The 72,089-nt window shown below is 44.1% G+C and overlaps 1 protein-coding gene across 1 annotated transcript; it reads right to left on the reverse strand.

The window, feature by feature from the left end:
- Positions 1-18,633: 18,633 nt before the first annotated feature.
- On the reverse strand, positions 18,634-43,164 carry LOC135222406 (dihydropteridine reductase-like). The gene is made up of 6 exons (XM_064260496.1): positions 42,946-43,164; positions 39,155-39,257; positions 38,829-38,915; positions 38,275-38,415; positions 37,906-38,098; positions 18,634-18,975 (listed from the first exon to the last, which is right to left on the reverse strand). Exons 1-6 carry the CDS (start codon positions 43,027-43,029, stop codon positions 18,876-18,878), a joined length of 708 nt encoding a protein of 235 aa, XP_064116566.1. The 5' UTR covers positions 43,030-43,164; the 3' UTR covers positions 18,634-18,875.
- Positions 43,165-72,089: the final 28,925 nt, after the last annotated feature.

Here is a 72,089-nt window from a genome sequence, read left to right on the forward strand (position 1 = left end):
TACTAATAGGTTACTAGCGATTGCCGCGAGTTTTGAAAATTTCTGCCAGGTGGAACAGAGAATATAGCTATATATATACCTGCCAGGTAAGTATACATTAAACTTTGTTTTATCATAAAAACTTCATTTTCATACATTCAACTTCCCTGTCAGTTATATACTTAGCTATAGACTCCGTCATCCCCGACAGAAATTCGAATTTCGCGGCACACGCTACAGGTAGGTCAGGTGATCTACCGCCCTGCCGCTGGGTGGCAGGAATAGGAACCATTACCGTTCTAGAACCAGATTTTCTCTGTCGCCGGTTCTAGTAACATCGTTGCTAGTTCCTCCTGACTTTGACTTTCGTGTTTCATCGCCGTTGATCTTCTAGACTGATATTTTTGGTGACGTATGGGATCTCTGGCTTGGCATATGCTTTTGTGGACTGTTTTTTGGATTTGGATTTGGATTTTTCTTAGAATGTCTGACACTAGTTTTTCGTTCAGAGTGTGTGTGGATGAAAGTTGTAGTGTGACTTGTAAAAGATGTAGAGGGAATGAATGTTCACAATCTAATACATCTGCTGAATGTAAGAATTTAAATAAGGAGGAATGGAAGGTTCTTAACTCATATTTGAGAAAATTGGGAAGGGATAGGGCTAGAAAAGCCTCTTCCAAAAGTCTGTGAGTAGGTCGGTCTCTAACGAGCCAGTTAGTAGTCTAGTACCTGTCTCTAATGTAATTGCTTCCTCCCATACAGCATTACCTTCTCAATTATCAGATTCTGCAAGTTTGGCATCGGAAATTGCAAATTTGAAGGCTTCCCTTTTGAAGATGGAACGCAAATTGAAGGATTTAGAAGGTAAGCAAAATGAAAGTGTTCCCAGTGAAGTGGAGGGTGCGTCTGATCGGCTCTGTCTCGCTCCCAGGCCTAGACCTCTTTCAAGCTCCCAAGCCCAGAGGAGAAGGAATGTCGAAAGCCGTACGGAGGTTTCATAGAATCCCCACCGGTCAGGCGTCCCCTCGGCAGGATCTGTAGTAGTGTCCCAAACTGCCAAGGATAGCCGTTGGAAAGGCATCCTGAAACAGTGTTTTGTTCATGACACTTACCTGACAGATATATATATAGCTGTATTCTCTGACGACCGACAGAATTTCGAAACTCCCGGCAAACGCAGTGGTCGGCTAGGTGGTTAGTACCCATTCCCGCCGCTGGGAGGCGGATACCGGGAACCATTCCCATTTTCTATTCAGATTTTCTTCTGTCGCCGGTCGGTAAACATCTGTTTACAGACCTCCGCTTAGGATTTCGAAAACTTCATTTGTCACTTGAGTATTTGGATTGTCTTTTGGTTTCGGACTTGGCTTAGTGATTTGGCATACGCTATTGTGGTTTGGATTTTGATTTTGGCTTTGATTTTTCTTAGAATTGAGATGTCTGGATCTAGTTCTACTAGTTTCAGAGTGTGTGGTGTAGAAGAATGTAAGGTGAGGCTACCAAAAGCCTCGGTAGATCCTCACACAGTGTGTGTGAATTGTAGAGGGCATGTTTGCTTGTTGGATGATAGGTGCAAAGAATGTGAAGTGTTAACTGATGTCGAATGGAAGGCGTATGAATCTTACATTCGTAGACTTGAGCGTGACAGAATTAGGAGGTCTTCCTCCAGGAGTGCTTCTGTTAAAAGTCAAAGTAAAGTTGCTCAATCTAACATAAATGTAGAACATGTTACGCATAACCCTATAATTTCTCCTTCAGATAAGGAAGTGATTGTTACCGAAGGGAATGCCCTTTCTACCATTTTAGAATCGATTCGGAACCTTGAATCGAAAATGAAAGTGCTACAATCTAATGTACAAAAGTGTAGTGATAATGTTAGTGCCCCTAGTGAAGTGGAGGGGGCGTCAGATCGGTCCTATAATGCCTCCAGGTTGAGACCTCTGTCGGACTCCCAGAACACAGGGAATGGACATGTCGAAGGCCGAAGGAGGGTTACGGGAATTAAACACCGGTCTGGCGTCCGTACGGCAGATCCTGAAGACGCATCCCAGGCTGCCAAAGTTCGCGCGCAAGCTCGAACTTTGAAGGAATGCTTCTCTTCCTCCGAGACGTCCTCACCTCACCGTGGGTGGGAATCTCGGAAGACCTCTCCGACTGAGAGTGGGGTAAGGAAGACGTAAGGTGTCGCACGGGCGGCCATCGTCTTTCTCGCCCTCTTAGGAAAGGTCTTACGGAAGAGTACGCAGCCTCTCCAAGTGAGAGTGGTAAGGAAGACGTAAGACGTCGCACTGGCGGCCATCGTCTTTCTCGCCCTCTTAGGAAAGGTATGATGGAAGAGGAAGCTTCATCGGGAGATCGAGAGCGTCCTCCGCCTCGATTTACGCTTCGGTCTTCTCCGGAAGACTTCGAAGACAGTATCCCGCACAAGAGATTTAGGACGCTTTCTGACCGTCCTGATTCGAGTCCGGAGAGAAGGAAGAAGGCGTCCCCTCGCCCATCTTCTTCTCAAAGGTTCATTCCATCATATGGTTCTTCACCATCAAAAAAGACCCTCGAAGCGATTCGTCAACAGTTGGATGTGTTTTTCGCCAAGAAAGAAGAAAGATCAGGTAGTCGTAAAAAAGATCTTTGGCTACCCGTCAAGAAATCTAGACGTTCTCCTGCGGCTTCTCTTCGTTCTTCGTCATCTTCTGATCCGTCGCCTTCTAGACCTCATCGACTCAATCAGGAACGCGCAAGCAGTCCTGCTGAGAGAGTCTCTAGAAGTATTGGCGGTAAAGAAAAAGACAATAGGTGCCGCACAGGCGGCCACCGTCGTCTTTTCCCAGAATCGAAGAATGTTCAGAAGGATCGCTCAGAAATAGAATTGGGAGGAATTGATCTTGGCTTACAGGAAGAGAATATTCAACAAAAGAAACGCTTTGCTAACCAGGACGCTCGTAAGGACGCTTCTCGGGACGCTCGGGGTCGGAAACATCGGCTGGAGAGACTTCAGACGCACGATATTAGTTCAGAAGAAGGATATGAAGATGAATATGAGGACGCGAGGCATAGTGCTAGTAAGGACGCTCGTCGTCCTTCATATCAGTACGCAAATGTAGGACGCTTTCCAGGACGCAAATTGAGGACGATTTTTCCAGGACGCAAACTGAGGACGCTTTTCAGGACGCAAATGGAGGAGCTTTCCAGGACGCAAATGAGGACGCTTTCCAGGACGCAAAGGAGGACGCTTTTGAGGGAGCTAGGCGTCCGATGCATAAAGTCACCCTGAGAAGAAAAGAACAGGTCGCTAGTCAGAAGGTTAAGCGCCATATGCTTCAAGGTAGTAGCAACTACAATATGAGTGCTCATCAAGAGAAATCGTATGACGTTAGTTTGGAAAATTCGGAGAGAAAGTCAAGGTTAGGAGAACATAGCAGACTCTCCTCTTCAAAATTGATTTCAAACACAAGACCTACGGTTCGAAAGGGAGGTGAAACTTTGGTTTCTTCTCGTTCGATTTAGAATAAGACTATGTCTCCATTAGAAGATAAATCGTCAAGCGAGGCTGTTTCGGAAGAGGAGGAGGATCCTACAACCTCATCCTCTGTGGATTATAAGACTTTGACTCGTCTTTTAAAAGATTTGTTTCCCGAGAAGTTCCGAGCTCCAGTTCCTCTCTCTCCACCTTCGCAACTAACCTCTTCGAAGGCAAGGAAGACTCCAAATTTTGTCAAAATGGCCGCCTCGCTCTCGACTAAAAGGGCTTTTAAAAGAATCCATGATTGGATGGAATCCAAAAAGACAAAGGGCAAGACTTCTTTTGCACTTCCCCCCACAAGGCTTAGTGGAAGATCGGGGAAGTGGTACGAGACAGAACAGGAAGCAGGTTTAAGAATTCCCGCTTCCGCACAAGGGGATTTCGCCAACTTAGTGGAAGCTCCTAGAAGATCTTACCTGGCATCAGCGAAAGTTTCGTGGACAATGTCGGAGATAGATCACCATCTCAAAGGCCTTTATAAAACTTTGGAAGTTTTTAACTTTCTAGATTGGTGTTTGGGCGTCTTGGATGTTCAGTCAAGAAGCCCAGATTCCATCTCATTGGAGGACTTAGCGAGTATTTTGTCATGCATGGACAGAGCAGTAAGAGATGGCTCCGACGAACTGGCATCACATTTTGCGTCGGGAGTCCTGAAGAAACGCGCACTCTTCTGTAGCTTCACAACTAAGTCAGTGTCGCCAGCGCAAAAAGCAGAATTGTTGTTCGCTTCTTTTTCTGCTCATCTTTTTCCACAATCGATGGTAAAGGATTTATCAGTAAATCTACAAGAACGAGCGACGCAGGACTTATTGTCTCGGTCTTCGAAACGTCCTGCTGATCAGATGTCTTCAAGAACCACGCAAGCTTCTAGGAAGAATTATAAGCCCTTTCGTGGAAGAGCCTCTTCAAGAGCTGCTGCTCGAGGGAGGAGTTTCCCTAGGGGCAGAGCCCCCTCAAAAACCAGGGGAAAGAAATGACTTTTCGGCCCTCCAGACACCAGTCGGGGCGAGACTCGCTCTCTTCGCCGAAGCATGGAGGATAAGAGGGGCGAACTCTTGGTCACTCGAAGTGATCGAGAAAGGTTACAAAATCCCGTTTCTATCGAAACCACCATTAAGCATAGAACCAATAGACCTTTCGCCTCTTATCAGGATTCAAAGCAACAGATCTTATTAGACCTTTTGGATCAGATGTTGGAAAAGAGAGCAGTAGAAAGAGTTGTATCACGGAACTCTCCAGGCTTCTACAACAGGCTTTTCCTTGTTCTGAAGCACTCGGGAGGATGGAGACCTGTCCTAGACGTAAGCAGGCTGAATCTTTTTGTAAGGAAAATAAAATAAAATTCAAGATGGAAACTGCACAGTCTGTTTTAGCTTCCCTGAGACTAGGAGATTGGATGGTGTCCTTGGATCTCCAAGATGCCTATTTCCATGTTCCGATACATCCTCGGTCCAGGAAGTTCCTCAGATTCGTTCTGAAAGGACAGGTCTTCCAATTCAGAGCTCTCTGTTTCGGGCTGAGTACAGCCCCTATGATATTCACGCTTCTGATGCGAAATGTAGCAAGATGGCTCCATCTCTCAAAGATAAGAGTCTCACTCTATTTAGACGATTGGCTGATCCGGTCCACGTCAAAGGAACAGTGTCTGGAGGACCTACATACGACATTACAGCTGACGAAGGACTTGGGCCTTCTGGTCAACTTTGAGAAGTCCCATCTGATTCCCACACAGTCCATCGTGTATCTGGGGATTCAGATGGATTCAGTGGCTTTTCAAGCATTTCCATCCATAGAACGTCAGCTAAAATGCTTAGAGAAAGTATCGGTCTTCTTAGAGAAGGAAATATGCTCGGCGAGGGAATGGATGAGTCTGCTGGGGACCATTTCCTCGCTGGAGAAATTTGTTTCTCTGGGAAGGCTGCACCTCAGACAGCTTCAGTTTTTCCTAGCAGACAACTGGAAGAACAAGAAAGACCTAGACGAGATTTTGAGAATCCCTCAATCGATCAAAGAGCATTTGAAGTGGTGGTCCGATCCCGTCAAGCTATCGGAAGGGATGTCCCTCAAAGTTCTGAGCCCAGACCTAGTGTTGTTCTCAGACGCGTCCATGACGGGCTGGGGAGCAACACTGGGGGAGGAAGAAGTGTCAGGCCTCTGGAGAGGGGAACAGAGGTCCTGGCACATAAACCTCAAGGAGCTAGAGGCGATTCGTTTGGCACTTCAATGCTTCGAGTCAAGGATTGTGGGACGAATTGTACAAGTCAACTCGGACAACACCACCTCGCTCGCATATCTCAAAAAACAGGGAGGAACTCTATCTCGCTCCCTGTTCAGGATAACGAGGGAAATCTTACTTTGGGCGAAGCTGAGAAATGTAACGATTCTAACGAGGTTCGTTTCAGGACAGCAGAACGTTCGTGCGGATCTCCTCAGCCGTCAACATCAAATGCTTCCAAACGAATGGACTCTCCATCCAGAGATTTGCAAGGAGTTATGGAAACTTTGGGGACGCCCACTGGTAGACCTCTTCGCGACAGCAAAAACGAAGAGGCTTCCTATTTACTGCTCTCCGGTTCTAGACCCAGGAGCAATAGCAATAGACGCCATGCTTTGGAATTGGAAGGGGATGGATCTCTACGCCTTTCCTCCATTCAAACTCCTGGGAGAGGTAATAAGGAAGTTTGCGGCGTCGGAAGGAGCAAGAATGACGTTGATCGCCCCTTTTGGCCTGCAAGCGACTGGTTCACAGAGGCCATGTCATTTCTGGTAGATTTTCCAAGGACACTTCCAGAAAAAATCGATCTACTCAGACAGCCCCACTTCGAGAGGTATCACGGAAACCTCTCCGCTCTGAGTCTGACTGCATTCAGACTATCCAAAAGTTGGCCAGAGCGAGAGGTTTTTCAAGATCGGTGGCAAGAGCTATTGCCAGCGCTAGAAGAACATCTTCCCAAGCTGTCTACCAATCGAAGTGGGCTGTCTTCAGAAGTTGGTGTAGAAGGCAAAATATTTCCTCCTCCACGACCTCTGTGAGCCAGATTGCTGATTTTCTCTTACATCTTAGAGATATAGACAAACTTTCAGTGTCAACGATTAAAGGCTACAAAAGTATGCTGTCAACGGTCTTTCGACACAGAGGCTTGGATTTATCAAATGATAAAGATCTTCACGATCTACTGAGGTCCTTTGAAACATCAAAAGCTCCACGAGACAAGATTCCCTCATGGAATTTAGATGTTGTCTTAAAGTTTTTAATGTCAGCCCCATTTGAGCCTATGCACGCTGCCTCTTTGAAAGATGTAACTAGGAAAGCTATTTTCCTAATCGCTTTGGCAACAACTAAGAGGGTTAGCGAAATCCAAGCTATGAGTAAACATGTGGGTTTCAGAGAACACAATGCAGTGTGTTCGCTGAGCCCCTCGTTCTTAGCGAAGAACGAAAACCCATCCAACCCCTGGCCTAAAAGCTTTGATATCAAGGGGTTATCAGAGTTCGTTGGACGAGAGCCGGAGAGAGTTTTGTGCCCTGTCAGAGCTCTCAAATTTTATCTGGAAAAGACCAAACAATGTAGAGGCCCGTCAGACAACCTGTGGTGTTCGGTCAAGAGGCCGGAATTACCAATGTCTAAAAACGCACTGGCGTTCTTCTTGAGAAACACCATCAGGGAAGCTCATTCGTCCTGCACGGATGGTGATCTTAAACTGCTAAAAGTTAATGCTCACCGAGGTTAGAGCGGTAGCTACTTCGGTGGCTTTTCAGAAAAATATGGCACTCAGTGATATCCTGGGTGCCACATTTTGGCGAAGCAACTCTGTGTTTGCTTCACACTACCTCAGAGATGTGAAGGCGACATATGAGAATTGCTACTCGCTTGGACCATACATTTCCGCGGATACAGTATTGGGGACGAGAAGCAATACGAACCCCATTCTTTAGAAAATGAATGTGTGTGATTTTAATTATGGGTTTGTTTTTTACGGTCGTAGGGTTGGCCGCTTGAGGCGGTCTTCCCTTTAATTAGCCTGAAAGTTATGGGACTAACTTTAGTGAGGCTAGGTTAGGTGGTATTTATTATGCTTCGTTGTCTTCAGTATGGTCAATATGGTCTAGTCACATTGTGGTCACGCTCCCGTTGACAGATCATCTAGAACTATCCAGCTATACCTTGCTGGAAATTCTAGTTAAGCAGAAGCAGGCTTGGGTGACAGTAATCACGAAGTCAGCTATGCTAACAGGTAGGGAACCAAGATGTCAATCATCTGCATGTGAAATGTTTCCAAAATCCTTCTATTCTGTCCCTTCCCACCTCCAATGGTGGGATTCAGCTATATATATATCTGGCAGGTAAGTGTCATGAACAAAATGATATTGTCATGATACAGTAAAGTTTGTTCATACTTACCTGACAGATATATATAATCAAGTACCCACCCACCTCCCCTCAGGGGACAGTGGTAAAGAAAATCTGAATAGAAAATGGGAATGGTTCCCGGTATCCGCCTCCCAGCGGCGGGAATGGGTACTAACCACCTAGCCGACCACTGCGTTTGCCGGGAGTTTCGAAATTCTGTCGGTCGTCAGAGAATACAGCTATATATATATCTGTCAGGTAAGTATGAACAAACTTTATTGTATCATGACAATATCATTTTTCGTCATCCGATTCTTCTTCAAAGAAAGGATGGAGTTCTGACAAGCTGTCGAGACCTTCTAAAAGATCATGGAATTCGCCAGCTTTGGATTCTAGCCCGGAAAGTTTTCCGGAAGACTATCCACCGGAAAAGAAGAGGAAAGAGATCTATTCATCAAATCCTCCTTCCCCTAGATCGGATACGGAGAAAGAAGACGCTGCTACGAAGATCCTAAAAGAAATGCAACAGCAAATATCTTCGTGGTTGGAGTATTGAAGAAGGATCCTCCTCGGAGAAAGGACCGCTTCCTTCCTGTTAAAAAATCCCGTCCAGTAGAAGTCTCTGACAGCTCGGACGAGGCGCCAGCCAGGCTCCTGCCAGGCTCAAAACGCCTACGAGGCGAGAGGATCCAACCAATATTCATAAGTACAGAAAGGCGCCTGAGGCTCCTACCAGGCGCCGGGCGCCTGAGGCGCCTGCCAGAATCCAGGCGCCTGAGGCGCCTACCAGCCGCGAAAAACCATCCAGGAATGATACATCATCCAAGCGCCAGGTGCCAGCCAGGCGCCATGAACCAGGATCTCCAGCTTCATCTGACATGGAGTTAGAAGTTGACCGGGAGGCTCCTCTTTGGGACTTTTCGCAGGATCAGTTTTCGCCTGACAGGGGCTCGAGATGTCGCACAGGCAGCCGTAGCCCTTGTCAGGATGTGGCTGATTCTGTGAGAGGTTTTGCGCATTCAAGACCTTCTCCTGATAGGGACGCTAGTTGTCGCACAGGCGGCCGTTGTCCTTATCAGGACAGTCTTAATGTGAATAAGGGCAAATTGCAGGATCGGCCTTCTCCTGGCAGGGACTCAAGATGTCGCACAGGCGGCCGTAGCCCTTGTCAGGTTAGAGTCGGTACTGCTAAGAGCCCCTCACCTTGCTTAGAGAGGAGTCCTCCTCCGGTTGCTCATTCTTCTCCTAATGTGACTGGACAGGATATGGAAGATGTGTCAGACTCGGAAGCAAATAAGGGGGCAGGTCTTTCAGACTATAAGACCTTAGCAGCCCTCTTATTGAAAGAGTTTGGAGAGTCTCTGAGTACTGCTGCCCCTCCTTCTCCTCGGTCTTTATTCTCAAGTACGAGGACTTCAAAGTCATCCTCTTTTTTGAAGATGCAACCTACCATCTCAATGAAGAGGGCTTTGCATGCATTCGGGAATTGGTTAAAATCCAAAGAGGAGTCGGGGAAGACTGTGTTTACCTGTCCCCCTTCCAGACTATCGGGAAGGAGAGGGATTTGGTATAACACAGGAGAAGCAATGGGACTCGCTCTCCCTGCTTCTGCAGACGCAGACTTCTCTACATTAGTGGACTCGTCAAGAAGACATGGGCTTCCATCTGCGAAAACAAATTGGACTATGTCAGAAATGGACCATCTCCTCAAGGGAGTATTCCATGTCTTGGAAGTTTTTAACTTCCTAGACTGGTCCCTTGGGGCTTTGGCCAAGAAGACGCAAGACCCCAATTTCTTGGAACCCGAAGTCCTACATAGCGTACTGGCCTGTATGGACAAGGCGGTTCAAGATGGATCAGCGGAAGTGGCATCCCTTTTCGGGGCAGGAATTCTCAAAAAGAGAGCTGTCTTCAGCTCATTTTTGACAAAAGCGGTCTCTCCCGTTCAGAGGGCGTCTCTCTTATACGCCCCTCTTTCGAAGCAGCTTTTCCCTTCTCAGTTAGTGAGGGATATTTCTCACTCGCTGACTGAGAAGGCAACGCAGGACTTGCTAGTGCAATCAGCGAAGAAGTCAAGACCAGCTGTTCCTGCCACGAAGAGGGAGTCAAGAAGTGCTCAGCCGCCCTTTCGAGGGAGCTCATCAGGCCGAGCCCCTAGGAAAAGAGGAGCAGAAAGACGAGGAAGGTCTTCTTCCATTAGAGCAACAAAGAAGACCAAATTAGATACCAGTCCTCCAAGCACCAGTGGGGGCCAGGCTGCTGAAGTTTTCAGAAGCGTGGGCCTCGAGACAAGTAGATTCTTGGTCTCTGGAAATACTCAAGAAAGGATATCTCATCCCCTTCAGAGACAGACCTCCATTGACGACGACACCGAGGGAGCTGTCAGCGAGGTACAAAGATCCTGCAAAAAGGGAATCCCTGTTACGTCTGGTACAGCAAATGTTGGAGAAGGAGGCCATCGCCTTTTCTTAGTGCCGAAAGCTTCAGGAGGGTGGAGGCCTGTGCTGGACATGAGCGCATTGAACCGCTTCGTGGAGAAGACAAAGTTCTCCATGGAGACTTCCAACTCGGTCCTTGCGGCTCTGCGTCCAGGAGATTGGATGGTCTCCCTCGACCTGCAGGACGCTTACTTTCACGTCCCCCTGCATCCTTCATCGAGAAAATATCTTCAATTCATGGTGCAGGGCAGGATTTACCAATTCAGGGCTTTGTGCTTCGGCCTCTCGACGGCTCCTCAAGTGTTTACGGCATTGATGAGGAACGTAGCAAGATGGCTATATCTGAAGGGGGTGAGAATATCTCTCTATTTGGATGACTGGCTCATAAGAGCGAGATTGAGACAGCAGTGTTTGGAGGACTTGGAAACAACTCTAGATCTAGTGAAATCACTCGGATTGCTCATGAACCTTGAGAAATCTCAGATGATCCCCAGCCAGGACATTTATCTGGGGATTCGGATGGATTCTCAGGGTTTTCGAGCATTTCCATCCCAAGAAAGGATTGCTCGAGGATTGGAGGTCTCGGCCTTCCTAGAGAAAGAGTGAAGCTCAGCGAGGGAATGGCTCAGTCTTATGGGCACCCTTTCGTCGCTAGAGCAGTTCGTTTCTCTGGGGAGGCTGCACATGAGACCTCTGCAGTTCTACCTGAGGAGAATGTGGAACAGGAAGACAGGAGAACTGGCTGATTCTTTTCCTCTACAGCAAAATATCAAGAGCCACTTGCGATGGTGGTTAAACCCTCTGATACAGAACGAGGGAGTGTCCCTGTCTCTGCGGAACCCTCGCCTAGTGTTGTTCTCCGACGCCTCGGAAACAGGATGGGGAGCAACACTAGGGACGAAGGAAGTGTCAGGCATCTGGACGAGAGAACAGATGTCCTGGCACATAAATGCGAAAGAGCTTCTAGCCATTCATTTGGCTCTGAGGCATTTCGAAGAGGATGTCAGAGGCGTGGTGGTCCAGGTCAACTCGGACAACACCACGGCTCTGGCATACATCAGAAAGCAGGGGGGGACGCACTCTTTCTCCCTATACGAATTAGCAAGAGCTCTATTAATCTGGGCGGAGGAAAGAAAAATAGTACTCCTAACAAGATTCGTTCAAGGAGGGAGGAATATAAGAGCAGACAGACTGAGCAGGAAGAACCAGGTCCTTCCTACAGAATGGACCCTTCATTCAGAAGTCTGCCAGAAACTGTGGTCTCTATGGGGGAAACCTCAAATAGACCTGTTTGCGACATTCCTCTCCAGAAGGATGGAGAACTTCTGCTCGTTAGGGGAGGATCCCAGAGTCATAGCAATCGATGCCCTTCTCATGGATTGGTCGGGCATAGATGCGTACGCTTTTCCCCCGTTCAAGATACGTACTGGGGGAAGTGATAAGGAAGTTCGTGTCCTCGGAAGGAACGAGGATGACACTAATCGCTCTCTTTTGGCCCACTCGAGAATGGTTCACAGAGGTACTGGAATAGACGGTGGACTTCCCCAGATCTCTTCCCGAAAGGACAGATCTGCTCAGACAACCCCACTTCGAGAGGTATCACAAAAACATCCACGCTCTCGCCCTGACTGCCTTTCGACTATCGAAAGATTGGTCAGAGCGAGAGGCTTTTCTCGCAAGGCTGCAAGAGCAATTGCAAGAGCACGAAGATCCTCTACCATGCGGATCTACCAATCGAAGTGGGAAGTCTTCCGTAGATGGTGTAAGGCGAAGAAGCTGTCCTCCTCCGATACCTCTTTGACCGATATAGCCGATTTTCTTCTATATCTGAGAGAAGAATCTCAATTGGCAGTGTCTACGATAAAGGGGTATAGAAGCATGCTATCTGCTGTGTTCAGGAACAGGGGCCTGAACATAGAAGAAAACAAAGACCTTCATGAGCTGATACGGTCTTTTGAAACATCAAAATCAAAAGCTTCGCTTTCCCCTAGCTGGAACCTAGACGTGGTTCTGAAGCACCTCACATCAGAGAAGTTCGAGCCTCCTCATCAAGCATCCTTCAGAGACATTACAAGAAAATGCATTTTTCTAATGGCTCTCGCTACTGCCAAGAGAGTCAGCGAGTTGCAGGCTCTAGACTCGAGAGTGGGATTTAGAGGAGACTCTGCAGTGGTATCTTTCCGGCCTTTATTTTTAGCAAAAAATGAGAATCCTTTGAGACCTTGGCCCAGGAGGTTTGAAGTTAAAGGACTTTCTCAACTTGTGGGAAGGGAACTTGAGAGGTCATTATGTCCGGTTAGAGCCTTAAAATTTTACCTGCAGAGGAAGAAGCAGCTGCAAGGTTGCAATCAAAGTCTCTGGTGTGCGGTTAAGGACCCTAAGAGACCGATGTCAAAAAACGCCTTAGCCTTTTTCGTTAGAAACGTGATTACTGAGGCACACATGAAATGCAAAAGTGAATCCTTTGCAACTTTGAGAGTAAAAGCGCACGAGGTACGTGCAGTTGCGACATCGATATCTTTCAACAAGAACATGTCGATGAAAAATATCTTAGCAGCGACGTACTGGAGGTGCAACTTGGTGTTTGCCTCCCATTATTTAAAGGATGTAAGGGTAACATACAAGAGATGCTTCTCTCTGGGTCTGTATGTATCAGCGGATACAGTGCTGGGTAAAGGAGATAAGACTGATCCTTAATTTTTGTTTAGTTTTGATTTTAAAATATTTTGGTGTTGAATTTTATTGTTTGAAAGGTGGTTGGGGATAACTCCTTTCAATCTTAGTACTAATCCATGGTTAGGATCGGGTGATCGGGATCGGTGTTGTACTCCTTTATTATGCCATTAGGCATAGGTGTATTGTCATGTAAGTGGATAAGACCCCATTGACAAAGGCCATCAGGTTCTGTCGAGTAAGTGGATAAGACCCCATCGACAGTCCCCACAAGAGCTCTTAGCCATAGGTCACATCCTCGCTGAGGCTCTTGAGGCGAAGCAGACTTCTAAGCAGTAGCTATGAAATCTTCCGCCAAAACAGGTAGGAACCAGGGTATTTTTTATTTTTATTACCTACAACGTATGTTGTTTACCTGTCTAATCAGTAATTAGCTGTCTCTTACCCTCCGCCAAAGGTGCCAATCAGCTAAGTATATATCTGACAGGGAAGTTGAATGTATGAAAGTGATATTGTTATTGTACAATAAAGTTTCATACATACTTACCTGGCAGATATATACGATTAAATGGCCCACCCAGCCTCCCCTCAGGAGACAGGTGGAAGAGAAAATTTGGTTCTAGAACGGTAATGGTTCCTATTCCTGCCACCTAGCGGTAGGGCGGTAGATCACCTGACCTACCTGTAGCGTGTGCCGCGAAATTCGAATTTCTGTCGGGGACGACGGAGTCTATAGCTAAGTATATATCTGCCAGGTAAGTATGTATGAAACTTTATTGTACAATAGCAATATCATTTTACTTTATTCTCTACTATATTTTCACTGTATTTTTAATTTTTTTTTTTTTTTACAACCCAAAAAATAAACAAGATTGTGTGCATAGGGTGTGTGCTAATTCTCAAACTCATTCTCAGGCTTCAAAGAACTTGTTATAGCTTGTTTTTGTTCATGTTGTTACACCTTATGATTTTAAATATATATTTTACACGAATCTCATTTTAATTTTTACTGCGTTTTCTCATTTTTTATTTCTAGAACCCAGAAAATACACGTAATCATGTGTGTAGGGTTTGTAACACACAAACTCATTCTCTAGTCAGAAGACTGAATTCTGTCCATAATGTATGGATTAGAATAGTAACAGGATCATTTAAGTATTCTCCATTGAGAGTTTCCTAGTGGATGCAGGAGAAATTCTTCTGGAGCTTCATTTCTAGACCATATTGTTTTGTAATTGTGTTAGGTTTCAGATTCCCATTTTCCCCATTTTTCCTGATCAGCCGTAGCATTTCAAAAGAAACTTATTTCTCAAATTACAGAGATCACAGTTGCTCCCTTTTAGAGTGAAATTAATTTCGAATAAATTAATTATACAAGTTGAAGAGTACAGTCATCTAGTTGTTCTGCTAACTGAAAGTAGGTAGTATATTGCAAGTACAAGTGTACTGGTCTGCCCTCTCTTCTTTTTGAATTGTCATTTAGATGGCTGTCAGAATTGGATCCTCTGCAGGTGCAGTGGCTGCAGAGTTCAGTTTTCAGCTGGATGGCATCTGAGCAAACTGTTCCTGATTTTAGTCATATGTTTTCCTGGTGGATGGTGCCTACTGAATTAGTAATTAGAGTGACAGACCAATTTCTGCAGTGGGCACAGGCAGATTCCCATGCTAGACACAGTATATTTGTAGAACAAAGGAGCAGATTCTCAAAAAGGTTCATCATGTTGCAGCTCAATCTAGTATTTGCTGCTCTTTGCCTGCTTTGCCTGCTGACCAAATTTTCTGCCAGGTGCACTAGCTCTTTACCTCTCCTCACTTATTTGGCCAGCTGCCCACTCTTTGCCTACTTTGATTGATGGCCAGCCTCTCTGCTTTCCAACTGCTCAACTTTGGTCTGGATTAACTGCTGGTCATCTATGTTGATTGCTTCCCACCTACCTACATCTCTCCTTTGCTCGTTGCCTGGATTGCCACTTGCCACCCAACTTGCAATTACCTTGTGGATGAGTCCTTTCCTTCCTACTATTGTACTGTAATTCAACTTATAGCAGAGAAGTCTCTTTATTCAATGCACCACAGGCTAGTGACCAAGATGATGGTGATTGCTATGTGAGGATTGACAACCAGAACAGTCTCATTCATCTTTTCAGTTAGGAATATGCTTGACCATAGTTCTGTGGCAGACTCAGTGGCGCAATTCCAATATTTCCATAGCAGTTATAAGAAAGGATGAGACGTAAGTTTTCTACGGTCCAATAAGAGTGGATGGGCTGGAATTTCTGAGTGAGAAAATTCATGATCATGGTCCCATGGGTAGAATTAATAAACTCAGTTTTCAAAATTCACTCACAGATAGCAGCTGTTTTCAGTCAGAGCTACTAACAGATAGCAGCTGTTTTCAGTCAGAGCTACTACGGTAACTGATGGCAGATACCAACCAGCCTCTCGATGAGTTGGTCCTGAAGGCCAACAATTGTTAATATTTCTTGAAGGTAGAATGAAGGGCCTAATTTTGATGCCAGCATTTGATGAGGATTTGGTTATATCCTTCCATGCTGATGGGAAAGAGAGAAAATTCATGATCATGGTCCCATGGGTAGAATTAATAAACTCAGTTTTCAAAATTCACTCACAGATAGCAGCTGTTTTCAGTCAGAGCTACTACAGTAACTGATGGCAGATACCAACCAGACCCTTGATGAGTTGGTCCTGAAGGCCAACAATTGTTAATATTTCTTGAAGGTAGAATGAAGGGCCTAATTTTGATGCCAGCATTTGATGAGGATTTGGTTATATCCTTCCATGCTGATGGGAAAGAGAGATCAATAATGGTCTCCACAATCAGGGATCATATGGTCATCAGAATGCCTGAGTTTCAAGTTTTCTATGGTTTGCTGTTCCCCAGACTTTTTCAACACCAGAGACAACAGGACAATGTTTGGAACAGTGCTATTGGACTTTGCTTTCATGCATCCCATGATGAGGTGACATTACAGTACATACCTTATTGATAGCAGAGGTGGTGTTATTGGATTGGTTGGACGGCTGACCACATAATTACAGACAGAGAACAGTGCTATTGATGGAGTTGGCACTATCAGTTAGTGCATTTTTGTTTTATACAACTTAGGTTTGTATAGTTAATTTGATGATGTGGTAATAACAAAGTAGCACCTAACCTCCATGGATTAGGGCATTAACAGCAGGGTTAGCTCCCAAATAGGACTACCATGTCAATACTACCAGTAGTCGTGTTATTGCTTCACCAGTTGTTTCAGGGGTCATTAACAATTACGGCAGTTTTGCATTAGAAACTGATAATTGCCCCCTCCCCCCCAAAAAAAAAGTCCATGAGCATGGACTGTTTTTTTTAAAGGTTGCTGAAAGCGGTTTGTTTTAAAAAAACTTTATTTCCTGGGTTATTCTCAAATTCTGTTTTTTTTTTTTTTTTTTTATAGAAACCATTACTTAGGTAGAATTTATCCTCCATCCAATCTGATTAAGTGCAAAAATATGTCATCTTGAGTTTAAATTAATACCCAGATGAGATGGGGAAAGTAAGGGTTTTACCCACTTGAAAGGCTCTCATGTTCATCATCATTTTAAAAGGTGAGTTCTCATGCTTGTTTACCCTTGGAAGTTGTGAAATAGAAGCCTTTAGTAATGTAATGAACTTTATCTACAAGCTCTATTAATTAAAAGAAATTTGAACTTACTCTGAACTTGCAATATATTTTAGTTTTATTTTTGTAATATTTCAGTTACATGTTTTTTACTAATTTTATTTACTGGCCTTGGGAATTTACTCCATATATTTTGTTTGCTCAAATTTTTATTATGTTTTTAAGTAGTTATACAGGCTCAGTATTATATTTATCTTCATTTTAGTTCTTTCGTATTTGTTAAATATTGGCAAGACCCATATACATTCCAACATATTTTCAAGTACTGTACTCTACTGTAGTTTTTCTGTTTATAGTTGTTTCCTCATTTCATTCATTTTTATCAGGGTCATCTTTATTTTTATGAATTACATTTTCATGTATACTCACAATATATTTCTTCATTTAATTTTTTAGATGTTAACTATTTTTGTTTAAAGCCTTTTTCTTGTATGTATTTTCTTTATTATCTTGACTACTGAAATGTTATGTTACTATTTTTAAAGATATAGCCCAAAGAAAGATTTTCCATTAACTAACATCAGTGCAGTACAGTATTGTGCATTATACAGATGATGCATCAGTGTTTATGTTTTGGAAATAAACCAAACATTAGATACTACTGTATAATGAAACTGTATTGGTAATTAAAAAAAAAAAAAAAAAAAAAAAAAAAAAGTGCACACACACAGACAACACAAAGCAAAAACAGACAATGAACTGGGTAAAAGGCCGAGAGGGGACACACAACTCTCACCCAGGCGGTTAAGAAAAAGACTGAATGCAGTAGCGTGGGTGCGTGGCCTTTGACTGGTTTTCACCCGATATATGCACATATTGCCAGATCTCACAAGATTCCTTACTTTTCATCTACGATTTAAGCAGATTCAGCTAGGTGCTAGAAATTATCATATTGTTAAGACCTCAGGTTTGTAGCTATGAAAAATACAAATTGTCTTAGAAAATGTCATTTTTCCATGGTGGAAAATGTTTAGAACTGAAAGATGATTCTTTGCCAATGTGTTCCTAACCAAATTATTAAAGTACAGTATTGTAATGTTCTATTAGGTTGTCTGCAACTTTCTTATTGTGTAAAATCAGTTACATATTTACATTCACATAGTTTATTTATTTAACAAAGTTTGTAACTTATGATTTTACTGCATTAAAATGGTTAACATTTAATCAATGTAGATATGGCATCATTACACACACACTTGTTTAATTAGAGCAGTTTTGTTTAAGTTTTCACTGAAATTCGACATTAAAGGAAATTCAAAATAGTAAAGCTTTTCAGAATTTATTGGAACATCAGGAAAATGGAATGTTAAAGTTCATGACATCTGCCTTATCATGCTTCCACATGCAAAAAAACACTAATGCATATAGGGAAGCACAAGAACAATGCAAAAGTGTTTTCCACAGAACTCAAACACACAGGTGTTGGACATGTCATTCCATCAGGTTATATACTAAGTGTAATGTATTCTGAAATGCTTATAGTCAATATTACTCCAGAAAGCCGCAACAACTCTGATTTTTCATGTTGGTTAGAAATGAACATCTTACCACTTGATTGGGAAGCTCTGATGATGTTACTTTGCAACCATATGCTTCACATGAGTATACTGTATATACAATACACTAGTATTTTCCACAAGTCAATTCTGTGCAACAAGGCAATATTCCCCTTTCAAATATAAAAATAGATAGAACATTCATCTGTTAACATATCTAGGCACTTTTATAATCAAAAAGACAACACAGCTCTGATATCTAAGTACTAGTCTTAACTAACTAATATTCATTTGCTATTCATGTAGAATAGAGATTGAATACAGACTAATGTTTATTTGATTTGACTTCAACTAAATTACTACAGTATGTAGTATACAACACTGTAGTCCACATACAGATGTTAATATTCAGTAATGATATTTGAGTATTTGAGTTGGAGTGTGCGAAGAAAATGATGAATTTACCTACACTCAAAAGACAGTTGTACACACACTGAAGCTTTTTTATTTCAGCAATTGATTAATCTTGAAAACTTATAAATTAAAGGTTAAAAAAGTATGAAAATAATTCTGGGTTTGAAATCTCACCTTTGAAATATCACAACACAAACAACACATACTGTACTATTTACTGAATTGAATGATAATTGTAACAATTTAAAGTACTGGTATAAAACAATACAAAATACTGTCATTATGAAAAATTTTTAAAAACTAAAATGAGAAGTACACTGGGACTTATTCCATCACAAGCTCAGTCTTGTTGTCCTTTGTAATGAGTTGAATAAGACAGCCAGATTTTGGTCGATCATTCCCTTTTGTCCATTTAAGAAGGAGCCTGGTAAAGAAAGAACTTTTGTAAATAAATGATTCAAATACAATCTCTTTTAACAATCTTATCTGATTAATGGGTTTCAAATAAACCCATTAATCAAATAATACTTACTTCCATGGACCTGGAAGTCCAAGTTTTACTGGACTTGTAAAAGCCCAGATCCATAAAAATCACTGCATGCTTACTCCAGTCACTGGTACTGCCTATGCTGCAACCTCATTTTCCTGTTTTGTTTTATAATTATGAAAACAAGTTTCTTTCATCACAACCACATTAATTGTAAATTCTCAAGTGGGAGGAAAGTTTTAATGTTATACTGTGAACAGAAATTAACTTATCACAGTATGTACTCGATAGAGGGCATGAAGTAAAGAAAACTGATAGTCAAGCTCTTACATGCACACTTGTCATTGAGGTTACTCTAGTAACAGTACAAGCAAAGTCTGTAGGTGGTAACTGGTATTTAAATCTGTGATTGGTAATTGGTATTTGGCTACAATTGAGGCACTTTCTAGCAATATAAGACATGTAGGCCTTTACCCTGGATTTGTATGTCTCTTGACCATATCAGATACGTATGATTGTGAGTTAGGGCAAGATGAATGAAGAATCATACAATCCCCACTGCCTATAGCTATGAAATGACCCACCATGATGACTCGACCCAGCAAGAGCACATTAGATTTCAGTGAGTAGCATACCGTATGTGTATAATTTGGTAAAAAGCAAGGCGATGATTTATCGAAGCCTGTAAATACCATGTTTCTTTTAAATCTAATTTCTTTCATGCCCTGTAATTGAGAAAAATCTCAAGGTACGAGGTCTGATGAGGTTAGATGCTCTTCAGTTTTCCATAAATACACACACGCTTCTCATGTCCGGATGGAGCAACTGATCCTCACTGTTAGCAGTAACCTTGAACAAAGCTGAAATCACAAATAGAGTTACAAGTTATGTTCAGGAATCTCAGCCCAAAGGTCATGATAAGAGTGAGTTTTAGCCACTAAGTCAGATGAAAGGTAACACTTAGAGTCATGGCTCATCCCCGAAGCTGAAGTATCTGGATGAGCATAGCTTTTAAAAGCTTGATGTAAAAAATTCTACCAATGGCATGCCCGCCCCCTTCCACAGGTCTTGAAATACTAGAATGTCTAATGAATGCTCCAATGAGAGAATTTGTGATCTGCTCAAGGACTATGCTATGATGTTGCAAGTACCTGGGATAAACCTTAGGACTACCACCATGTTGTGTTCCTCATCTCAGATGAAGATTACTATCACTAGACAATAATGAGCATTGGAGTGAGTGCTTCTTTCATGTCTGAGACATGCTATGGCCATGGTATTGTTGAACCTAATGTTGACAATATTTCCCTCAAAGATAATTTCAATGCTTGGTTGCCTAAGAAAATGGCCTTCAACACCAGAAAGTTTATGATAACTATGTGCAGGGCCGATGTTCTGAAACCCAAATCCAGGTGAGCACCTCAACAGTGCGCTAGGGCAGCCATGGACATAGACCTTTGAAGCTGGCAGAACCAGAGGATTTGTGTCACCAGTAAAGATCTTTCATAGTCTCTTCTTAAGTCATAACTGGCCTATCCTAAGGCATGGTTGAAGCCAACCACCTTCTGGTATATTGAAAATGGATGAGTAACCTGTTATGAGGAGTTGGCTTTTCTATCAACACCAAGTGACATATCAAGATTTGCCAGGAGTTGACTGTCAGATAAGGGCTTCTCTAAAACTGTTGAATCTCCACCTGTAACCTCCCCATCCGACTGTCAGAAGGACCAACTGGCTCTTTCCTTGTTTGAATGACCATGCCAAGGTAAGTTGCCATTGTGTATGGCATTAAATACACCATCTTCCAATTAATCTGGTGACTCAAGGGAAAGCTAATTTGGAAGAGCTTAAATATTTTTACAATTCCTCTTGCAGATGGGTCATGAGCAACCATTTGTCCAATAAAGGCAGACAATAACAATGCCCTATACTGAAAAAACTGCCTATACTGAAAGAACTCAGTAAACTATAGTTCTATCCCAATGTTTTTAAAACACTTAGAACTGCCTGTATTTTGATAGTTCAAACACAAAAAATCCTCTAAAAATACTTATACCCGAGTATTTTAATAGTGCATTTAGTCATGGAAATGATAATGAAAATACAGTAATTAGTTAATATTTCTTGGTGAAAAATACTGTTAATAGGCAAATTTTCCACAAATAATGTGTATATATGTTTCACAGAGAAATCTGTGAATTATGAGACCATGAAAAGCAGGGATTGACTACAGTGTTTTTGGAACAAGCCCCCACTAGAGAAAGCACTATATTACTTAATAAATATTCTGGCCAAAACAGAGCAAAAACAGCCTTTCCTTGAAAAGAACTTGATACTGAAGGTACAGATATGAATTGTTTAAATTAACACCAAGTAAATGACTACAAAAGTAAAAAAAATTTTAAAATTTAACATTACTTCCAGTAATCCACAAAAGGATGCTGTACAGATGAGAGTTCAAACCACCCATAAAAAATAAATCATTTATTAATGGGTTCCTGGGAGGCAATATTAAGATACCAAGAAAAATAAGAATGAAGCAAAGGCAGTACCAGTGGCAAAACATAATGTATAGTGACAGTTTTCGGTATCATGATTGGTATAAGCGAGTCCCCTTAGAATGAGGATTGAGAGTCTATGAAAAAAGTTTATGTAATATGTTATGATTAATGAGATGGTGATGGAATAAAAATATTTTATACATTCAACTTACCTGTCAGATATATACTTAGCTATTAGACTTCGTCGCCCGACAGAATTTCGAATTTCGGCAGGAATAGGAACCATTCCTGTTTTCTATCAGATTTTCTCTGTCGGCGCTACTGGCAACAACGTTGTTGGTTTCTCCGGCTGGATTTCGTTTTTTGCATCGCAATTGATCTTCGTTTTGGACCTTTTGGTGACGTATTTGGATCGTTGTACTGGCATACGCTTTTGTGGACCGTTGTTTGGATTTGGATTGGATTTTTCTTCATGATGTCTGATTCTGGAAGTGTTGTGAGAATGTGTGTGAATGAGGGTTGCAAGTTGAGAATGCCGAAAGCCTCGGTTGATCCTCACACTGTGTGTAAAGTGTGTAGAAAGTATGAATGCTCTTTCGATAACACTTGTCACGAATGCGAGAGTTTGAGTGCTGAAGGGTAGAAGTCTCTAACTTCTTATTAGAAGAAGTTAGAAAGAGACCGGTTGAGGAAGTCTTCTTCCAAAACCATGCCTAGCTCTCTTTCTAGTGATGTGGTAAGTAATTTTGTACCCTCTTCTTCTATGATAAATGCTCCTTCTAATATTTCATTACCTTCACCGAATGTAGATCCTACGGATTCTGCATCAGAAATTGCAAATCTTAAAGCCGCCCTTAAGAAAATGGAACTTAAAATGGCGGCTATAAAAGGTAAACATAGTGAGTTAAATAGTGCTGTGGATAGTGATTTGAGTGTCCCCAGTGTAGTGGAGGGGGCGTCTGATCGGCTCCACAACGCTCCCAGGCCTAGACCTCTTTCAAGCTCCCAAGCCCAGAGGAGAAGGAATATCAAAAGCCGTACGGAGGTTGTGGAGAATCCCCACCAGTCAGACGTCTCCTTGGCAGATTCTGTAACACCTCAGACTGCCAGAGATCGCTACAGGAAAAGCATTCTCCGTGAGTGTTTCTCTTCATCGGAAAATTCGTCTCCCAAGAGAGGATGGAGATCTGCGGACCTTTCCTGTCCCCTGAAGAGGAGCTGGAAAGAAACTCGATTAAACTCGAGTCCTGAACAGTTTCCGGAGGAATTGCCATCGGAGAATAAGAAAGCAAAAAGTCTGTTGCTTTCTCCTGCGGATTCGTGGGAACCTGAGAAAGACCGTTCTCCTTCCCCTCCTTTAGACCCAAATAAAGAAACCACGAGAATCTTAAGAAATATGCAGGATTCAATCGCTTCTCTCGTTGGAGTCCTATCTAGAGGTCCTCCCAGAAGAAAGGATTTGTTTCTTCCAGTGAAGAAATCTAGAACTCCTTTATACAAGATTCTTCGGAAAGAAGTTTCTTCATCAGACAATGATTCTTCAGTCTCGTCAATCTTCCATAAACCTGCCAAGATTCGTACTCAAGTTAGGAGTGAGGCGCCAGCCAGGCGCGAAACTTCAGATGAGAGTGAAGATTCTATCAGGCGTAAAGAGTTTACCGAGGCGCCAGCCAGGCGCGAGGCGCCAGGTAGGTGCGAGGCGCCAGCCAAGCGCGAGGAGCCCACCAGGTACGAGGCGCCAGATAAGCACAAAGAGCTATCAAGGCAAGAAGCGCCAGCCAGGCGCGAGGCTCCTGAAAAGCGCTCAGAACCAGGAATAAGCGAAGCTCCATCTAGGCGCAAGGCGCCAGCCAGGCGCCAACCAGGCGCCTGTCAGGCGCAGAACGTCAGCTAACAGTGATTCTTCTTTAGGGAGTAGATCTCCTTCCAAGATTAACACTAGTAGAGTATGTCGAACTCCAGATAAAGTGATTGGACCTTCGAAAGTGACAGTTTCCACTTCGACCTCCCAGAAGAAATCAGTAGAAATGCAAGAGAAGACTTCTAGGTCTGACAGTCACTCTCCTGCTAGGAGTATTTCTCCCCGGGAAACTAGATCCCCGGATAGAGAGTCTTCCAAAAGAACTCGTTCCCCTACTAATTTGGAACTGGAGGATGTGTCGGAAGAGGAGATTTCGACCAGTGAAGGCCTTTCCAATTATAAGGTGCTAGCTTCACTTCTCCTGCAGGAGTTTGGGGATTCGTTAAGCCCTGCAGCTCCTCCTTCTCCTAGATCACTATTTTCTAGTACCAAGACACCGAAGTCCTCTTCATTTTTAAAGATGAAACCAGCAATATCCATGAAGAAGGCTCTTCAGTCATTGAATACATGGACGAGCTCTAAGAAAGAAGCTTTGAAAACGGTTTATTGCTCTCCCCCCTGCAAACTGGGAGGTAGGAGAGGCATTTGGTACAGAACGGAGGAAGCTATGGGACTTATGCTCCCTTCATCTGCAGAAGCTGATTTTTCAAGCCTGGTAGAGGCTTCTAGAAGACATTCTCTTAACTCGGCTAAAGCATATTGGAGCATGTCCGAGTTAGATCAGCACCTTAAGGGTCTTTTCCGTGTCTTGGAAGTTTTCAATTTCCTGGATTGGTCCCTTGGGGTGCTGGCTAAAAAGACCAAAGATCCAGACTTTCTGGATCCCGAAGTGTTGCACAGTATCTTATCCTGCATGGATAAGGCAGTACAAGATGGTTCGGGAGAGCTGACATCCCTCTTTGGGTCAGGAATAGTAAAGAAGAGATCTCTGTTTGGATCTTTCTTGACAAAAGCGGTTTCTCCTTCCCAGAGGTCAGCGCTCCTGTACTCTCCTCTGTCGGATTATCTGTTCCCTTCTCAGTTGGTGAAGGACATCTCACGGTCACTATCTGAGAAGGCAACGCAGGATCTTTTGGTACAATCTACCAAAAAGACTAGACCAGCAGTACCTGTTGCAAAGAAAACAGCTCGTACTCCTATTGTGCCCTTTCGTGGAGGCGCCTCCTCTCGACCACCAACGAAAAGAAAGGCTTCCGACAAGCGAGGAAGGTCCTCCTTCCGACCTTTTAAGAAGTCGAAGTAGCAACTACGTCCTCCAAACATCTGTAGGTGCCAGACTCCTAAAGTTTGTAGGAGCCTGGGCCTTGAGGGAAGCCGACCCTTGGACTTTGTCTGTTCTGGAGAAGGGATACATCATACCCTTTCTAGACAGACTACCTTTGTCAACATCTCCGAAGGAATTGTCGGCGAAGTACAAGGACCCTGTTCTGAGGGAGACACTTCTTCAGATGGTTACAACGATGAGGAACAAGGAAGCAATAGAAGAGGTACAGGATCCATACTCCCCGGGGTTTTACAACCGCCTTTTCTTAGTACCGAAAGCGTCGGGGGGATGGAGACCTGTCCTAGATGCGAGCATCCTGAACCAATATGTGGAGAAAAAGAAATTCTCCATGGAGACGTCTGCCTCGGTGCTTTCAGCCTTGCGTCCGGGAGATTGGATGGTCTCTCTGGACCTTCAGGATGCTTACTTTCATGTTCCAATTCACCCATCGTCGAGGAAGTATCTCAGATTTATGACACAAGGAAAGATCTACCAGTTCAGGGCCTTGTGCTTCAGCCTCTCCACGGCTCCTCAGGTATTTACGTACCTGATGAGGAATGTGGCCAGATGGCTGCATCTGGAAGGCGTAAACATCTCTCTGTATCTCGACGATTGGCTGATCCGAGCCAAGTCGGAGAAACAATGTTTGGAGGATCTGCAAGCAACATTGAAACTGACGCAATCTCTAGGATTACTCGTGAACCTCGAGAAATCTCAGATGATCCCCAGTCAGAACTTAGTTTATTTGGGGATTCGGATGGATTCTCGGGGTTTTCGGGCTTTTCCTTCCCAGGAAAGATTGGTTCGAGGAATTCAGAAAGTCTCAAACTTCCTAAGGAAAGAACGAAGTTCAGCGAGGGAATGGTTAAGCTTTCTGGGGACTCTTTCCTCCCTAGAACAGTTCGTTTCCCTAGGAAGACTTCACCTACGCCCGCTTCAATTCTTCTTAAGAAGAATGTGGAATTGGAAAGAGGGGCAACTTTCAGACACTTTCGCGATTCCCTTAGAAGTGAAGAATCACCTAAAGTGGTGGCTGGACCCTCTGGAAAAGAACGAGGGCATGTCTCTAGAGGTTCGGAACCCAGACCAAATCTTATTCTCAGACGCATCAGAGATGGGATGGGGAGCGACTCTAGGAGTAAGAGAAGTGTCAGGCTGATGGAAGAAGGAACAGGAAGCCTGGCATATAAACGCCAAGGAACTATACACAGTATTCCTGGCACTGAAGTTCTTCGAACCGGAGGTCAAAGATCAGGTGATACAAGTCAACGCAGACAATACCACGGCGTTGGCCTATATCAGAAAGCAGGGGGGGACTCACTCATTTTCCCTTTACGAGATAACGAGGGATCTGTTATCATGGGCAAAAGAGAGAAACATTACCCTCCTAACGAGATTCGTAAAAGGAGAGAAAAATGTGAGGGACAGACTCAGCAGGACAAACCAAGTTCTCCCCACAGAGTGGACTTTCCACGATCAAGTGTGTCAGAGCCTGTGGTCCTTGTGGGGCAGGCCACAGATAGATCTATTTGCAACATTCCTATCCAGGAGGATAGAGAACTGCTCCTCAGTGGAAGACCCGAGAGCGATAGCGGTGGATGCCATGCTGCTGAATTGGTCAGGCCTAGATGCCTACGCCATTCCCCCATTCAAGCTGCTAGGAGTAGTAATGAAAAAGTTTGTAGCATCAAAAGGGACAAGACTAACCCTCATCGCCCCGTTTTCCCTTGGCCCTCAAGATTGGTTCACAGAGGTACAGGAATGGACAGTGGACCCCCAGATCACTTCCAAACAGGATAGATCTTCTCAAACAACCCCACTTCGAGAGGTATCATCAAAACCTCCCCGCTCTCGCTCTGACTGCCTTTCGACTATCGAAAGACTTGTCAGAGCGAGAGGCTTTTCAAGCAAAGCTTCGAAAGCAATCGCTAGAGCCCGAAGATCATCAACTATTCGGGTCTATCAGTCGAAGTGGGATGTGTTCAGGAGGTGGTGTAGGAAGAATAAACTGTCCTCCTCCGATACCTCTGTGACCAATGTGGCCGATTTTCTGATATTCCTTAGAGAGGAATCCCAGTTATCGGTTTCCATTATTAAAGGCTACCGAAGCATGCTCTCTGCAGTTTTTAGGAACAGGCGCTTAAATTTAGCAGAAGACAAAGACCTTCACGACCTACGTGATAAGATCGTTCGAGACCTCTAAATCCATATCTTCTCTTACTCCAAGCTGGAATCTGGATGTGGTACTTAAATTCCTTTCATCAGAAAAATTTGAGCCTCCTCATCTTGCCTCGTTTAGGGATTTGACGAGAAAATGTATTTTCCCGTTTTCCTTAGCAACAGCTAAAAGAACGAGTGAAATCCAAGCCCTTGATTCTCGGGTGGGATTTAAGAAGGACGCAGCAATTTGTTCTTTCCAGACTCTATTTCTGGCCAAGAACGAAAATCCTTCAAAACCCTGGCCTAGGAGTTTTAAAGTGAAGGGTCTATCGAACTTGGTGGGAGAGGAAATGGAAAGAACTTTATGCCCTGTTAGAGCTCTTAAGTTCTATCTCAAGAAGAAGAAAGAACTAGGAGGATGTAAACAAAGTCTATGGTGCGCGGTTCGGGATCCAAAGAGACCCATGTCCAAAAATGCCTTAGCATTTTTTGTCAGGAGCGTAATTACTGAGGCTCATGACAAATGCACAGATGATTCTTTAAAAACTCTTCGAGTGAAGGCTCATGAGGTAAGAGCTGTGGCCACATCTTTAGCTTTTCATAAAAACATGTCTTTGAAAGACATTTTAAATGCGACTTACTGGAGATGCAATTCAGTCTTCGCATCCCACTATCTTAAAGATGTCAAAGTTACCTATGAGAAGTGCTTCTCTCTAGGTCCTTTCGTATCAGCGGATACAGTGCTGGGGCTTGGAACACATACCGATCCTTAAAATTTATATATTTTGTTTTTAAATTTGTACGTAAACCTCCCTTTTGAGATGGGTTCTTGGTTTTCTACTCGCAAGGGTGCTTGACGTCGCACAGGCGGCCGTTGCTTTTCTCAGTAAGGAACTGCGAATGTATCTTACAAGCTGGGTTGTACAAAATTTTTTTTTATATCTTTTTGTACTTTTACGTGATTTGTATGTTTGTGATTTGAGTTATTGGTTGTTTGCAAGGGGTTCGGGGATAACTCCTTGCAATCTTAGAACTAACACGGGTGTTAGGTTAAGGTGATCGGGATCGGTATTGTGCTCCTTGAATAAGGTTCTTGTCAAGTAAGTGGATCAGCACCCTTTGACATAGTCCTTCCAGGATCTGCCAAGTAAGCGGATAAGACCCCTTTGGCAGACCTACAAGAACTCTTAGCCATAGATCAATATCTCGCTGAGGCTCTTGAGACTAAGCAGACTCCTGGACAGTAACCATGAAGTCTTCAGTCTAATCAGGTAGGAACCAAGGTTTTAATTATTTATTACCTACAAAGTATGTTGTGATTTCTGTTTAAATCAGTTATTAGCTGTCTTTTACCCTCCTCCAATGGTGTGAATCAGATAAGTATATATCTGACAGGTAAGTTGAATGTATAAAAATGATATTGTTATGATACAATAAAGTTTTATGCATACTTACCTGGCAGATATATACAATTAATTGCCCACCCATCCTCCCCTCAGGAAACAGATGGTAGAGAGAAAATCTGATAGAAAACGGGAATGGTTCCTATTCCTGCCACCCAGCGGCAGAGCGGTAGATCACCTGACCTACCTGTAGCGTGTGCGCGAAATTCGAAATTCTGTCGGGCGACGGAGTCTAATAGCTATTTATATATCTGCCAGGTAAGTAAGTATAAAACTTTATTGTATCATAACAATATCATTTTTCATAAGGTGAAATTATACTTACAGATTTTTCTTATGCTTCATCTTTACAACTAAAGGAAACATGTTATTGTTATTATACAATTAAGTTTGTTCATACTTACCTGGCAGATATATATATAGCTGTATTTTCTGACGTCCGACAGAAATTTCAAAACTCGCGGCACACGCAGTGGGCGGCCAGGTGGTAGTACCCATTCCCGCCGCTGGGAGGCGGATATCAGGAACCATTCCCATTTTCTATTCATATTTTTATTAATGTCTCTGTCTCCTGAGGGGAGGAGGGCGGGCACTTTAATTATATATATCTGCCAGGTAAGTATGAACAAACTTAATTGTATAATAACAATAACATTTTGTTCATGCCACTTACCTGACAGATATATATATAGCTGAATCCCACCTTCGGATGGTGGGAAGAGACAGAATAGGATTTTTTAGGAAACTTAAATTAAGTAGATGATATACATCTTGGTTCCTTACCTGTTTGCAAAGTAGACTATGTGATTACTGTCACGTAAGGCTGCTTTTGCTTAATCACAGAGTTGCCAGCCAGGTGGAGACCTGTAGTGCTGGTGCGCTCTGGATGATCTGTCAACGGGTGCGAGACCTCAGCGTGACAAGATCATCGAGGCCATACAAATGAGGGCAACGAAGCAACTGACCACCACCTGACCAACTAATCACAAAAACCCCTTAAAACTAACTAAAGGATGGGAGATCTTCACATAAGACTCACCACAACCTAAAAACACAACAACCTAACTTAAAAACAAACCTAACTAAGGATAGGGAAAGAGCTACTTCCGGACCCAAAACTGTGTCCGCAGAAACGTATGGCCCCAGTGCATTACAATCGTCATAGATCGTTCTCACATCCCTTAGGTAATGTGAGGCGAAGACGGAGTTACTCCTCCAAAAGGTGCAATCAAGGATGTCCTTGATTGACATGTTCTTTTGGAAGGCAAGAGAGGTAGCGACGGCTCGTACTTCGTGCGCTTTTACTCGGAAGAGGCTCAAATCAGTCTTCTGGAAAGATGAATGAGCCTCCCGAATGGTGTCCCTTAGAAAGAAAGCAACAGCATTCTTCGATAAAGGTAACTCTGGTCTCTTTACAGAGCACCAGAGGTTACCTGAGGGACCTCTTACCTCTTTCGTTCTATGCACGTAGAACTTGAGAGCCCTGACCGGGCACAGGACTCGCTCTGGTTCTTGGCCCACCAGACTTGACATACCCTTGATCTCGAAAGACTTCGGCCAAGGGTTCGAAGGATTTTTCATTCTTCGCCAAGAAAGTTGGGTTCAACGAGCAGACAGCATTGTCCCCTTTGAATCCCAATAACTTGCTAAACGCTTGAATTTCACTAACTCTCTTAGCCGTCGCAAGAGAAGTTAGGAAAAGAGCCTTCCTTGTCAGGTTTCGAAGAGACGCTGTCTGAAGCGGTTCGAAAGTGCTTGACATAAGGAATTTAAGGACTACATCCAGGTTCCATGATGGAGGTCTCATTTGAGGAACCTTCGAGGTCTCGAAAGACTTTAAAAGGTCATGAATATCCTTGTTGTCAGACAGGTCGAGGCCTCTGTGCCTAAAAACCGCTGACAACATGCTTTTATATCCCTTGATGGTAGGGACCGCTAATTTCTGCACATTCCTGAGAAAGAGCAGAAAATCAGCTATCTGGTTCACAGAGGTCGAGGAAGAGGAAACTCCCTCCTTTTTACACCATGCTCTGAAGGAAGCCCACTTCGATTGGTAAACAGCTCTTGTGGAAGCACGTCTCGCATGTGCGATTGCTCTCGCAGCTGCTTTTGAAAAACCTCTCGCTCTGGCCAACTTTTCGATAGTCTGAACGCAGTCAGACCCAGAGCGGAGAGGTTTTTTGGTGAAACCTTTCGAAGTTGAGGCTGTTTGAGTAGATCTTTCCTCCAGGGCAATGTCCTTGGAAAGTCTACAAGGAAAGACATGACCTCTGTGAACCATTCTCTCGCTGGCCACATCGGAGCGATCAGGGTTAACCTCGTCCCTTCCGAGGCCGCAAACTTCCTCATGACTTCCCCCAGAATCTTGAATGGTGGGAAGGCGTATAAGTCTAGGCCCGTCCAATTCCAAAGCAAAGCGTCTACCGCGATTGCTTCTGGATCCAGGACCGGGGAGCAGTAAAGAGGAAGTCTCTTGGTCCTTGACGTTGCGAATAAGTCGACCAGTGGACGTCCCCACAACGTCCACAGGTCTCGACAAACGTCTACGTTCAAGGTCCATTCCGTCGGTAGGACTTGGTCCCGACGACTGAGAAGGTCTGCCCTGACGTTTTGCACCCCTGCAATGAATCTCGTCAGGACAGTCACCTTTTTTCTCTTTGCCCACAGCAGAATCTCTCTCGCTAGGGAAAAACACGTTCTGGAGGGTGGTGTTCCTCCCTGGTTCTTTAAATAAGCGAGTGCTGTGGTATTGTCCGAGTTTATCTGAACAATCTTGTTCTCCAAAACTCTTTTCGAAGAACTGCAGGGACAGAAATACTGCTGCCAGTTCTTGACATTTATATGCCAGGCTACCTGTTCCCCTCTCCAGGAGCCTGACACTTCCTTCCCCCCTAGTGTTGCTCCCCATCCTGTGATGGAAGCGTCTGAAAACAACACTAGGTCGGGGCTCAGAAGACTTAGGGACACGCCCTCTTGAAGCTTCTGAGGGTCCAACCACCATCTTAGGTGGTTCTTGATTGGAAGCGATATTCTCAATATGGCATTGAGATCGTCCTTGGCCTTCCACTCGTCCGCAAGGAAAAATTGGAGAGGCCTGATGTGCAGTCTTCCCAAGGAAACAAACCTTTCTAGCGAGGAAATGGTCCCCAGCAGACTCATCCATTCCCTCGCCGAGCAAGTCTCTTTCCTTAGAAAGGCTGAGATCTTTTCTAAGCCTAGCCGCTGACGTTCCTGGGACGGAAACGCTCGAAAAGCCACTGAATCCATCTGAATCCCCAGATACACGATGGACTGTGTTGGGGTCAGATGCGACTTTTCGAGGTTGACCAGAAGTCCCAGGGACTTCGCTAAGGCTAAAGTGAACTGCAAGTCCTTCAGACACTTCTCTCTCGACGACGCTCTGATCAGCCAGTCGTCGAGGTACAGGGAAACTCTTATTCCCGAAGAGTGTAGCCACCTCGCTACGTTCTTCATTACTACTGTGAACACCATCGGAGCCGTGGTCAGTCCGAAGCACATAGCTCTGAACTGCCATACTTTGTTGTCTAAGACAAACCTTAGATACTTTCTTGAAAGAGGGTGGATCGGGATGTGAAAGTACGCGTCCTGCAAGTCTAAGGATACCATCCAGTCGCCCGGTCTCAACGCTCCCAGAACAGAATGAGGCGTCTCCATCGTGAATTTGTTCTTTTCCACGAAAAGATTGAGCCTGCTTACATCTAGAACTGGACGCCAACCTGACGACTGCTTCGGTACTAGGAAGATTCTGTTGTAAAAACCTGGCGACCCCAGGTCCGCGACTTGTTCCACCGCTCTTTTGTCGATCATCTGCTGAAGGAGATCGGACAATACTTTCTTCTTTTCTCCCTGATAGGATGGAGAAAGGTCTCTGGGAGTCGTAGAAAGAGGAGGCAGATCTAAAAAGGGGATCTTGTACCCCTGCTCCACGATCTTGAGGGACCAAGAGTCCGTGTCTCTCTCTCTCCACGCTCCCGCAAAAAACTTCAGTCTGGCTCCGACTGGTGTCTGAAGGACATGCTTTTCACTTGGAAGGCTTTGTCTTAAAGGAAGCTCTTCCTCGTGAAAACTCCCTCGAGGAGCTGCTCTCGAGGGGGGAGCCCCACGAAAGGGCTTTACTTTCTTCGGCGGTCGAACCGCAGCTGAAGAGGTTGAAGGTACGGCTGACCGTCTTGTAGACTGGGCCAAAAGGTCCTGAGTTGCCTTCTCTTGTAAGCTGTTCGTCAGGTCCTTTACCAAAGTCTGGGGGAAGAGATGGTTCGAAAGAGGCGAAAACAGCAAATCCGCTTTCTGAGCTGGAGTCACCGAACGAGCTGTGAAGTTGCACAGCAAAGCTCTCTTTTTTAATAAAGCCGTTCCAAAATGAGATACGAGCTCCTCCGAACCATCCCTGACGGCTTTGTCCATACATGCTAACACGCTGGACAGCTCCCCCAGACTGAGAGATTCTGGGCTTCTCGCTTGCATATCCAGAACTCCCAAACACCAGTCAAGGAAGTTGAAGACTTCCAGCGTCCTGAGCAGACCCTTCAAATGATGGTCAGTCTCCGACGCGGTCCATGTTACCTTAGCAGAGGGTAAAAGCGACCTCCTCTGCAAATCCACAAGGCTGGAGAAATCTCCTTGAGCCGAAGAAGGGATACGAACTCCCACTTCATCTTTGGTTCTATACCAAATGCCCCCTTTTCCACTAAGTCTAGTTGGAGGCAAGGCGAAGGTCGTCTTGCCTTGGTCTCTCCTTCGTACCATCCAATCCTGGAGCTTTTTAAAAGCACGTTTCGTAGAGAGAGAAGTTTTCATCTCTACAAACTCCGGGGTTTTTCCAGTTTTAGATGAAGAAAACTGCGAAGGAGGAGACTTGGGAGCTGCGGGCTGAAATTTGTCTTCAAAAGAAGAGCGCAAGAGTCGTACGAGGACTTTATAGTCCGAGATAGACGGGGCTGTAGCCGGTTCCTCTTCAACCGATTCAGCCGAACTACTTAGCTCTCCTTCTTCTCTAAACGGAAGAGGAGACCGTCTGTCAGGAGAGGGCGTCCTGATGTCAGGTCTTGGCTTGATCAAAGGACCCCTATCCTTGCTAGAGGCAGCCTTATTTCGGCTGTCTTCTTTATGACGCTTACTGCTCGATGAAGGTAGAGCGTCCTGAGGAGGACGAGCGTCCTCAGCGCCTTCCGCAGCAGTCTCACCTGCCCGCTTCTTCGCTGGCATACGTGCCTGTGCGCGTAAACTAGCGTCTGGGGGTAAGACTTCTTGGTCAGAATCCCCAAAAACGTCATGAAAGGCGGCCTGAACGTCCTGGCGATTTCCTGCCAAAGCGTCCTGCGGCGTCCTGGTGAGCGTCCTGCCGAGCGTCCTGTCTAGCGTCCTGGCGAGCGTCCTGACGAACGTCCTGCCTAGCGTCCTGCCAAGCGTCCTGACGAACGTCCTGCCTAGCGTCCTGCCAAGCGTCCTGACGAGCGTCTTGACAAGCGTCCTGACGAGCGTCCTGCCGAACGTCCTGCCGAACGTCCTCGTAAAGAGCGTCCTCCTCAAAAGCGTCCTGACGTAACGTCCTTCTAGAGGACGAACGAGATCGGCGAATCGCCGAAGGAGAAGAGATCGGCGAACGAGACGAAGTAGGTGAAGGAGAAGGAGACTGCTTAGTCCTCTTGACAGGCAGTCTAAGGTCCTTCCTCCGCTTAGGCTCGACTGCTGCTGGGCGAGTCCTCTGAGCCATAAGCGAGGATAGCTGGTCCTGAAGGGACAAAAGAATGTTCTTCGTTGGGGACGAATGAACAGAGGCAGCAGGACTGATCCTGTGAGAAGACGAGGGGCGAGGGGACGCCTCCTTCCTTCTCACAGGTACAGCTACCTGCTTCTCAGGTATACGCGCCTGTGCACGCAACCTAGCGTCCTCATCGGAGGAGATCCTACCTCTCTTCTGAGGCGGAAAAACGTCATACGCGTCCTCCGACGAAAGCGGCGAAAGAGACGTGAAGCGTCCTCCGCACGAAACGTCCTTTTCAAAGGACAAGAGTCTCTCCGAGCGCTCCTTAAACCCCTTGCGGGGAGGACGCTTCGGAGGACGAAAAGCACTCTTTCAGGACACGCGCTCGTGCACGGTCCTTGGCAGCCTGGGTCTTTGCTACAGGGTCTGCCGAAGGGACGCCAGATCGGTGGGAAGCCCCCGTAACCCTCTTGCGGCTTTCGACATACCTACTCCCTGGGTCTTGGGAGTCTGATAGAGGTCTAGGCCTAGAGGCATTATGGGGCCGATCTGACGCCCCCTCCACAACACTGGGGGCACGGTCACACACTTGCACCGAGCCAGTTTCTAAGGCTTTCACTTTGGTCTCCAGAGTGCGAAGAGACTCTAAAATCAGAGAGAGCGCATTCGCTTCTCCCGACACAGAATCAGAGCCCGAAGGCAACACAGGTTTAGGGGTTGTAAACACTACAGGTGTTAATGCAGGAGAGATGTTAGTCTTACCTTTGGAAGAACCACTCCTGGAGGAAGACCTCCTGATCCTATCGCGCTCCAATTTAAGGCGATAGGACTCATAAACTCTCCATTCATCATCGGTCAATTTCTCACATTCATTGCACCGATTATCAATCAAACAATTAAGCCCCCTACAACTCATACATACGTACTGTGTGTGGGTCTACCGATGCTTTCGGTAGCCTCACCTTACAATCAGCCCTCACACACACTCTGAAACTCACAACACTTGATCCAGACATATCTTATATAGAAAAGTCAATCCAAAATCAAAAAACGGTCCACTATCGCGTATGCCAATTCAACAATCCAATTCAATACCAAAAAAATCAATCAGATACTTAAAAGCGAGTCAATTTCCAAAAAATCCTGAGCAGAGGTCTGTAAACAGATGTTTACCGACCGGCGACAGAAAAAAATATGAATAGAAAATGGGAATGGTTCCTGATATCCGCCTCCCAGCGGCGGGAATGGGTACTACCACCTGGCCGCCCACTGCGTGTGCCGCGAGTTTTGAAATTTCTGTCGGACGTCAGAAAATACAGCTATATATATATCTGTCAGGTAAGTGGCATGAACAAACAAATTTTTCAATAGTTAATAACAGACGTCCTGGAATTTGAATATAAAAATTTAGACCAAAGGCTAAGCGCTGGTTAAGAGAAGTTGGAAGAAAGAAATTATGAATGGAGGTACTGTATACATAAAGTATTAAAAGGAGTTAAAGAAGCTCAGGGCTGAAGGGACACTGCAAAGAAACTCAAGTAATACTGTATATTGATAGTGTATACTGATAGCACTACCTCCCTATGGGGATAACTGGCTTCTTGCTAAATTTTATCTTGAGGAGAAATAAACATGAAAAAAATCTGTTGAAATGGATTTGTGGCAAGAAATAATTGTTTATCTCTTGAGAAAACTACTATATAGATCTATATCATATCTAGATGCTTGATACCTCATCAAAGCTTTGTATAGTTTAGAAATAAAATTCTCTTCAATAACCATGAACTGGAGCTCTAGTACGTTTTGAGCACTTGCAGCATACTGGTGGGGTTAGACAATCAGCCTTTTAGCTGACTACGTAGTGACTCACCACATCATCTCTCACTGCTGTATTGTGGAGGCCAGCAGTCCCTATTATAGCAGATTTAATTAATTCCTTTCCTTTCATATTTTCTCTAGGTCCTACAATCTTCCATGTTTAAGTTTAGAGTTAATGGTTTTGCTTTATGCCTTGGCTAAATAAGGGAAATGAACTATCCTTGCTGTCTGTCACTTAAATAAACAATTTCTGCCATGAGACATAAATTTACATCTGTGTGTTATAACAATCCAGCCAGTGATCTTTTTGTTAAGACCTGCACTGATAATCAGTGTTGTTTTGATGCCAAAATCATAACTTCAGTCAATTCTGTTTAAGCTCATACTATTAGTAAGTAAGAGGAATTCTTTTAGGTGCTGTGAGTACCACATCAATCCCATGAATAAGGTTTCTATGACTTGCAGTCACTAACTGTAAAAGAAATGGACAACAGGATGTTCCTTACAAGAGGTGTGTTCAGCAGACTTTAGAGGTGGAAAACTAACCACTGTATGGGAAGGTGGCCCTGTGATTTCATCTTCAAGAACCCATGCTGTTCACAGGTGCTTCATATAGCTGGGGAGCTAACTTTCTTAATGTACTGATAAGACTTTGCTCAGCAGAAGACCGACTGCATAAACTGCCAGCTGTCTTCTATGAACATCAGCAAGTAATTGAGCTATTAGAGAGGGAAAAGGTCTGAGAGTCAATTTACGATGATCTTAAGAGGATTTTTTTTTAAGCAGAAGAATGAGGAAGCCCTCAATAATCTCTAGGTATCACTTATATATAAAGTATGCAATAGTCACAGAAACAGTAAACTGCAAACCAGGCCCCACAATTGGTGTGATTCTTACATGACAAGTTTTGCAAGGAAATTCTGAACCTAAGAATTTCTCTAAAACTGAAATTAAAAATTTTTTGTCTTGTTAGATCCTCAAGTTGTTCTAAATTTGTACTGACGCCGGATTGTATCTTGTGTTCATACACGGAAAGAATAAATATAGTACTGTAATTTTTATATATTTTATAATGTTACTTTACTTATGCCAATTCCTGTACTCCAGTACTCATGAGACAAAACATCAAAGAATTTGCCAAGATCTTGCTCTTTCAAGGAATAAAAGATGGCCCCCAAGTGGGATAAATCCCCAGTCCCTTGTATCTTTTCTCAAGGAGTCAAATCAAACTAAAAGCCAAATTCTATTGATATTTCACATAATGCTTTTCTTTATTTCAGCAGTGCTAGTGTAGATTTCTCTTCCATCATCTTTTGAGTAATTCCTTATTTGAGTTACTACTAAACTCAGGCTTGTACTGAGAGGGGGTGGGGTCAAATGACCTCCCCAAAATTTCTGGAAGTCTATATTTTCTGTGACTATCTTTTTCATTGGCCTGTACTTACAAAGTAATAAATATCAATCTTTTGTTTTTTGGCGTCTTTTTTTTTTATATAAATTTTGTTATTAAACATTAACATCAATTTTTAGTAGTAGGAAATACAAGAGTGATAATAGGAATATGATATAGGCCACCATATTTGTAAGTGATTTTACGTAAAATTCTGTTAACCAAAGTAAGTACTTTGAATAACATCTAATCGGGTAGAATGGCATAGACTGCATACCCAATTTTTTTCTTAATGCAACTAAAATAACATTTTCAATTATTTCATCTTGTATATACCTATATATGCAATGACATTTATAGTAGAAAAGGCCCCTCCCCCCGACAAAAAACTCTGGGTACAGGCATGAAACTATAATTTTAAACAGCATGATTCTCTCTCCTTCCCAATGATTGCCTCTGTCCTAGCCTTGAAGGTGAGCTAAAAGCACAGGTTGTTATAGTGAGCAAGTCAAGTTCGGTATCTAGCCATGACAGATGAATGGATTGTAAAATAATGGGATGTATCTGAAAGAAACACTATTTAACCATTCAAGGTTCTTTAAGCAAAATGCTTTAGCTAGATAAAGAAAAGATCAAGAATAGAAAAATGCTATTCAGTGTCATTTTAACAAACCCTTGTTCAAAGCAGTACTATTACTCATTATTATCCCGAGGACAAAGATTCAAAGCAATGCTGAATACTTACGCTGAAATGTAGTCGAGAGAGGTCCATGTTGAGAAATCAGCTCCAGACATCCATTTCCTGTTCATGGGTGTGTCCAGCGTTATAGGGAGGATAGCAACAGCAGTAGCACCACTTGGTAAACCTGAGTTCTCTTCCCCCAGACTTTTAGTCAGCTGATGAACAGCTGCCTTTGCTATGCCATATCCAATCATCCCTGGAGGATATGAACACGATGAGACATTACAAATATCATACAGTGATTCTTGTGGATATAAGATGGCACTGCCTTCTTTTACCAATACATGGTACACCATGCTGGCACCTATCATTTGTAGAACTAATACACTACCTATAGACACATTACATAAGGCATACAGAACAGTGTCTTACCAGGGGTTCCCTTCATAGCAGGCTGGGCTCCTGGAAGAGAGACAAATCCACCTTCCTTCAGAAATTTGGCAGCAGCCTGAGCTGTAATAGTTGATGACCAGACACTTTGTGACCACATGAGTTCACAGTTCTTCAAAAAATCTGTTGATCAACGTTACATTTCAGTGTTTTCAGTTGTAAATAATAAACAATGTCAGTGTAGGCAAATCATCTAATAAAATGACAGAAACTTAAGGCTATGGTATGTAAGTCTGCAGTAGTACCTATAAGGATCTTTGCAACTTCCAAATCTATTTAGAACAAATGTATGCTCACCATATATGTTACAATATGCAAGATATCTGAGGTCATCTTGTTATTTAAGCTAATGAACCGTTATAAGTTTTACAAATTCTACACAATGCAATCTTAATGAGCATTCAAATCAAACTGATATTCTACTTCCATGCACTAAAGAGAACCTCACCAATTAAACATGTGACAATTATTTATTCAGTTCATCAGTTAGCATTCATACTTCACCTACAATACAGCTGCCAAAATCAACATTTTACCTTTATGAGCAGCATTTCCTCCAGCCCAGCCTCCAGCAACATTAATGATAGCATCAAGCTTTTCATCACCAAGTGCTTCTTCAAGACCTGCAGATAAATACGTATATACTAATTAGAATTTCATGAGCACTACTTACCTACATTTCACTGATTTAACATATGTAGGTATACATATGGCCAAAATAAAACACTAAGCGATTATTAATGGTAAATGAAATCCCCTTACATTATATTCAGAAAATACGGTTTTAAATTACACAGAACAATATAATAATTATAATTACAGTGCTGTGCACTGCTACACACTTAGTGACCATGTTACATACCTTTCATAACTGTGGCTGCCTGTGTTGACCAGTCTGCTTCTTTTGAGACAATAATACTTGTGTCTGCTTCATCAACATTTGCCAGGTCAATTACACCTACCCACTGCAAGAAACAGAAATGTTACTTGATGAAAAAAAAAAATAGATATCACAGTTCTTCAGTAAGCAAAGAGAAAAGGCAGTTAAGCTTCTAAGTCACACTGAGGATCACAGCATTTCTTAACTCCAATAAGTCTAATGTGGCTCAGTGCCCCAGGAAGTGGAATATGCGTCCCCTCGGGACTTAAAGTAGAAACAATTCGGTTGATTTTCCAAAAAGACTGTTAGTAGAATAATTTTTCCAAAAGTGTTAGCATAAATTTGCTTTTTGACATAATTATTTTAGCTAACAACTGCAACGCAATTTGACATTTTTCGTGTTAGCAAATCACTGAATGATAGCAACCTTTTCACCATTACTTCTAAGTATCTCCACATTTCTCACCCTTCTTGCTCCACGTACCCTAAGCAAACAGTCCACCGCAACAGCTTCCACTTTTTTTTTCCTTGCATTAGCATGAAATATCCACATTCTGACTTCCACTTCAGCCCTGGAACATCCATAGACAACTGAAGTCTTCTCAGTCTATTGCACACACCCTGCTACATCTTTTCTTGCTTCACCTATTCTGTGACTGCCTCTTCTCTTGCTCTAACTCATTCGTTGTATTTACTCCAAAACACCTATGTGAATCAAACTGTTCTTCCATTCTTCAACCAATCATTGCCCATCTTCCTAGTTTCCCTTTACCCTCAAAACTGTTTATTCTGCAGTTCCATCTCTATCATCTGTAAATGTCTACCATTTCACATTCCATTCATCATTAATTTTTTTTTTAATCCTACATCTCTGAATCTATATCTTCCATCATAAAAACATCATCTTGTTCTTAGCAACTTATCTTCATATCACACATCTACAACACTTTTCTGTAATATGATTCTCTCGCTTCCATCTGTACACACACACACACACACACACACACATACATACATACATATATATATATATATATATATATATATATATATATATATATAGCACGTTACAATGAACATTCTCATTACTTCCGTTCCTTTCGAATAATGAACAACTAACATTCTTCATTCCCATAATAATAATAATAATAATAATAATAATAATAATAATAATAATAATAATCATCATCATCATCATCATCATCATCTCATCATCATCCATACAACGACTAGGTATGAAGTGTGTCAAATTGGGTTGAGTCTGCACTATGTAAAACTCTGGAATGTCTTGTGTGTGTGTGTGTGTGTGTGTGTGTGTGTGCGTGCGCGCGCCAGGCAAGATTTCAAGAGTCATGTTGAATGCACCATTCTCGCAGGCTGAGGCTGCCCAGCTAATTGTAAATGCCTAGGCATCCTCTGCTTTAATAATGTCAGTAAAATTTGATTAAAATTAACGAGAGACCTTCACATCAATTTTATCCTGTTGTAATTTAGCAACAGTCAGACATGGTATACCTACGAATGTCTTAATTATGTTGATATAAGAGTATTAATTAGAAATTAGGAGTCTCATATCAAGATGACAAACGCCTGCCTTGCTACACGCTCTCAGAACACCGGGTGTCTATCCACCTTAAAATGCCAAAATTATTCCAAAATCTTCAATGTAGCCCCAAGAGGAGTCCATAAATAAACCGATGAGGACTACTGGTTCCTTGCGCCCCAGGATAGCCCTCCCAAGGTCAGACACAAACACGCCCACCCTGCAGCCAGGAGCACTCCTTAACCACACACACACACGCATGCCAACCTTTTAGAATCCTCTACGGCAGGTTTGATGGTGCTCCTTTAAGATCTAGGTTGAACTACTCGACTGATCTTCTCTTTTATATACAGCATAAACATAACTGACTGCATCACTATAGTAATGCAACATTTCTCTCCAATGCTAAAAAAACGAGAGGGAAAATTGCCATTCATGCTTGCGAATAGTACTATTTGCTCTAAATAAAAACAAATGCTTACTCTAAATAAAAACAAATACTTACATGTCTGACTGTTGCTAAATTACAACAGGATAAAATTGATGTGAAGGTCTCTCGTTAATTTTAATCAAATTTTACTGACATATTTGGCAAATTTTATACATTGTACATTAATAATATATACATTCTTTCTGTATCTATGAAAATTATTTATTAGCTCGCTTCTTCGTAGTAAATTAAGCTTAATATACGAGTACATCGCACAAGTAAAAATTACTTTAGGAACAGATAAAAGAAAAAGAAGAAAAACTAAAAACAGGTCGAAATGCGAACAATGTTGAAAAATAAAATAAAGATACAACTTACGTAACTGGGTAGAAACAGTGAAAAAAATGAATGAGGTAAGCTACAGCATAACCTATTCTCAAGGCTGGTAACAGCCTTCAGGGCATTTCTCGGAATGAACATTAGGAGAAAGAAAAAAATGAGAATGATCATCAGTTGATAAATGGATAAAGGCGTTTGTGGGAGTGGAAGACATAGGAGGAGATAGGACTTGATAAACTTCTCAATCACTCTCGGTAGAGGAGTAGAAACACAGGCTGCCTCATTAAGGACATAAACTATAGGCTCATTTACAGCAGTGTGGAAAGAGTGACATGTATGTATTACTTGAACATACAATATATAAAAAGCACATAAGTTATATAAATACAATTTTAGCATCTCTCACTCTACAGAATGTAATATAAAGCCTCCATTGCAGAGTTGATGATGCATTTAATGGTCTTGCATCCACTTACCCCTAAAGAAGGAGAATGTTCCAGCCTGCATGAAATGGTACTAATAAAATAATCGTATTGTATAGCTAATATACATGCATTTGCACAGTACTGTCACACATGCGCATCGTCCTATGGTTTAGACACACAAATTACGTTTCTTATTTGTAGTAGACACTAAACCAACTGTGCAAAAAGAGAAAGCAAGTCTTAACAAACGGTCTTCTAACGACTTTGATGTTCTATGACAAATGTTACCACTTGAGATCTAAATTTCTCTCCCTTAGGCTGAAAGGTAACCAAAATTTCTCCCCCTTGAGAGAGAGAGAGAGAGAGAGGAGAGAGAAGAGAGAGACGAGAGAAGGAGAAGAGAAGAGAGAGAGAGAGAGATTGCAGCTCTATGATATTTAATACATAATTCTCTAAAACAATGCACCATGAGGTCAGCAAGGAAGCAGATAAGAACACCCGGTTCATGAGGGACATCAGTTATTTCATTTGTTGTTACGATGAAAAATTCTATGGATATAAAACAACGGCCTACATACTGATGACGATACGTATATACTGTATTCATATTTATTCCGTACCCTGCAATAATAATAATAATAATAATAATAATAATAATAATAATAATAATCTAGAGTAATTCTCCAAAACAACAACGTTTCTGTCGCAATGCTGTCATCGCCATTAACAAAAAACGGACATTACTACAATGAAGAACTTGAGTGAGCTGCTATCATTGGATGTCAAGGTACCGGCGATTTTTGGCTACCGTGACGTCGACTACCTAATTGGGGTGTGTTCGCTGTCATAGCGAACATAGGCCAGTAAGAAATTCAGTCCAGGATATGACACTGAGCTATTCTATATGATTTATCCTCAGGATTTACCAGTCAGTACTGAAGATTGAAATGGAAATTAAAGAATGTCAATATGACAAGATGAGCTATTTAACGCTCAGAGGCAACAGTTATTTAGTAAACTGAGATAATATACTCACATAATTATGAAGTTTAAAGTAATTCACGACATTAGCACCCAGGGCACCTCGACCTCCATAAACGATAACTTTCCCAACGACCATTTTCACAACGAGAGAGCCACACACAAAGCTAAATCACACTAGATGGATTGGAGATGAGCTTGTCGACGGTAACCAGCTACTCCGACAGACAAACCACAGCTGAGAGTCTTCTGATAGATTACCGTTCGTTCGTCTACAACCAGCAGACGATAGGAGGGCTGCCAAAAGGCGCTACACTTATTCATATATTATAACATGTATCAGAGCCACCTTAGGACTTCCGTTTTCATGTATAAATATTTTTTTGTATATTATCCATATTTTTAACGTGTTAATCGACATTCATCTCGATACTTTAAGAAAGGCAGATTTGGTTTACGATTATCCAAACAACTGAAAATGTCCGATTTTTAGCCCTATTAGTAATATCTTATACATTTAAGAAGATGAATTGTCTGAAGAAGTTAAATCGCGCATCACTTCCAAGATTAGAATGGTCTGGTCTTAAACATATTTTGTATAAATAGACAAATTGTCCAAGATATGCAGATAAAAAGGGTGGGTGCGTTTAAGCTGAAAATGAAGCTTCTGTGTGACGTCACGTTACTGAGACGCCAACCAGCATGGAGGTATCTGCGTCGACAAAGCTATATATAGAACTGGTTTATCCCACGTTGCTTATTTCTCGCTTTGTATATCTTCAAAATTATTTCTGTTTTACTCCCGTACGTATGTGTAATAAATATGATACAACATGCAAGTATGACTAACCTTAAAATTATTTAATATAGTTAGACAGTTTGTGTATCTGCATCAAGTACTGTGTTGACCTTTGCTGGTGTTCCGATTGACCAAGATAAGCAACGTTGGGCCTGATCAGAACTTGGATGGGTGATTGGCAACAGCAAGAAATGCAGGATTCTTGCTGCGCTTAAGCACCGGAACCACTTGAGTTCAGTGGCATGAGGCTAACAAATATTTCCAACATTTATCGTCTATCTCTGTCCATCTATATCTTTCTCTCAATCTATTCCAACACCATATTCTCAAGTTTCTTTCAACGATACGATACAATTGTTAAGCTTTAAAAAATAGAGAAAATAATCACTAACTGAAAGCATAACAAAGGATATTTATCAAGACCTTCAACTATTTGCAGAGTTATAAAGGCCAAAGCATGAGCCTTAGTTTTATCAAAAGTAAAGAACAAAACAGAGTAGACGAAGGTCCTTATTACCTGGGAAACTAATGAAGATATACAAGATAAGAGGTGACTAAGAGGCAGTGATGCTCTTTTGATTATCATATTGTTTAGATGTGTAAAATGGCTGACACTGCAAAATGTTCTTACACAAAGGATACAGTCTTGCTATGATTTTGAGATAAAGTGTATGTATGTATGTATCTGTGATTTACTGTACATATCCGGTATTTAATATAAATACACACACATTTAATGAGTGGGTCTACATATAGTTCGTGAGATGGCTAATTTCGTTATACTAGCAATTGAAAGAATAGTGACTTCATTACAGCAATTAATTAAGATATAATGTCCTATTTTATCACCGAGGAAATAAGCATTGCCATTATTATTTTCATATTCTTATTTATGGGTTTATATATGTGTAATATATATATATATATATATATATATATATATATATAGATATATAGATAAATAATATTATATATATAATATATATATATATGATATATATACGGAAAAAGAGAGGACACGATGGAGAGAGGAGAGAGAGAGAGAGAGAGAGAGAGACGAGAGAGAGAGAGAGAGAGAGAGAGAGAGAGAGAGAGGGGTGGGGGTGTTGAGGGACGCACCAACATCCTTCTTCCTTTGATAAGCTGGAAATTCACTTGGCGACAGCAAGTCTGAAAGTGGCCTGCCTACACTTCCACCCACCCACCGCCACCAGAGTTGTCAGGAAAGAGGATTATTTCTCTCTCCAGAGTCTGGAGAAATGTTCCAGAACGTTCACCTTCAAAATTTGCATCGTTTCCCACCCCCCCCCCCCCCCTCTTCCACGTTCTTGGAGGAGGAAATTCCTATTTCTGAAATGGATAATAAAGTCGCCCTACTTTCATCCTGCCTGACACTGAGAATTCTCTGCTTTAGGGAACGGTCTTGGTTCTTGGAGCCAGACAGCTAGGCGCATGCAAATTCAAACACATTTTAATTTTCATGCATGTATATAGACAAAAGATAGATAGATAGATAGATAGATAGATAGATAGATAGAAATCGATCTAGAATACATGTAAATGTTTGTATATTCATAAATATGAAAATGAGCAATGTTTGTAGACCCATGTATTCATGCACGGCATACGAAGGCATAATGTACTACTTTCAAATATAAATCGCCCACATATTGTTTGGTGTGGGCGCACTAGATCCCCTTCCTTTAATTATCTTTTGCTTATTTGATTAAAGTATCAGTGGTAATGGGTAGCCTGAGACGCCTTATTAGTTGCCTTACGCTGGATGGTGGTTGTATGACCAATTAGAGTTTGGATGAGGTTATGCTTTAAGCACACTTTTTTAAAAAAGAATTTCTTTATTTTCTGTTGATTATTAAATTAATAATTTTGCATTGTTGCTACTAGCTGAAAATGCAAGTACTTAAATTATAATATCTATATATATATATATATATATATATATATAACTTATATATATGTGTGTGTGTGGTGTGTGTGTGTGTATATATATATATATATATTATATATATATATATATATATATACGCGTGTGTGTGTAGCAAATATGAAAAGAAGGAAAAAGGTGAAGCAAGTATAGCAGGAAGTGGTTTGCTGGGAGTTGCATTGAGGAAGTGAGAGAGAGAACGCCAGAAGGATTGGGGAGGGGGGCATGATGGTGAGTGGCGGTTGCGGGGGGAGGGGGTGGATGGTTTGAGGGCACCCAGGAGATGCATATTTGATCGATTACATTCAGTACAGGAAATGAAAAAGAAAACAAGCTTCTCAAGAACTGGCCACGTACAGTGTAGGGGCGTTCAAGAGGACGCTGGTTCTAGCTTCTTCGTTTGCAAAGAAGAAAGAAGAACAACTCTTGAGTGGTAACAAACGCTAATCGATTCGAAGGAGAAGAATCTTCTCTGGTGGAAATATCGGGCCGACAATAGAATGCGTTCTACGAATTTTAATCATAGCACTATGGATTTTTTAAAAACATTCCAGGTTTTATCTGCAGTAGCTACAACTACTGAATAGTACAACTAGTCAGTTGTACAATTACTCAATTAAAAAATTAACTGGAACATGGTTAAGTGGATGGGATTGTGATATTATCAAAGGTTGGAGTATGGCTACACTTTTATCTCAGTACACCGATTTCTCTAAGACGTAGGTGGATTATGAACAAAGAATAAATGATTTTGAGAATGCTCTTTTGATTTACATTTTAAGAGGTGGGGCGACTGACTTACTGGCTATTTTGGGTGCAGTTGTTAAGTCTGATAGCTACAGCAGGACGATCTAACTCAATCCAACGTCCTGGACGAAATTCTGGCAGATTCCTTTGCCGTGACAAACTATGGGAATCGACGGCGTTATCAAAAACCTCGGAGAATTTTATGATCAAGGAACCAAAGTAATGACATTGCCTGGAAATGGAAGGTTGGGCTGCATACCAATAGTTTCAGGAGGTGGGGACTGAATAGCAGATAAGTTCTAGAGTGAAGAGTCCATGAAAGTATTCTAGCAGAGGAGAATCTGAGTAAAAGTGGATGAGGTATTTAGGGGTGCGAGTTAAGGACGGCTTGAAACCTTTGCATGGCAATGGATTGTGCAGGTTAGTTGACTGACTGATTGACTGCTGTAAACTAGCGCCGCAATTGCAACGATTATCGATGTCTTAAATGCAAAGGAACTTAAGAAAGCGACGCTACTTCTGTAACTAATAGAATGTAAGAATTTAAGAAACAGATAAGGCAGAGGGCTTCGTGTATTAAGACAGGATCAAAACAGTAATACGAATTCATTCTGTCTAAACAACAGAACTGGTAATGCGCCAATGTCTTACACGAACTACGCGGCTTGGGAAATTTCTGTGGTCATTGTACACAACTAACCTAATTTTGGAGGGCAATGACTAAGTATCAACCAAGAACAAAGGATAACAGTCAATCCTGCAAGGAATATGGTGTTATCCTTATTAGCGAGCATGATCCGTGTCAGCAATACCTCATTTCAACCCTACGATGCTGCACACTGTAATAAAGAGCAACTTCAAATATGGGTACAACTAAGTCATATAAATGCAAACAGACAAACCTACCTTTTACGCCACGAGAACACGGCCAGTTCAGAAGTTTATGCGTTCTAGAAGTTTAGATGTAGTAGCCAGGTTCACTATCCATCTACGAAGACTGCTACTCAGTTCTGAAACAGATGACAGATAGGAGAGTTTTCATCTCCAAAATGTCTGGACATTCATGGGAAGTGTAAATTATATGGGAATAAGGAAATTGATAATACAAAACGGCGAATCGTGCTAAGACGTTTTTTATCTGCATCGCAAAACATCATCAGAATCTTCATCAATAGATGCTGTAAAGATTGGAAGAGAGTGAATACGGGTTTCATGAACGTTTTTTTTATATATAGGAAAGGAATAGCTACAACCAGCAAGGAAAAGTGTGATCAGTGAATATAAATTCGTCTGTGTTGATATGACGTAATATATTGTCATACGAAGTTGTAATAGTTATACTGCAATCTTATGTGGCCATCTTTTTGGCTTTTTGCGAGAAAAAACTATCACTGATAATTTTAAGTTGGTAGACGTTAAACAGAAACACCCCTGTCTAGTTTTCTTAGACATGGAACTGATGACAATTGCGAAGTCAATTATATGGCAAATAACAGGGATGTAGCTTCACTGGTTGATGGTGATTTGTTTTTGTCCATGAAAACTGATTTGTAAAACCGCATACTTTTACAACGACATGATTGTTAAATGAATATGTTTTGAAAAGGATCATATAGAATTGTACTTATCCTATGTAAATTATTTGTTCAGTTGCATCTCATAATGTGTTTAATACATCGTAGCACTCGGTAGCTTTTGCATCGTCATTAGAAAAGGAGAACGAAAGCTGGTGTGACGTCATCTTTGCCGACACGAGCCCAAGAGACCTGAGAATCTTTTTAGTGAAAACCCGCCCTTGCTAGCCGACGTATCTGGTGTAAATTGCTATTCTCTAAATAGTTCTTTAATCGAATTTTGCTACCATATTCATTGTAAGCGAATCAAATATTATATAAACCTATTTAGCAATTTTAATTCTTTCTCTGAAAAGCGATTAAGGCCATTTTCACCCAATGTAGTCCCGAGGAAGTTCCAAGTTCTAAGATCGAAGTTTCATGACGTCATCATGGCCTAGTTGAGGTTTTGTAAACTTAGAAATATTTTACCGAAAATCTTGGGTCTGTTGATGGTCGTGAGACACTGTGATATATTCATGTTAAGCAGCGATATTCATAGAGCGTATAGATAACGCATAAGAAACCGTAGCAGGGCTGATAACAAGGCCAGTTGCTGGTGAAATTATGTCCCGTCATGAAGGTAAGGCAATAAGAAGACTCTGCTAAAAACTGGTCCCGAGCCAAAAAGGAGAATTTCGTTTCTCTCCATTTTTACTCCATGCCAGTTGAAAACAATTTGATATTTGCTGTCATTTGTGCCGTTTGTGATGGTTTCATCTCCTTTGGAGACTATTTTCTGGGTCGGAGCAATGGCGCTGCCTTTGACGAAGAAAAACCTGAAACGTAGTTATCAATGGAATTCCGATTTCGTTTTCTCATTAAATTCGAAATGTACAATATTTTCCCTCTTTCCTCCCCTGCAGGACATTTGGTAGCGACCAGTAAATATCCCAGGTGTCATGAAGTTGTCTTTTCAGCCATTGTTTCATGTCTAATAAGAGAGAGTGTCATGATTCCTCGGTTGTTTACATGATCACATATTTACGTAGCCCTCGGCCCAATTCTCTCTCTTTTGGCCATATTTAGATCCCTAGGAGGATTGGAGTATGCTTCCATATTTTTCCACTTTAAGCTCTCTTTCTCTGGTTTTTGTATGTTTTTTTTCCTGTGTTTGATTAATATTTGTAGTGCTAACCCAGTTCGAGGGTTACCCTGTCAGTAGTACCTAGTAGGTAGCTGCCTAGGGATCTGAGAAACTTGTCACTGATATGTTAACGACTTAAATAAAAAACATAATGATGATTAACCAATATCTCATCAAACATCTACCTAATAGGCTAGGTGTGAAAATCTGCCAGAGAAACCATTGGTAGATCTACATAGGCTAGCTAGGCTAAGTAATTGCTCCAGTTCAGGTACCTACCTATTTCCTTGGAAATTTACTTTTTTCTACAGTATTTTGGTTGTTTATTAAGAATTTACTGTTAGGCTATTTGTTGCTGGTCGGCTGTAATTAACCCCCCTGGGGCTGGTACTAAACACGGCGAAATACAGTTGACCCCCCCAATTCTAGGGGCTTTCATGTTCGCAAGACCATCACTCGCAGTCCCTGCAAATTTGTTACTTAGAAATGCTAAACCACAATTGATCCCTAAGGGCTCGTACTAAACATGGCAAAATCTCGAGAAAATGTTTGTCCTGTGGTTTTGGATTTTGGACTGGAATGGAAGCTTTTACTGATGCCTGTTGGGTAATACTACCGATTAGGGGTCCAAATTCACTGCATTACATAAAGCCAAGATCAACACAGATTTATCAAATATTTTTTGATTCATGGAAAACGGTAAAAGAATTTGATAGTTTCTCTGCTTACAGAAGCAGAGATTGTAAAAAAACAAAGGAAATAAAGGGGGAATGTTGATAACAAAATCATGTGTTACGGGATACATACCGATAGAGTTTTGAGAAAATTGTAAATCTCTGCTAATGTAAGCAGATAAACTGATAATTTTGTCAGACTTAGTATTTAACCATGGCAGCTGCTGAAGAGCAAGATCCTGTGCCAGATTCTTACCTGGTTCCTACCTGGTATTCCACAAAATTACGTACTTGCTCTACGATTTGTCAGATCTTGCAAGCTAACTTGGCATAGGCTTGATCTTATTTTGCCTTTCTAAGTGGTTTCTATGTTGAAATTAGCTCCTGCTGCCTTCTATTTAAACAGCATTATTGGGATACTTCAAAGGTAATCCATAGTCTGTCTGTGCTGTAATAATTGATGAATGTAAGTCGAAAACCTGCTATAACTTGCCGACAGTTAGGTCCTTTGGTAGATACGTATAGGTTTATATAATAACTCTGTGGCAGGTATTTCTTTGTAAATTACAGTTTCCTCTGTTATTTGGGTTGCTTATTAAAAATTTACCATTATTTTTTGGGGGGTCAACACTAATTAACCCCTAGGGGCTAGTACTAAACATGGCGAAATACACTTAAAACCAAGTCGTATCTCATTATGGCTGCCATATCCTTAACCTGAGCAATAAAGAAATGCATCAAAAACATGAAGGAAGCATTGAAAAAATATAGATTATGCTTAATGTGTTTCAATACTAAAAAAAAAAAAGAAATAGAATAGTATGACAATGCAAAGTTGAGTTACAAATTCAACCTAACCTACATTATTTGACTTAACTCAGGTTGTGTTGTCTTGTCTGACTGACGGGGCTTTTGATCCTTACTGGACCATCTCTCTAATGACCTCTATAAGGATGCATTGCTTTGCTGAGTAAGGTTTTGCCTTTAAGGATTCTGCCAACTTACATAATTGTACTTACAATGCTGCTGCCGCCCCCATAACTGTATTCAAACTCCTCACCTTCCAATTTACAGTGTAAGGCATTCCATTGGTTAGTTTATGAAACACCTTTACACACTATGTAGCAACCCTTCAGGTATACAGTGTTAGCCAAACAGGTTCAAGAAGTACCCATTTGCTTCCATATCAAACGCATGGAAATTCTGGATCGTAATCTAGGTGTTACTCTTAAATACTATAGGTAACCAAAAATCCAAAATTGACTCCAGTTTATAAAAAATCATTCTGATAATGGAAGGCTTGACTAGAAATTGGTAAAAATTATTCAGGTCCTTGTGTAAATGGAACCCATACAGAAACCCACAAGCACATGTGGTATTACTCATTTAAGAAGTGAATCAAAGTGACAATTTGAACTAGCTTGACTTGCCAAAACATCAACATACAACCAACTCTCCCTAACATTTAATTTTCCCCACATGTGAAGGGAAGTGTTGCTGCAGTTACATTACCAATATCTATCCTTTAGAAAAAGTGTAATTTATCATGTAAAAAATGTATAAGGTTGCCAGAATTTGTATTTGTGAATATTTATTCAGCACGACAGTAGCCTAGCTGGTTATGAACTTAACTTGAGCCATTCAGAGATACACAAAGAAATAGTCGCAAATTAAAATCGTGTTTAGAGCCCTCCCCCCTTTACCACCCGTAAGTTCAAATTTTGTTTTGCTTGCCTGTTCTGTACATACAGTAGTGTATGTACAGTGTATTATGTTTGTTCCGATACGTAATACAAACCATCGGTCCTTTAACAATAGGAAGTAGCTAGCGGCAGCTGGGGGTTGTTTACACTTTACCGGGCCAGTTGCTCCCTACTTTGTTTGTTGTTGTTTTGGTATCGCGACACCCAAATCCATCCGCCACGGTAAGTAGCCTTACTGTAACCCCTGTGGTTAGCGCGCGCAGCGCAACATTACCTCTTGCCAGAACATGCCGTGCCTGCCAAGAATCTTTAAATTTGCGGATAAGGCGCGAAGCGCCGTTCCGCCACGGCCTTTCTGACAGCACACATAAATCGATCGTCGCGGATATGTAGTAGCTCCCTACTTTGTTTGTTGTTGTTTTGGTATCGCCGCCATATTGGTTTTGGTGTTCTTCCGCCGATTTCGGTCGGCGGTCGAGTGGGCCCGCTAATCTGTAAGTGCTCCGCAGCTGGAACGGTCGTAAGCTTCGAACAAGGGGAGAACGGTAGTTAACTGCTTGTCCGACAGGCACGACTGGGATGTAAACAAATCACTTATGCTTTCGGCCGCGGGTGTGAAGGACGTGTTCGTCATCGCTCTCTGCCTGCTTCATCGTCGTATGCTTTGTTTATATTGTGTTTTCTACTAATGGTTTGTTTTGACTTGAAAATGAAACTAAGTACACTGTTTTCATTTTCATTACTTAATTATGAACCAACATGGAGCTATCGCCGTAGATGCGGCGATTTCCTCTTTTCATGAATGAGCCCTTGAATTATGTCTCAGTGCCGAGGGCGGGCGCGCTCGCGCCGAGTCATGTATTTTGGGCGAAAGTGTGTAATTGAAAAATGTAAGTACTCTTTTCATTATATTTTTGCCCTGTGCGTTCGTTGCCGAGAGCGTGATTGAGCTCGTCACGAGCCTCTTATTTTGTATGATAGAATGCAATGGAAGTGGATTCGCAATTGCAGTATTCTTTTCATTTTCATTTATTTATTTGCATCAATTTTAATTTGGATCAATTTCCACTCTTACCCGGGAATTGATCCTTACGATTTATTTTCTGTGAAAGTGAAATTGCAAGTGCAGTATTCTATTTCATTTTCATATATATTTTATGATAGCATCATATTATTATGGATCAAGTTTCCGCTCTTACCCGGGAATTGATCTTTTCCCCTTTAAGTTCTATGAAGTGAATCGCAAGTGCAGTATTCTGTTTCATTTTCATATTACTTTTCACTCCTGTGCGGGGGTAGGGGAAGCGAAGGTCTGCCAGGAAGTCGTTGGAAAGCTCTCCCGTGATTCCCTTGGTATCCGATACTTCGTCTTCTTTCCTGCCCCCCGCTCAGCTTCATCGTTGTATTTTGTATTTGGGGTCTTCCTTGCGTTCGGGGTGGGGCATGTCTTCCCCCCGTGCGTGAGGGAACCCCTCTTACTAATCTATCTATGCTACCGCAGGTGCTACATCCGTGGGAGACGACCTTGGACAGGTATGGACCACTGCGGCGGCAGGGCGTGCCTAACATCCACGGGCTGCTGCAGCGTCTAGCGAGGTCTGGGGCGGTCTCCACTACTACCTCCACGGCCGCTTATGCTGCTCCCCCCCGCCTGGTCTACACTCCCCATGCTGTGTTGGTGACGCCGTCTGCCACTACTAGGGCCGGTCGCCGCCGTACCGAGGGGGGGTATGCCGCCGCCGCCTGTGTTCTTCGTGTTGCGTGCCCCAGACTTCCGCTGTTCCAGCAGCTCGCCCCTGGACCGGCCGCCAGTACCCAGGTTCCCGCTGGCTGCCGATGATTCTACGAGGCGATGGCTGGGCCTGCCGTACCTGCTGCTGATGTGGTTCCCGCTGGCTTGGCTGTCCCTTCTGTGTCTACCGCTGCCGCTGTTCCTGCCGCTCCTGAGCTGGTTGCTGTACCTGTCGCTCCTCGTTCCTGCTCCTGTCCATGCTGGTCCTGCCCACGGTGTATCTTCCCCAGTCCCAGGTCCTTCCGGACAGGTGCAGTCGGGCCGCGTTGCTTCAGCAATAGCCCCGACTCCGGCCTGGATGGAGGACCTAACGACTGTCCTGCGTGAGCTGACGAGGAAGAGGAAGAAGAAGAGGAAGGTGTCATCTTCGTCTTCATCGTCTGCTGCTGACTCTTCCCCTTCGACTTCTAAGGCCCATAAGCCGAAGAAGAAGAAGGCTGCCTCCCCCCCTAAGAAGTCTCCTTCTGGAACTTCTAAGGGCCCGTCCCACCCCGGTGGGACGGGGGGGTCCTTCTGCTGGTCCTCCTGCTCCTTCGGGAGCGGGGCCCGTCTCCCCTTCCGTAAGGAAGAGATAGACGGGGACCAGAGGAATACCGGTTAGCACTGGTACTTCCTCGTCTGGTGCTAGCGGCGATGCCGCTACGGCAGGTTCCGGCTCGGTCTCTCGTTCGCGAGAGATCCTGAGTGTACGCTCTCCCTCGGGAGACCGTGCAGCCAAAGTTTCGGCGCCAGAGTTCGCTCGGCGCCAAGACGCGACACGGAGCAGAAGGCTGGTGAGAGCCGCTCAGGTGACTCTCGCCAGGCCAGCGGCTGCTCTTGGCATCGACCACACCTGGTAACCCGGGTTTCCCCCCTAAGAAGGCTCCTTCGGGAACTTCTAAGGTGGCTCGTTCCACTCCCGTGGGAGCGGCGGGGGGGTTTTCTTTCTTGCTGGTCCTCCTGCTCTTTCGGGAACAGGGCCCGTCTCCCCTTCCACAAGGAAGAAGAAGACTGGTACCAGAGGTGTACCGACTACACCGGTACTTCCTCGCCTGGTGTTTGCGGTGCTGCCGCTACGCCAGGTTCCGGCTCGGTCTCTTGTTCGCGAGAACTTCCGAGTATACGATCTCCCGCGGGAGAGCGTATAGCCAAATTTTGGCGCCAGAGTTCGCTCGGCGCCAAGTATGTGGCACGGAGCAGAAGCTGGTGAGAGCCGCTCAGGTGACTCTCGCCGGACCAGCAGCCGCTCTCGCAGCGACCAGCTGGTAACCCTGGTAGACGTGACTGTCTCTGACCAGCCACGGGCTGAGGCTGGGAAGAGGTTCCCCCCTCCCGATCGTTGGTGCCAGCCTTGGCTGGTACCAGCGGTATGACGCGCCGCGAGGACACGCACCGGTCTCACCGCGACAGTGGTCTCTGCAGGTCTCCTGACCGCTGCTCCCACTGGGACCGGGCGGATAGGGGGACCAGCAGCAGCTCCTCTGCACACGAGATCGGGGCCGCTGTTCTTGGTCCAGCCGTTTCCCTTGGAAACGGCTCGACTAGGCCTGCAAGTTGGCGATCGCCTGCAGCCCTCCAAGCCCGCTGGTTCTGCCAGCGAGCGAAAGAGGAGCGTCATGTCTTCCTCTCCCGTGCCTGCAACTTCCTCGGTTTGCACCAGGAAGAGCGAGGCACAGCGGGGTGATCGTGAGGGGAATGCCCCGCATGATCCTGTCACGACGCCGTAAGTACCAGGTTCGATCTTCAGACCGACCAGGACGTACGCACAAGTGGCAGGAGGAATCCGAGAGGGGTCTATCGCAGTTCCTCCTCCTTAAGGGGGAGGTTCTCGAAATGCTCTTGTTCAAGGGGCTTGACGGTCCTACTCTGCAAGATGCTATGACTTCCGAGATCCAGAGGAATTTTGTCGAGGTTATGGCGCTGATTCGTCAGTGCAACGACCTCAGGGAAGGATCGCCGCTCCCACCAGCAGAGCCCACGTCTCTGCTCGAGTTGTTTTGGGGCCCGAGAGGGAACCCAAACCGACGGTGGGTCTGCCGCGATCGGAGCTTGCCGATTCTGTCTTGAACAGAGTCTCTCGTCTCCGGATAAGAAGGCTCTCTCAGATCTGGCCGGTCGAACAAGCTACTTCCACCTCCTCTACTGCGACAGCGGCGTTTCTATGTGTCTTCGGACACCGTATTTAAATACCCCTCCGGTCCTCCCGAGAGGTTTCGACCTCGATGAGGACTGGAATGAGTCGGAGGACGGTATCGGCTCTCTCCTGTCAGGTGTCGATCAGCCCCACCCAGACGACGTTCACAGTGGCGGCAGACCCTTACCTACAGGGCGAGTTCGTAACCCTCCTTGGGAAAACGTTTTCTCCTGACGATACGTTTTCCCAGACTCTGAGAGGCCATCGCCGCAAGGCAATGGCTGCTCCTACTCTTCTCCAACTGCTAGTTCCACTGGGAAGGCGAGCGAGTATCCAATTCCTCCCCCATTCCCTCTTTCCTTAGGGCTACAAGGGAAATGGGAGGGATCCTACAGAGATTTCTTTGTAGGATCCCACGTTGGGGACTGCGCTACCAGGGGGACCTTCGGGTCCTACCTGACGTAAGCCCCAGTCGTTGAGGAGGGATCCTGCCACATCCTCGATTTCTACAGGAATCGAGAGGACTACCAGCCAATATCGTTTGACGAATTCGGTGGGGGTTTCGCAGAGTGCTTAGAATTCTACGGAATTTCTAGCGCATTCAGAGTGTTCGAGTTTTTTACGATCTCCAAACACTTAGGCGAGACCACGGTCCAAAGTGAGCGAGACGAGAATCCCCGATAATTGTTACACGATAATCGGGAACCTCGCCTATGCTCGAATTCTTGGAATTTCTAGCATTGCGAAAAAGACTGCTGCTGAAAGAAGACTATCTCACAGTAGGCGACCAACCTGGAATAGAGAAGAGCGGACGGGAACATCCAGTTTGGCTTGAACTATCATCTTCGTTATTCTGTTCACCATTGAAGCTTTCCTTCAAGGAAGACTTCTTCACTCTCTTTGATAGAGATCGAAGGTGGTCGATCTCCAATCCTTATTTTGTTTTCTTGAAGGAAAAGAATTTAGGATGGAGATCGTTGTTCAGAATCCTACAAATATACTACGTATATTAACCTCGCGACATGATTCTGCTAAGCAGTTGAATTGTCGAAGGGGTAGGGGCGGGCATATTCCTAGTTTACCCTGAACCGGTATTGCGACTTAGACGAGGAGTATTTTAATTGAACTGCAACTCGGGGTTGCCTGCAACCTCCCAGGAGTTTCCAGTTTCAATTTTATATACTTATGGTTTTGTCACGACATCACCATTTCAGCTTTTGTATTTACCGAAATTCGTTTCGCCTAAATATAATTGCTCGAGCATATCTTTTTATGCTCGGTGGTTCTACCCGAACGCATTCCTTCGTGGAAAGGATTACTTGGCAACTCAGGATGACGAGTCGGCGACAGCTACTGCGTATTGAATTGCCCGAGGCATTTCAGTACCAGCTGCCGCTTCGAGATGCACAGTTGGTTATGTTTTTCTCCCCTGCTTTGATTGAATACCAACTGTATCTCTGCCCAACAATCAAGGACTTGAGTCTCTGATTAACGGGGATTCTCGCGTACATGAATGACCATCTACTGCTGTGACGCTCGAATTCATTGCCTTCAGTATTGTGAGAATTTACAACAGAGATATCTCTTCGACTTTCATCTTTCTGTTTACCGCACAGTAACAGAATTCTGTAATAGTCTCTTGCTGCATCGCACTGCGATAATGCGAATGATTTTTGCGGAATCTGAGTTTGTCCTCAAATATCTCGTATTCGGAGGTGAGCAATTATTCATTGTTCACCCCGGATTAGCAGATGTATTGAAAGACATCGCCTACTCCCACACCTGCCAGCTCTACTTCCAAACGTTCAGCCCATGAGAAGCAGTTCTTCTGGCGGCTCTCCCCTGTGTTTTCATTACTGAAGAACGCCCCGCTTTCATTGCAACTACTTCTCACCGGACAGCAATGAAATAGGGGTTAGCATTTTCAGTCATTTGTAAGCACAGGTTCTGAATCTTGAGAATCCTTCTCTCGATTCGTCTGTGAAGACGTAGGTTGCATTCAATATCTACCTTCGTCTTCAACGGCACAGTGTTGTTTCTCCTTAGCCGAGATTCAACAACTATGAGAATGTTTTGCCTTCAGGGACCTCGGTCTCTAGAAGGCAATTGACTTTCGCCTGTTGGGCACATGCCTTAAGAGAATCATCACCTCGCCGTCCGGCATTGGTGACAAACAAATACATTATTTGTTTGGTCTCTCGGCATAACCCTTTAAAGGCGAAGGTCACGTGACTTACTCGGATGCTTGGACAACTTGCCTCACTTCCGATACCGAACCAGTCAGTCGGTAGCTGTCAGAGCGCCTGAGTCAGTTAAGAACTACGCTGTGGACTTAGTTCGGTTGTTACAGAGCAATCATTACTTCGTCTTAATAGCTTGTCACAGTACCCATACCATCGACACCCACCATGGAGTGTCGGTGTCCTATCCACTACCGAGAACTTCGCTGCATGGGGATAGGAGGATGCGAGACTCTTCGTGGCAAACGGACAGACCAGTATGGGTACTGGACATCACCGAAGTCGAGAAGAGGGATAGGTCATGTGACTATTCCCTTCTTTTCCTCTGAGGAAACTGCATGACTTTTCCTGCGAAGTCAAGCATCCAGGGGATGGGGATCTGTGACGCTCGATTTCGTACCGAACTTCGTAGCAAAGACTCAGAACCCTTCGGTCCCTGACGATCGGTTCGAATCGTTCACAATCCCCTCCCTAATGGACTTCACTGCCTTCGATGCGAAGGAGATGCTGCTTTGTCCGCAAGAACTTCTCCGTGGCGCAGGTACTGAAGGCAGGGGTCTGGTCCAACCAGACCACATGCACTTCTTCTACTTCGGGATATTGCCCACAGGTCCTTGGATCTTTTTCCTTGGGACCCGTGGTGGCTGCTCAACATGTTGTGTAGCGAACCCAGACCCTCGCAGGTTGAACAGCATCGAGTCCTGGTGTGACCGTAAGAATGGATGAGTGAATGAGAGTGTGACTGGCTCCTCTTCCCATCTTTTTCTTCCCCTCTACCTGTGGGTAGAGGGACACCGGTCGTCACCCCTGCTGGATAAGGACAGAGATGCAGGTGAGCTACTCAACAGAGCCCCATCCTATCCCTTTCACTAGGGATAGGAGCGTATATCCACCACACTTCCTCCAACAAGGGGGGAGGAAGTGGAAATGCCCAGCTTGAGACAAACCCATACTTTATGTTGCCTCTTGCAAACAGGAACAAGTTCTTGCTTGCTGGTACGAAGAGATACGCTTGTCTCTCTCTTAGTACTCGGCCCAGAGGTCTGACCATTGATCCTGCGGTGCACACCCCGATCAATCGGACAGAGGCTTGGATCCCTCCCTCGCTCTTACGACCAGGGAGGCATTCCAGGGATGGACGAACACCAGTCTGTTCATCAAAAGACTCAGATTCCTCCCACCAAGAAGTGAGTCTTCCTATTGTTAAAGGACTGATGGTTTGTATTACGTATCGGAACAAATGACAATTTGTCGAAAATTGCATTTTCCTAACTATACAAACCTGAGGTCCTTTACATATAGTCCCACCTCATGCCACCCCTCACTCTGCGTATTTTGCATGGGCCAAAAGCAAAAGTGATTTGTTTACCTCCCAGTGTCGGACAAGCAGTTAACTACCGTTCTCCCCTTGTTCGAAGCTTACGACCGTTCCAGCTGCCGCTAGCTACTTCCTATTGTTAAAGGACCTCAGGTTTGTATAGTTAGGAAAAATGCAATTTTCGACAAATTGTCATTTTAAGATGAAAAAATGTACTGTAATGCATTGGTTTTATATATCTTTTCTTAGATAAGCATGAGGGGTACAGTAACTAACTTACAAATATAATTCAACATACAAACAGCCATTCGGAACGTATCTTGTTTGTAAGTAGGGTGGTGTCTGTACATTGGAAAGGTTGCATATGTTGTGTATGTTTGGTTTTGATTTTTTTTTTTTTTTTTTTTTTTTTTTTTTTTTTTAACAGAAACCAATGTGTCTTAAGTTATACTGTACACTTACTCCAAGAATAGTGGGATTTGTAGAGAAGCTGTGGTTTTGGGTAGAAGATAGAGGAAATGAGAATTGAGGGAATAAAGATATGCAGGATCATGCAATGTAAAGCATAGCTACCTGGTCAAGGAATTGTACATCTTTTTTAGTATGTAATTGATTGAAATAGAATAAAAATTAAATAAAAATCATGGAAGTAGGCTACTGATGCAAGTTAGGCAATATCACACTCAAACAATGTATAATTTTGTTAGAAAATTTTCCATCAGTTGTAAGAAATGTTCAAAATATAGACAGTATAATAGAATTTTGGTAGAATGCCAGAATTTGTGCTGAGACCAAACTAAGTATTGACCAATTGTGAACTAGTACCGCCTGACACAGCTGGACAATGATGTATGCAATGAGTACTGTAGAGTAAAGTATAGTACGTACTTTATTTTTTTGTACATGAACTTTCCTGACAGACATATACTTAGCTTACGTCTCTGACGTCACGACAGAATTCAAAACTCGCGGCAAACGCGACAGGTAGGTCAGGTGATCTACCTTACCCGCCGCTGGGAAGCGGGGTGGTAGAACCAATGTACCTTTCTTGCCAGATTTTTTGTTTTTTTCTGTCGTCGTGTCGACCACACCTGTTGTCGGTACCTCTTGACAGTTTGGATTTCTTCTTTTCTCGTTTTTCGCCCTGGATTGTTTTACTACGGACTTTTTTGGTGAAGTACCCGATCTTTTGGCTTGGCATTTGCGATTTGTGGACTGTTATTTGACTTTTCTTTGGATTTTTCTTTGGATTCATGATGTCTGATGTTGATACTAAGAAAACTGCTATGTTTAGAGTTTGTTGTACTATGACTGAGTGTAAGGTGAGGCTACTGAAAGCTGTGGTAGACCCTCACACAGTATGTTTGAAGTGTAGAGGGAATGAATGCACCTTTAATAATCCTTGTAATGAATGTGAAAAGCTGAATGAGGATGAATGGAAGTCTTTGTCTTCCTACTTGAGGAAGCTTGAAAAGGATAAAGTTAGGAAAGCTTCTTCTAGGAGCAGTAGTAGATCTCGTATTAGCGAGTTGGATATAGATAATCCTATTTTAGAAGTAGCTCCTTTGTCAGTTTCAGCTCCTGCTCCCTGCACCGAAGCCGAAGATGCGCCTTCGGAAGTGGCCTCCATGAAAGCCACCATTCGCAGTATGGAGATGAAAATTAAACATTTAGAAGGTAAGAGTGATTCCAATAGTGATTTGTGCAGTGATCCCAGTGCAGTGGAGGGTGCGTCTGATCGGCTCCCTAATGCTTCCAGGCCTAGCCTCTTCCAGAACTAGTCCCAGTGGAGAGGAAAGTCGAAAGCCGCAGGAAGGTTAGGGAGCATCCCCACCGGTCAGGCGTCCCCTCGGTAGCTCCTGTTGATCGTTCCCAGGCTACTTGGATCGCTCCAAGAGAGAAATCTTGCGCCAATGCTTCTCGTCTTCGCCTTCTCCTTCTCCTAAACGAGGATGGAGCTCTTCGGAAGCCTCGCGCCCTTCGAAGAGAGCCTGGAACGCTCCCTGCGCCCTTCCATCCAGCCCTGAAGTTTTTTCGGAAGAGCCTGAGGTGGAAACGAAGAAACGTAAGAGATCTCTGGAGTATCATTCCCCGGGCAGAGATCGAGCCTCGTCACCTGTTCAAGAGTTTGTGAATTCTCCTGCAAGGGTGTTGGCTAACCTTCAGGCGCAGATTTCGGCTCTGGCTGGCTCTCTTTGCGTGTCGGCTCGTCGTAGGAAGGACATCTCGCTTCCTGTAAAGAAGTCCGGGCTCCCCTCTCCTGACTCTCGCTATTCGACGGAAGCGGCCCGCTCGCCTGTGCGTTCGGAGTCTCGCAGGAGACTTTCTGCTTCGGACAAGATCCCATCTGCGTCCAAGCGCCATTCGCCTGACAGACAGGATGTCTTTGTTTCTCCTTCGGACAAGGAGCAGGCTTCTCGTAGGAGATCTTCGCCCTACAGACGCTCTTCTCGAGACAGGATCGCTCCCCTTGATAGGCACCAAGAGCCTAGTAGGCGCTACTCGCCTGGTAGCCGCTCCTCGTCTCGCCTCCACTCACCTGTTGACAAGCGCCCTAAATCGGACAGGCGCTCTTCGCTGGACATGCGTCAAGAGCCTGTTAGGCGTGTTTCTCCTGCCAGGCGCTCTTCACCTGACTTTCACTCTCCTCGAGTCAGGCGCTGAGATCATGGCAGACGCTTCTCCCCTGGTAGGCGCTCTCCCAGTATGCGCTCGTCGCCAGAGAGCCCCTCTCCTCGTTTCAGGCGCCAAGAGCCTGGTAGCCGCTTCTCTCATGGCAGGCACTGTTCACCTGGTAGCCGCTCTCCTTTGGATAGGCGCCAAGAGCCTGATAGAAGTTTTTCTTCAAACAGGCGCTCTGCTCCTGACAGCCGCCTTACTCCTGTTAGGCTCCAAGAATCTGGAAAACGCCCTCCTCAAGACAAGAAGGATTTTGCGAGTAGGCAAGTTCCAGAAGTTTTGTCTCCAAGAGTCAAACCTCACTCTCAAGAGACTTTTCTAAAGGTAGCCGCGCCTCTAAGGATCATGAGGGCTCTTCTGATGACGAGAACAGGATCCCTCGAAGAAGAAGACCAAAAGACTCCTCGTTTTCCTCGTATAAGAGGTTAACAGATTTGCTCCTTCAAGAGTTTGGAGATATCCTTTCTCCTGTGGCTCCTCCTTCTCCTCTTTCTTTGTTCTCCACTTCGAAGACTTTGAAGGTTTCATCTTGTGTAAGGATGAAACCGACTATTTCAATGAAGAAGGCACTTAGAGGTTTTGGGGAATGGCTCCTTGCTAAGGAAGAGAAAGGGAAGACTGTTTTCTCTTTCCCTCCTTCTAAACTGACTGGCAGATTAGGATTCTGGTACGAATCAGGGGAACCTTTAGGACTCGCTCTCCCTTCTTCTGCTGACTCGGACTTCTCTTCACTGGTGGATTCCGCTCGTCGATCTGCCCTCCTGTCTGCCAAGACTACGTGGGGGATGAATGAACTTGACCACCTACTGAAGGGAATGTTCCGAGTCCTGGAAGTTTTCAACTTCCTTGACTGTCTTTAGAGTTTCTGGCTAAGAAAGACCCAGACCCCGGATTCCCCTGTCTCCTGAAGATCTTAATTGCGTCCTCACTTGCATGGACAAAGCAGTGAGAGACGGCTCGAGTGAAGTCTCTTCACTGTTTGGAGCTGGAGTGATAAAGAAGCGGTCGGTTTACTGTTCGTTTCTCACGAAGGCAGTTTCGCATGCACAAAGGGCCTCACTTCTTTACGCTCAGCTCTCTCCTCTGCTTTTCCCCAAGAAAATCATTCAGGATGTCTCGAGTGCCCTTTCAGCCAAGGCTACTCAGGACATGTTAGCCCGGTCGGCCAGGAAACCGCGTCTCTCTCTTCAACCCAAGACCAAGAAAGAGACTCCTCTGAGGCAGGAGCCCTTTCGAGGAGGACCCGCTGCCAGAGTTTCTTCAAACAGAGGATCTAGACCTTTTAAGAGAGGTAAAACCTTCTCTAGGTCAATCAGAGGCAAGAAATAGCGATCAAGGACTCCAGACATCAGTGGGTGCCAGACTACTGAAATTTGCCGACGTCTGGGCCCACAAAGGGGCAGACAATTGGTCCCTATCGATTGTCAGCAAAGGATATCTCATTCCCTTCTCGTCAAGGCCACCATTGACGACAACTCCGAGGGAGTTGGTGGCCAGGTACAAGGACCCCGTCATGAATCGAGCCCTTTCTCTAGCAGTTGATCTGATGCTAGAGAAGGAGGCTATAGAACTAGTGGAAGATCCCCGCTCTGCGGGTTTTTACAACAGGCTATTCCTAGTTCCGAAGAACTCAGGAGGATGGAGACCGGTTTTGGATGTAAGCGCCCTGAACGTCTTTGTGGAAAAGAGGAGGTTCGCCATGGAGACGACCTCCTCAGTGTTAGCGGCTCTTCGTCCAGGGGACTGGATGGTGTCACTAGACCTTCAGGACGCTTACTTTCATGTGCCGATCCATCCTTCTTCACGGAAGTATCTGCGATTCATGATGGGAGGAAACATCTTCCAATTCAAGGCCTTGTGCTTCGGCCTGTCGACTGCACCCCAAGTTTTCACAGGGTTAATGAAAAACGTGGTGCAGTGGCTACATTTGGAGGGAGTGAGGGTGTCGCTTTATCTCGACGACTGGCTAATCAGAGCAGAGTCTCAAGAAAGATATCTGGAGGACCTTCAAAAGACCCTTACATTGGCAAGTTCTCTGGGACTTCTGGTGAACTTCCAGAAGTCTCAATTAATCCCCAGTCAAGAGCGGATCTATCTGGGGATTCAGATAGTTTCTCTGGCTTTTCGGGCTTTTCCGTCGCCAGAGAGGATAGCTCTTGCTACGAGAAACTAACGACCTTCCTAGAGAAAGATGCTGCACAGCGAGGGAGTGGATAGTCTGCTGGGGGGACTCTCCTCGTTGGAGCAATTCGTTTCTCTAGGAAGGTTGCATCTCAGGCCTCTACAGTTCTTCCTATACCAGAACTGGAGGCGTCTCTCCCTAGATCTGGAGTTCTCCTTCAAGATCTCAAGGGGAATCAAGAGGGACCTTCGGTGGTGGAAACAACCACTCCGTTTTGTGGAAGGAATGTGTCTTTACATGCCGAACCCCAACCATGTGTTGTTTTCCGACGCGTCGGAAGCAGGTTGGGGAGCGACGCTCGGGACACGAGAAGTGTCAGGCACCTGGAAGGGGGATCAGGTGTCCTGGCACATCAACAAGAAAGAGTTGATGGCAGTCTGGATGGCATTGAAAGCCTTCGAGCCCACGTCCGAAATGCGTAGTTCAGGTCAATTTGGACAACACCACAGCCTTGGCGTACATAAAAAAACAGGGGGGGACACACTCCTTCACCCTGTACGAAACAGCAAGGGATCTTCTGCTGTGGTCTCAAGCAAGGAAGATCAGTCTTCTCACCAGATTCGTACAGGGAGAAAGGAACGTCAGGGCCGATCTCCTGAGCAGGAAGAATCAACTCCTGCCTTCCGAGTGGACCCTCCACTCAGAAGTATGCCAAGACCTGTGGAGAAGATGGGGCAGGCCTCACATCGACCTCTTTGCAACAGCAAGGAACGCAAGGATAGAACTTTACTGCTCCCCGATCTCAGACCCAGGGGCAGTATCAGTGGATGCGTTTCTCCTAGATTGGACAGGTCTAGATGTCTACGCCTTTCCCCCCTTCAAAGTACTGGGACAAACCCTCAAGAAATTTGCTATCTCAGAGATGACAAGAATGACGCTAGTAGCTCCGTTCTGGCCCGCCCAAGATTGGTTCACAGAGGTACTGGAATGGTTTGGTGGACTTTCCAAGAGCACTTCCACAAAGACAAGATTTGCTCAGACAACCCCACTTCGACAGGTATCACAGAAACCTCCCCGCTCTCAATCTGACTGGCTTTCGACTGTCAAAAGTCTTGTCAGAGCGAAGGGGTTTTCGACAAAAGCTGCTAAGGCTATCGCCTCAGCTAGAAGACCTTCGACCCTTAAAGTCTACCAGTCGAAGTGGGACGTCTTTCGCCGGTGGTGCAGGAACCAGAAGTTTTCCTCTTCCAGTACCTCTGTGACTCAGATCGCAGATTTCCTATTTTCCTCAGAGAAAAATGCGTTTGGCAGTATCTACCATCAAAGGCTACCGAGCATGCTGGCTGCAGTGTTCAGACATAGGAACTTAGATCTTTCGAATAACAAAGATCTGCATGATCTATTAAGATCTTTCGAAACTGCCAAGAAACTTCGAACGAAGTTCCAAATTGGAATCTGGACGTGTTCTTCGTTTCCTGAGGTCCTCTAGGTTTGAGCCACCACGTTAGCCTCCTTCAAAGATCTTACGAGGAAAGCTCTGTTTCTCATGGCTGTAGCATCCGCTAAAAGGGTTAGTGAGATTCATGCCCTAGAAGGAAGGGTAGGTTTCAAGGAGATTCCGTGATTTGTTCCTTCCTTCCTTCGTTTTTAGCAAAGAATGAGAACCCCTCAAATCCTTGGCCAAGGAGCTTTGAGGTTCGTGGATTATCTGCCCTAGTAGGGGAAGAACCCGAAAGAACTCTTTGCCCTGTTAGGAGTTTAAAATACTACCTTCAGAAGAAGAAAACCCTTAAGGGCATTGAGGACAGACTATGGTGCTCTGTAAAGGACCCCAGCAGACCATTGTCGAAAAATGCGCTGTCTTTCTTCATTAGAAGTCTAGTGAAAGAAGAAAGCACATAGATCTTGTAATGAAGAACATTACAAGCTCCTAATAGTCAAGGCTCATGAAGTGAGAGCCATTGCCACTTCCTTGGCCTTTAATAAGAATATGTCTCTTCAGAATCTGATGAAAACTACATTCTGGAGATGTAATTCTGTATTCGCCAACCACTACCTTAAAGACGTCAGTATTACGTATGACGAGTGCTTCGCATTAGGCCCGTACGTATCGGCGGATTCGGTGCTGGGGCAGGGAGCTGGAACATATCCTTAGTAGTTTTTTTCCCTTGTTTTTGGTAATTGAGTTCATATGGTTGTATGAAAAATGATGCAGGTAGGCATCTTTTTTCGTTTCGTAATACTAATAACTTTAGTTGGTTAGGTGATTGATTTGGTTTGAAGCTCCCTGCGTGGTAGTGGACAGGTTCTGTCATAGAAGAGGGCGAACCCCCATTGACATGATCCGACTTGGATTCTACTAAGTAAGCGGATATCAAGTCCCGTAGTAGACCCAAAGAGTCTTTTCAGCTGTAGGTCACGCCCTTGCTGTAGCTCTTATGGCTATGCAGACTAATAGACAGTACCTATGAAGTCTTCAGCCTAAACAGGTAAGAACCAAGGTTATTTTTATACTACAACAGGTGTTGTCTACCTTTTCTTTGTTATGTCTGTACCCCCTCCACCAAGGGTGTCAATCAGCTAAGTATATGTCTGTCAGGAAAGTTCATGTACAAAAATGATATTGTTATTTTACAATAAAGTTTTATACATTCAACTTCCCTGCCAGATATATACTTAGCTATAGACTCCGTCGTCCCCGACAGAAATTCAAATTTTCGCGGCAAACCTACCGGTAGGTCAGGTGATCTACCGCCCTGCCCTGGGTGGCAGGACTAGAAACCATTCCCGTTTTCTAATCAGAATTCTTCTGTCGCCGCCCCGGACCGTCAACATTGTTGTTGTCTCGTCGATGGATTTTCTTTTTTCACCGGCAATTGTCTTCTTGACCGACTTTTTGGTGACGTATCTGGATTGTTGGATTGGCATATGCTTTTGTGGACTGTTTTGTGGACTTGATTTGGATTTTCTTAAAAAATGTCTGATGCTGGAATGGTTGTGAGACTTGTGTGAATGTAGGCTGTAAGGTGAGGTTGCTGAAAGCTTCGGTAGACCCTCACACCGTATGCAAGGTTGTTGCAGGGAGTATGAATGTTCTTTCACTAATACTTGCAAGGAATGTGAGAATTTGAGTGAGTGAGTGGAAGAATCTAACTAATTATTTGAAAAAGTTAGAAAGAGAAAGAGTGAGGAAAGCTTCTTCTAGAAGTTTAAGTAGTTCTAGATCGAATGAACTAATTCCTAGTTTGGGATCTTCCCCAATGGTAAGAATTGCTACTTCTCTCCTTCCTTTTCAGCCTCTTCAACCTATTGCAGATCCTGTAGATTCAGCGAAAGAACAAAGAACTTGCGGATCTAAAAGCAGCCTTCAAGATAATGGAAAACAAAATGGCTGCCCTGCAAGGTAAGGCTAGTGATGTTACAGTGGACAGTGATGTGAGTGTCCCCAGTGTAGTGGAGGGGGCATCTGGTCGGCTCCACAACGCTCCCAGGTCTAGACCTCTTCCAAGCTCACATGCCCAGAGGAGAAGGAATGTCAAAAACCGAAAGGAGGTTGTGGAGAATCCCCACCGATCAGGTGTCCCTTCGGCAGTTTCTGTGACACCCCAGACTGCCAGGGATCGCTATTGTAAAAGCGTCCTGCGTGATTGTTTTTCATCGTCGGAATCTTCGTCTCCTAGACGTGATTGGAGGGATTCGGATTGCTCGCGACCACTGAAGAAGGAGTTTGGAAGGCTCCGACTATTGACTCGAGCCCGGAACACTTCCCTGAGGAGTCTCCTTCGGAGGTTAAGAGGGCAAAAAGAGCATTTTGTCACCTATCGTTAGAAGGAGTCAGGAGGTGGAGCCTATGGATCCTCCCCTCCTCCTCTCCTCCTCCCGAAGAGGATAAGAAGAGGTTACTAAAAGGTTCTGGTTTCCTCATGCAGGAACGATATCGTCTTTGGTAGGAGTGCTTTCAAAGGAACCTCCTCGAAGGAAAGACACTTCCCTTCCTATCAAAAGGTCCTCCAGACGTGTGGAGGTACCTGCCGCCAGGATCGATGCTCCTACTCGAGGTGAGGCTCCTAGCAAGAACGAGGAGTCAACCTTACGTAAGGAGTTGTCTTAACGCAAGACTCTTATCAGTTGCGAGGAGCCGATCAGGCGTCTGGCACCAGCCAGGAGCGAAGAGTCACCCAGGAGGCAGGAGCCAAGAGCCAGGAGCGAAGAGTCTCCCAGCAGGCAGGAGTCAGGAGCAGGAGTCAGAGTCAGGAGTCGGAGCTGGTCATGGAGTCAGGAGTCGGAGTCAGGAGTCGGAGTCTTCCATGAGCTTCCATGAGGCAAGATCCGAATAGACTCGTGTCTGGAATCTATGACTCTTCTCCAAACAGAAGCTCCTCTCCTTCAGATCGTAGGAGGTCTTGAAAGATCTTCCTCCAAGCGAGAGCTTTCTCCTTCTTCGGATCGGGGTTTGGATGAGTTGTCTGATGACGAGCTTCCTACAAATGAGGGACTCTCAAACTACAAAACTTTAGCCTCCTTGTTACTGCAAGAGTTTGGAGACACTCTTAGTCCAGCCGCTCCTCCTTCACCTCGTTCTCTCTTTTCGAGTACAACTACTGTGAAATCCTCGGCCTTCCTGAAAATGAAACCTGCGATTTCAATGAAAAAGGCCCTCCAATCTTTGGATTCTTGGATGGGCACTAAGAAAGAGTTGGGAAAAACAGTATTCTGCATGTCTCCTTCCAAACTCCATGGAAAGAGATGGTATTTGGGTACGGGACAGGAGAGACTATGGGTCTTTCTCTTCCTGCATTGGCAGACGCAGACTTTGCGAATCTAGTGGATGCCTCCAGACGACACTCTTTAGTCTCGGTCAGATCTATGTGGAGCATTTCAGAATTGAACCACTTTCTGAAGGGACTTTTCATCACTTTAGAAGTGTTCAATTTTCTGGATTGGTCTCGGAGTTCTGGCTAATAAGTCTAAGGACCCGGAATTTCTTAAAAACCCAGAAATTCTCCATAGCGTCCTGTCTTGCATGGACAAGGCAGTACAAGACGGCTCGGGAGAAGTTGCTTCCCTACTTGGTGCTGGTCTTCTAAAGAAGAGATCAGTTTATGGATCCCTTTTATCCAAAGCTGTTTCTCCGAGTCAGAGGACAGCATTATTGTTCGCCCCTCTGTCAGATCATCTGTTTCCTTCTCAGTTAGTGAAAGATATATCTCGCTCGCTAACTGAGAAGGCGACACAAGACCTACTTGTCCAAACATCTAAGAAGAGTCGTCCTGTAGTGTCGACGAATAAAAAGGACTCTCGTCCTCCTCAGCAGCCCTTTCGTGGAGGTGCAACGGCTCGTCCCCCTTCCAGGAAGAAGAGCTCTGATAAGAGAGGAAGGTCTTCCTTCAGACCATTCAAGAAAGGAAAGTGACTTGATGATCCTCCAAGCACCAGTAGGCGCCAGACTCCTGAACTTTGCAGGAGCCTGGGCAAAAAGGGGAGCCGACCCTTGGTCTGTTTCAGTCCTAAAGAAAGGATACGTAATCCCCTTCGAGGACAGTCCTCCCCTAACATCTACTCCTCGGGAACTGTCAGCGAGGTACAGAGACCCTGTAATGAGAAATACTCTCCTTCAAATGGTAGAGCAAATGTGGGAAAAGGAGACCATCAAACTTGTGCAGGATCCACACTCCCTGGGATTTTACAATCGCCTATTTCTAGTACCAAAGGCATGGGGGGGGTGGAGACCAGTACTGGACGTAAGCGCTCTGAACCGCTTTGTTCAGAAAAAGAAGTTCCGTATGGAAACGTCCGCCTCAGTAATGTCAGCACTTCGTCCAGGAGATTGGATGGTCTCTCTGGACTTGCGAGATGCATATTTCCACGTTCCCATTCACCACTTGTCAAAGAAATATCTTCGATTTATGATAGGAGACAAGATTTTTCAGTTCAGGGCTCTGTGTTTCGGCCTGTCTACAGCTCCACAGGTCTTCACCAACCTGATGGCGAATGTAGCAAGATGGCTTCACCTAGAGGGAATAAACATCTCCCTCTACTTAGACGACTGGCTGATCAGGGCCAAGTCGGAGATTCAGTGCTTGGAGGACCTATTGATAACAAGAAAGATGATAGAATCGCTGGGATTACTCGTAAACCTCGAGAAGTCGCAACTGATCCCCAGCCAGAACTTGGTCTATCTGGGGATTCAGATGGATTCTCGGGGTTTTCGGGTATTTCCTTCGCGAGAGAGAATCACTCGAGGTTTGTCAAGAATCTCGAGCTTCTTAGAGAGAGAGAGCAGTTCAGCGAGGGATTATCTGAGCCTTTTGGGGACTGTCCTCGCTAGAAAAGTTCTTCTCTCTGGGGAGGCTTCACCTTCGCCCTCTTCAGTTTTTCCTGAAAGAGGTGTGGAGTTGGAAGACGGGACAACTCTCAGACACTTTCCCGATTCCACAAGAGATAAAAGATCACTTGAAGTGGTGGATCCTTCCTCTTCAGAAGAACGAAGGCGTGTCACTTGCCCTGCAGAACCCAAGCCAAGTGTTATTTTCCGACGCTTCGGAGTCGGGATGGGGAGCGACGCTAGGAGCAAGGGAGGTGTCAGGCACCTGGACAAAGGAACAGGTGTCCTGGCACATCAATTGCAAAGAACTAGTGGCCATACACCTAGCCTTAAGATTCTTCGAGGAGATAGTCAGAGGCGGGGTGATTCAGATAAACTCGGACAACGCCACGGCTCTGGCTTACGTACGCAAGCAAGGAGGGACGCATTCATTCTCCCTCTATCAGTTAACAAAAGACCTGTTAACCTGGACAGAGGAAAGAGGCATAACTCTCCTCACAAGATTTGTGCAAGGGATAAAAAATGTGAGAGCGTACAGACTAAGCAGGAGGAATCAGGTCCTTCCCACAGAGTGGACTCTACACGCAGAAGTGTGCCGAAGTCTGTGGTCCCTGTGGGGGAGGCCTCACATAGACCTGTTTGCCACGTTCCTCTCCAAAAGAGTAGAGATCTTTTGCTCTCTAGTGGAAGATCCAAGAGCCTTTGCAATAGACGCGTTTCTCCTGGATTGGTCGGGCCTAGACGCCTACGCCTTTCCCCCGTTCAAGATCCTGGGGGAAGTACTCAGGAAATTCGTAGCTTCAAAGGCACGAAGTTGACCCTAATAGCCCCATTTTGGCCAGCCCAAGAATGGTTCACAGAGGTACTGGAGTGGATAGTGGACTTCCCCAGATCTCTACCAAGCAGAGCAGATCTACTCAGACAACCCCACTTCGAGAGGTTTCATCACAACCTCCCCGGTCTCGCTCTGACTGCCTTTCGACTATCGAAAGACTTGTCAGAGCGAGGGGTTTTTCTCGCAAGGCTGCAGGCGCTATCGCTCGAGCCCGCAGATCTTCAACGAGAAGAGTATACCAATCGAAGTGGGAAGTCTTTAGGAGGTGGTGTAAGAGTAAGAAGCTGTCCTCCTCCAGTACCTCTATAGTTAACATTGCCGATTTCCTCCTTTTTCTGAGAGAGGAATCGAACCTTTCCGTGTCAACAATCAAAGGATACAGAAGCATGCTGTCTTCAGTATTCAGGAATCGAGGGCTAGAGATTGCAGAGAACAAGGATCTACATGATTTGATTCGGTCCTTTGAAACTTCAAATCAGCATCTCCTAGAACACCTAGTTGGAATCTGGACGTGGTCCTGAAATTCCTTACCTCAGATAAATTCGAGCCTCTACATCTGGCTTCCTTCCGCGATGTCACTAGGAAATGCTTATTCCTGTCGTCTCTCGCGATGGCCAAGAGGACGAGCGAATTGCACGCTCTGGACTACACAGTGGGATTCAAAGGAGATGCGGCTATCTGTTCGTTCCAGACATTGTTTCTGGCGAAAAACGAGAACCCATCTAAACCTTGGCCCAGAAGCTTTGAGGTAAAAGGCCTATCTAACCTCGTAGGCAGAGAGACAGAGAGGTCTCTCTGTCCAGTTAGAGCTCTTAAATTTTATTTAGAGAGAAAGAATCAGATGGGAGGATGTCAACAAGGTCTTTGGTGTGCTGTGAAGAACCCCAAAAGACTTATGTCTAAAAACGCCTTGGCCTTCTTTGTGAGAAGCGTGATTACTGATGCACACAAGAACTGCTCGGATGAATCCTTCAGTCTTCTAAAGGTTAAGACTCATGAGGTGAGGGCAGTAGCAACGTCCCTGGCGTTTCAAAAGAATATGTCTCTCAGGAATATCATTGAGACTACATATTGGAGGTGCAATTCAGTGTTTGCGTCTCATTACCTGAAGGATGTGAAAGTGACTTATGAGAAGTGCTTCTCTCTAGGTCCATTTGTATCAGCAGATACAGTTCTGGGTCTTGGAGCAAAGACTGATCCTTAAAAA

This window comes from Macrobrachium nipponense, chromosome 20, assembly GCF_015104395.2.
Source record: "Macrobrachium nipponense isolate FS-2020 chromosome 20, ASM1510439v2, whole genome shotgun sequence".
NCBI classification, from domain to species: domain Eukaryota; kingdom Metazoa; phylum Arthropoda; class Malacostraca; order Decapoda; family Palaemonidae; genus Macrobrachium; species Macrobrachium nipponense.

Bases quoted from the DNA above. Each gene is read 5' to 3' on its own strand.
- LOC135222406 (XM_064260496.1), bottom strand. From the start codon at position 43,029: ATGGTCGTTGGGAAAGTTATCGTTTATGGAGGTCGAGGTGCCCTGGGT. The intron at 38,916-39,154 runs GTATGTAACATG...ATTTATCTGCAG, and splicing joins GGCAGCCACAGTTATGAAAG to GTCTTGAAGAAGCACTTGGT. The intron at 38,099-38,274 runs GTAAGACACTGT...CATATCCTCCAG, and splicing joins TGCTATGAAGGGAACCCCTG to GGATGATTGGATATGGCATA.